This window comes from Chenopodium album, chromosome 12, assembly GCF_948465745.1.
Source record: "Chenopodium album chromosome 12, dcCheAlbu1.1, whole genome shotgun sequence".
Taxonomy (NCBI): Eukaryota; Viridiplantae; Streptophyta; class Magnoliopsida; order Caryophyllales; family Amaranthaceae; genus Chenopodium; species Chenopodium album.
The window spans coordinates 1,233,858-1,288,917 of record NC_137845.1 but is presented as its reverse complement, the minus strand read 5'-3'; the positions used below and the strand labels follow the sequence as shown (position 1 = coordinate 1,288,917).

Below are 55,060 nucleotides of genomic sequence, written 5' to 3'. Positions count from 1 at the left end.
AATATTGCATTATCACCATGAAATTTTAGAAATTTACGCTCATACATACACCTAGTATCAAATTAATTTAGGAATTAAACTACAATATACATGATGAACAAAAAAAAAATTTAAAGGGAAAATTAGGGCTAACCTCTCATAATTGATGGTAGAAAAATACAATTGGGACAAATTAGGTGCGTCAAACCGCTGCCGTGGAGGTCGTACGGACGTCTCCGTACATCCCTGCCGTGGTGGTCGCCGTTATGAAGTCTGGTGGTCGTGCTGTGGAGTTTGGGTGATCATCTATTACTCTCCTTTTTTGTTTTTGTTCTTCGTATAATGTGTCAGAAGGATTTACAAAGAATATTATAAGTAGGTGTAATATTATTATTTTCCTCAAATAAAAAGGTGTGATATTATTAAAATTGGAAAAGACACGCTAATGACGTTAGCGGTTATTATCTAAGAACCGCTAATGGTGATATCGGTTTTATACGGTTCAACCGCTATCACCATTAGCGGTTCTTTACGGAATTAAAAATAAAAAAAATTACGAAGCTGGTACCAATCCTACATAGACAGTATCACGGGAATAAATTGTTAAACTAACGCAATTAGGAAATTAATTTATAATTTAACAATTTCTACGGAAATCGTTCAACCAAAACCAGTAAATCTCCATACGTTTCTTTATTTGGGGAAAAATCTACTTACGTTTCATTTCTTTATTTATGCAACACAGAAAAAAAGAAAAAAAAATAGGGGAAAATTCGAAATTTAAATACTTGTACAAAGAAGAAGCCGGAGCCCCTGACCCAGCCAAACTATCGTAAGCGCGACGATTATTTTGCCATCTTTTGCAACGAACTTGTCTTTCAGATCTGTCATCAAATTCCCCAATTTTCTTTAATCTTCTCAATTTTCTCTTCTACCTCCAATTTTTCGTTGCAGCTACAACCCCACTTCGAATTCTTGGTAAATTTTCACTTACTTTTGTTTTTCCCAATTAATGTTATGTATTTTCTGTAAATTTGAATTCAATTTCTGTTTAGGTTAATATATGTGTGTATGCTCATGAATATATGATGTTTCTGATTTTTTTGAGAATTTAAATTTGGGTTAATGGTGAATTTTGATGGTATTTTGATTTGGTGTATTGAATTTTGTGGAGGATTATGCCATTTTGTTTAATTTTTTATGTTTTAAAGTAGCACTGCTATTAATTATCCAGTGTTTCTGTTTTTAAGGAAAATTAGGAATCTAGACGTTTTAAACTTTCTGCTATGATGAATAAAGTACGGGTGAATTGCAGAATTTTAAATTTTTTGATTTTTGTTACTTGTGATTTTAGTTGTCTTCAATTTGCCTCTTCTTGCAGCTTAACCTGATTATCAGCGAGTTATTCCGGAAATTTTTGGTGTTGGGATTGTTTTAAGCATTCTCCTGATTGTGTCTTGTATAGAGACATTTTTCAGGGAATGCTAAATGATGTGGTTGTCTGTTGGGGGACTATATGTATTAGCTGATGAGGCTAGGAACTTGTCTGTCCTAGCATTGTTGGCGGTTGATGATATTGGATACTCACGTCGCTGCTTTGTGAGTCTTGGTGGTGACTTTAAGCTTAAAGGGATTGATTGCAGTAGGACGCCGTCTGCATTTAGGCGTTATATTTATGGGGATGGTTGATTTTCGATCATTGTTCTAGTTCTCCTGCTTTGTACATAGTAGTATACATTCAGTATTTGCAGGAGATTCGTATCTTGATATTGCCTCTAGGGTTTTTTCCGTTGTGTATGTCATGGAGCCAAGAGCGTCTGTGTTGATGGATAAGTACGAAATGGGGAGATTACTAGGACAAGGTACCTTTGCTAAGGTTTATTACGGAAGGAGTATCCAAAATGGCCAGAGTGTGGCCATTAAAATGATTGACAAAGAAAAAGTTTTAAGAGTAGGGCTCATGGATCAAATTAAGAGAGAAATTTCTGTTATGGGAATGGTTAGGCACCCAAATGTTGTGTATCTGTATGAAGTCATGGCGACCAAGACTAAAATTTACTTTGTGATGGAACATGCTAAAGGCGGTGAACTCTTTGACAAGCTGGCCAAAGGGAGGCTAAAGGAGGATGTTGCTCAAATGTATTTCAGACAGTTAATTAGTGCTGTTGACTTTTGCCATAGCCGGGGAGTTTATCACCGCGACCTGAAACCTGAAAATTTGCTGCTAGATGAAAATGAGAAATTGAAGGTTTCAGATTTTGGGCTGAGTGCTCTAGCTGAAACTAAACGACAAGATGGTTTACTCCATACCACTTGTGGGACCCCTGCATATGTTGCTCCCGAAATCATCAGTAGGAAAGGCTATGATGGGGCCAAAGCTGATATATGGTCTTGTGGGGTGATTTTATATGTTCTCTTGGCTGGTTTTCTTCCATTCCATGATTCGAACTTGATGGAGATGTACAGAAAGATTGGTAAAGCAGAATATAAATGCCCTAGTTGGTTTCCAAAGGATGCACGCCGACTATTGGGAAAGATCTTGGACCCTAACCCTGATACTAGAGTCACAATTGCTAAGATAAAGGAGAGTTCTTGGTATAAAAAGGACTTGTCCCCAAAACCTATCCAATCTGATACAGATAGCATAACAGTTAATGATGTGGTTAGCAACGGAGATCCAGGCCCTTCCAGAAGTAGCAATGCCAATGAAGAATCCAGGGAGGAGGGGATCAAACCTGCAGAGTTAAATGCATTTGATATCATTTCCCTTTCGTGTGGTTTTGATTTGTCTGGCTTATTCGAAGACTGTAGTCATAAGAAAGAAGCAAGATTTACGTCCAGGGAAGCTGCTTCTACCATAATCTCTAAGCTTATGGAAACTGCTAAAAGCTTAAGGTTAAAAGTAAGGAGGATGGACAAAGGATTACTTAACTTCGAGGGCACTAGCGAAGGAAGGAAAGGTGTTCTGTCAATTGATGCAGAAATATTTGAGGTCACCCCTGCACTCTATTTGGTGGAGATGAGAAAAGCCAATGGAGATACTTTCGAGTATCAAAAGGTGATAAAGGAAGATATAAGGCCTTCTTTAAAAGATATTGTTTGGGCCTGGCAAGGGGAACAACAGCAGCAGCCACTGCAATTGCAGCAACCATTGCAAAATCAGGAGCAGTCTTAGCAGTAGCAGTGATGGTAGAATCTCCTGAAACTTCTCTTTAGCCGTCTTGGTCCCATACTTTGATCATGTTTTTGATGATTGGAGAGTATGTCAACATTAACATGCGATTCCTTTCCTTCCCGAGCTTAAATGAATTATATGCCTTTTACTGCATTACTGACTGTTCTTGACTTTGCAACAAGGTTAGAGCTTATTTATGAGGCAAGTATTTGGATATAAGATGTATGTGTATGCTTGATATATCATAGTTTGTATTTACTTTTCCAATTCAGATACAGTAAAATTAAGTTTACCTTACCATGCCTGATTTGTTACTCAGTTTAAAAATACTCTGCTCTTAAAAACTCTTCCGTGAACAACATTTATCCTTCATTCCTCCTGGTTTCATAATACTACGTACAGTGAGGAACTAGGGAGATGGAGGGATGGTTCCCCCCCCCCCCCCTCCCCCTAGCGGTGGAGGTTCGAATCCTCATCCCCCCTCCCCCATTCATGTGATAGGGTGGGGGGACCTCCCTGTTACCGATGAAAAAAAAAAAACTACGTATAGTGTGGCTTTACATTATTAATGTTCTTTCACACACCAAGAGCGTATGACCAAATTAAAGCAATGAGAATTACAGTATAGTTACGATGGTAACAACTATTTGAATTGTGCAACAATGCAGGGTTGATCCCATTCCCAAGACCACAGGAATTAGTTCTCTGAAAAAAACTGACATTCTTTTCTAAGTAAGGTTAAAGTAATAAACAAAACTTTGCGTGAACTTTATTTAAGTGCCACAAAATTGATTTGAATATCCAATCTAAGGATGCCAATGCTAGTATTCTAGTATGTTTGGTCTATGATCTTTCAGATTTGATAGTCTAACTTATTTTACAACATTACAACGAATGATCTAAAATTTTTACAAACATTGTCTATTTATAATTTAAAATTTCAATCTTAGACATACAATCAACTATAGTTGGAATTGCCGGTGTTAATTTTTCCTACCAATACTTCGTAAAATCTAATTCCATTAATCTCATTCCCTAATTTGTAAATAATTAATAGTCTATAGGATTATTCATTACGGATACAATCAATTTTTATTTTCTTACGACCTTTGTAACAAATCACCCGCCCGCAACCGACGCCCAATGGGACAAAATTAGTTAGCACCGGAAAATTTCGAGACCAAATTAAAATTAATAGAGACAGGTTGAGAGCGAGCGTTGAACAACCTCTTCACTCAAAAACCTTGAAACCTACTCTTTTTCCCCCTTTTCGCTAATTTCAATTAATCCCTAATCTCTCTCTTCAATATTAATCCCTAATCCCTCTCTTCAATTACTGTTGGTTGCTGAATTTGCCAAAAATTTGCAGAAATTCAAATGTGTCCACTTCGAATTATTTTGATTTTTCTTTCTGCTGCTCTTGCCGGATTTTTCGTCCTCAAGAATCTCAATTCTTCCGATGATCTCGACCTCAATCTTCTTCCCGATTCTCCAAAACCTAAAAATTCTTCTCCGATTTCATACAAGGTATCTTTAATTTCGCATTTGTCTTCTTTTTATTTGATTTCAATTTGTTGGAATTGATGTGATTAGTACTAATTTTGGAAATTGATTTCGTTTGAATTGAAGGATAAGGTAATGGCGGTGATTAGTTCGAGTTTTTGGATAATTGTGGATATGGCGAGCGGTCGGTATCTTTGGAAGTATTTCTCTGCTGCTTCAGCTAAGAGCTCGCCCTAATTCTTCTTAGATACAATATACGGAGTAGCATGGTAGATATTATTCTTGTTGTCGTTGTTGCTGCTGTTGTTGTTGATGATGATGTTTCTGTTAATTTGAAGAAGATGCATTATTGGTAACCGTAACTAAGGCCAAGAATCATGATAATGATCGTTGGCTTTCACTTCAATTGATGTATTGCTGTAATATTCTATGAATAATATGTACATACACATGTTTGTTAATGATTTGGTATTTTTGATTTTTCTCTTGTGCTTAATTTCTTCTCCTGCATCTTCAATTAATATCATGCTATGCTGTTTCTGTGTGTGTCCCTTTGTCTCTTTGTTTATATAGATTTGGAACCATAGGTTCTTAAGTTTGAGGGATTTGTCTGTCGGGTGATCTAGATACTCTACAAATGTGGCTTCTCTAAAGCTCATATGAAATGAATACTGTACTGACACAGTTGTATCCTAAGATTTGAGCACCATGAGATGTTTTCATCCAACAAAGTTAAGTTTATTATCCACTTGGCTGTCAAAATTGATAAGTAAGCTTATTGGACCTATATAGCCCTTGTAACTGTTGTTATGCCCTTGTTCCCTTTTACTTCGTATATAATTAGAATCTGGGTATAGAAGAGTGTATTGACCACAGTTAAGAATGTGTAAAGGCAAAAGAAAGAATTGAATTAGAATGAGGCTAAGTACATTGTGCAGGGAGTAGCCAGATTACCCACAAGTCCACAACTCTTACTCAAGTCTCCATCATGACTATCTATTTCAGGTTCCTTATTAATTGCTCTCATCATATTAATGTACCTGGTGTCAAGTGGTTCTTCTATCTGTGGTGTTACTGTTAGCTTTATCCTTGTGGATAACACTTATAAGGAACTAGTTATTTACTAATGTAGGTTCCACCAGTGGTGGGGAGTTGGGGGCTTATCTGACCGAGATGAGCTTGCTGTATTGCCTGTATGTGCAATTGAGCCTTGATTCCCTCTGCATGTGTGGAGTGGTTCCTTTCTTCTAAGAAAGTTGTCTATGTGACAAGCAACAACTCTTTGCCATTCCGTAGTCAATGATCTATTCATTTCAGAAGTGCATTTTGTATTATAAATAGAGGCCTGTTATTACTTGTAAACCTGTGACTTGCTTCCTCTAATACAGAATATAGAGCTCTGTTTTTTCTCATATTCTCACTGAATACTTGAATAGTCCACCTTAAGTCACTTACCCCTTGAGTGCTAACTTGCTAAGTAGAAATTCAGCGCTGTGGAGTTGTACAAATCCCATCTAGAGATACACCCTACCTCCATAAGGAACGTGTCTTCTTCCATTTTGGGGATTTTTAATAAACAGCTGTTCATGTTCAGGTCATGTTCCATTTTAGGGTAGCTGGGAGTTGTTACAATGACTCTAGGAGGAACTGATAATCATCATTTTCTATCACCATTACTTAAGATTTGAACTCATAGCCTTCTACGAGCTCTATCATTTTAATTGGATTAACATTTCTGGATTTTTTTCTATGTCGTCACTAACTTGTAACTCAGCTAAGCTTGGGCAAGATTGAATTTTACTTTGTGACCAAACAGACTTATAGACAGCAAACAAAGTAGATGAGTACCATCGTATTTTGTTTACTGATGAGTGTATTTTAATGTTTGGAAATGTATCTATCTGTTTCTAGGACTTTCTCTGGTGTGTTGTCATTAGAATCTGCAACTGTTTTTTAATCTGATTCTAGGACTTTTTCATGCGTGTTACCATTAGAATTTGGACATGTATCCATCTGATTCTAGGACTTCTCTGCTTTAAAAGTTGATATAAGTTGCTTTTGTCCTCTTGCATCCTGACTCCTTGTTGATTCTCTGAAAAGAGATGAAAATCATGCTCTTAGCTCTTTGCGGGCTTTCCTTGCTCCTTCCTTGTGCTCGTAGGTCCAGAACACCATCCTCAACTATCTGATGAAAAATAGGTTAATTATTATTTTTTAAAATCTTTTTTAGTTAGGTTAATTTGACCATCCAAGTAGTTTATGTAAGTCGGCCAACCAGTATTTTCTGATATTTTTAATTGGCACCGTTGGATCGGGTTAGCTTGTGATTAGCAGGAACCAATAAACTTTATGTGCGTGCAAGGGAACTGTAGCCAGCCACTGCTTTTTAATTTTTGAGTTATGAGTACTCCAAATTAGGCTAAAATGTTGTTTTCAATGAATATTGAAATTGGACTGATGGGAGTCTTGTTACTGGTACTCTTTCAAATTCAATAATAGCTTATTCAATTCTTGGAGGTATCATGATCGCTTATTCAATTCTTGGAGGTATCATGATCACTTACTTCCATTCCCTATGAACACTTCCTTTTGCTGAGACTGTATAGCTGAATTAACTTTCTTGTGATGTAACCCACCTAAATAGTGGGTAATCACCTTATTTTCGCTGTCATGTGTTTCTAGTACATGTTAATGTATGACGTTGCCCATTCCAAAGGCAAAGATATGCAATTTGTGTTTTTGTACGGGAGTATATGCAATTTACTTAATGTTTCCTCCATCATAATGCGTATTTTGCAACAATTAAATCCAGCAACTGTCATCCTGAGCATGGAATCATGGATGGATGATTTTATGGGTTCCCCCCTTTTTTACTGGTTGGGATGTTTTTTTACTGTAATTTATTTTTTTTTCATTTATTTTTAACAAAAATTATCTCCTATCTGACATGAAAAATCTGAAGTTTACCTATGAACTTTGAGTTCTTTATGGGGTAGTAAATGGAATAGTCTAACTTCTTCTATCAATTGAGGTACCGTGGTAATATTGCTGCCATTAACGCAAGAAACCAAACCCTACTTTTAAAATATAGGCTGGTCTGTGAAACTTCTTTATATGGCATTATTATTTTTGTAGATTTGTGATTTTTTTTTTTTTTTGAAATCCTACGTGAAGTTAATTTTACTAGCTTAGTTTGGGAAAGTCTGTAGCTAAGCTACTATCTATCTGTGAAGTTAATTTTGCTAGCTTAGTTTGGGAAAGTCTGTAGCTAAGCTACTATCTATCAGTTCATGCCGCTGCCAGTTGCCATTGTTGAATATATTATGTGTTGTTACACAGGGCTCACTCTTTTCATAGTTCATTTGATTTGAAGTGCCGAGCTTAGCTGTCCTAAGCTGTGATGAACTGGTGCTTGTTTTGTTGCATTTGTGTTCTTGACTTGTTTGTTCAAGGAACCGATTTTACCCATAGATTCACATCAGATAGGTATAAAATGTTGTTTGAACTGTTAATGGAAAATGTATACTTGAGAATTCTTTTGCAGATTTGGTGCTTATGAGTTTTGTTACATGTATTCGGTGCTTGAAATGGGCATTGAAGATAGTCGAAGAGCAGAGAAAAATACAATTAATTGATGGAAATTAGCAAAAGCCATGCGCATGGAAATTGAAGTTTGCTTCAAATCTATTGTTAGAATATGAATGTCTGAAATTGAAGTTTGCTTCAAATCAATTGTTAGTATATGAATGTCTTATCTCCAAATCTCCATATTTTGGATGTGAAAGAAATTCAAAACAGAAATATCGTGTAGTTTCACAAGCTGTTACAAATTGCTAATGAGTACGAAGTATTTCAGAATTGCACATCTCAATTTCCTAGTCTCTTATCTACTTGACTACTACTATAGTATTTATTATTTATACTGTACATTTTAAGTGATAATTAACAAAATACTATAGGGTCTGTTCTCTTCAGATTATTTTCAGTTCAGTGCAGCTCAGCTTAGTTCCAATCAGTTCAGTTCAGTTCAGTTCAGTTCTTAATTTCCTTCTCTCATAAAACATTCAGTTCAGTTTAGCTCAATTCGGTCAATCAGAAAAGGCCCTAAATCACATTTCATACTTTGTATTATAGAGTGAAGTTTCATACGTAGTATTACTTGGGGGAAAAATATTTAATTGGTTCTGAGTCCAAAATTATAGTGTAGAAATTAACAATATTCAACTCACTACTCATGTATCCAAATTCACCCTAAACCTTTAAAACAACGGTGCTTATTATTCCAAATTTTTATTATTGAAATATGAAGTGACAAATTTATGTGCTATTGTGGTAGTATAGGTTCAAGCCGTTCAACTAAACAAAATAATCCAGATAATCTACGAACTACTTAAAACAAACAATAAAAATGGTTATAAACTTATAATAAGTGCAACACGCCTGAAATGATGAGTGAAACAAGTTTGCTTAAACAGATAAACATTATCATTAGATATGTTTAGGCTATTTCACTCTACAGATTGAAGCTCTTTTAATCAATAGATTGAAGATTTCCCTAACATATTGAATCGAAATTGTTTGATTATTTTTTTTGAAAGCAATTGTTTGATTATTTTTTTTTTTAGGAAATATTTTTGATTAATTAACATAAAACTAATGAAGTATCCTTCAAAAAAAAAAATGAAGTACTAGTATATATACTTGGTAGAATGTAAAAATACTTGACTCGTGTAACCCAATTGCCTCACCCCCGTCGTGGGTAATGGGTATGTGTAATGTGTCACGAGCCCATGACCCTTGAAATGGCAAAATACATTATCTAATTATTTATGGTAATTATTTTTAAAAAACAAAACCAGTATTTTTCTGGAAAAAATAGTCCCAACGGTCAAAAAACTAAGTAAAAAAAATTGCACATCTGAGAGAAAGAGAAAGAGAAAGAGAAAGAGAAGAGAGATCAGAGATGAGGCGGAGAAGAACAGGGAAAAAAATAGCACAGGAGCAGGCAATTAAATGGCGTCGTGCGCAGAAGAAATCTCAGCCACCAAAAGTGAAGAAGGATAAGTGTGAAGATGGCAAAAATGGATGTTCTAAGTTTTTTGGATGCTATCTCTTAACTTCTCTCAGCCCTCGTTTCAAGGGTCATTCTTATATTGGGTAATTTTTATTCTTTCTAATTTTAATTTTTGATCTTCGATTTCAATAATTTCGTAAATTAATTTGATTGAAAAAAATTGATTTTTTTTTTTAATATAAATAATGTAATTATTAGGTTTACAGTGAACCCAAAGAGACGAATTAGGCAACATAATGGGGAAATTACTAGCGGAGCTTTCAGAACGAAGAAGAAACGACCTTGGGAAATGGTTCTTTGTATTCATGGTTTTCCAACTAATGTTGCTGCTCTTCAGGTTTTCCCCTTTTTTATTTATTGATCATCAATGTTGAAGGAATCTTTGTTACTATGTGTAAATCATTTTTATAACATAAAGGACAATTCTTGATTTGAATTGGGGGTATGATTTGTGTGTTTTATTACAAGAAAGCATAATTGGGGATATAATGGATGATTATCTTTGATCGAATTGGGGAATTTGATTTGTGTGGTCCATTGCAAGATTACATTTTGATTATTTGAATTGGGGATACAATTAGTCTGATTTATTGCAAGATTGTAATTTGATTGTGATTTTATACAATTATGATTGTTTTTTCTTTTCATTTGTTCTGCTATATTTGGAGATTGCCTTGTCATATCTGCATTTTCAGCACCTTTTCTTGCTTTAATTCACAAGATTTTATGATAAAATCTCTAGTTATGTTGCTAAAATTTTGAAATACATAGTTGTAGATTGACTGTTGAATGGCTTTGCAGTTTGAATGGGCATGGCAGCATCCTAAAGAGTCATTAGCAGTACGAGAAGCGGCTGCGGGATTTAAAACCCTTGGAGGACTTGCCAACAAAATCAAACTTGCACTCACTATGCTTACTCTCCACTCTTGGCAAAGGTATAACATAAGCATTTCTCTTCTCTTAGGTTTTTTTATTTTGTGCAATGATCTATCTGACTTGTTTTTTGATTTAGTATCATTGTGCTGAGACTGAAGTGTTTGTATAAATCCTCTTATGTTGTATGTTCAGTCTGAACCTCACAGTTAGTTTCTTCTCTACAACGTACATGAAGCATGCTGCTGGGTGTCCAAGCTTGCCTCACCAAATGAAACTTCATTTTTGTTCCATGGATGAGCTTCCTTGCTATGGGGACAGTGAACAAACGTACGGTTGTGATGATGATGATAATGACTTTGACTCTAATGATGGTGAAGTTTCGCCCAGCTGTTCTGATGACAGAGTAGAATCTTCAGCTGATGTTTCAATGGAGATGATACCTTCTTCAATTCATGTTCAAAGCTGTAACTCACAAAATTCGAGTGATTCTATCGCTGGGGAAAGCATAGGCATTTTTGGTTCATTAGAGAGTGAGTCATCATTAATGATGAGTGCGCCGGAGGAACAGCCATTGCATCAATTACCTGTTGATGTTAGTGCTACTCTGAACACTTCGAATGACCAGTTACAACCTTGTGAAGAGACATGGATTGATGATGATAGAACTTCTTTCCCTGATTTAGGGGAGCGCATAAAACCATTTGGTGGTGTATACGCTTCTGAGAATGAGTTGTTTTCCATTCTAGAGGAAAATCAATCTTCTTGTGACTTGCCTGCTGACGCTCTTTTCCCCACTGGGAACGATTTTGACGAGTGCTCAAGACATGGAAAAGAGTTTTGGCCCAAGGAGTTGAGAGTTTCTTCCCCTGTAATAGAGGAGCATATATGGTCATTTGAGCAAGCCGGTCCTTCAAATTCAGATCCTCCTTCAATGGTAGATTTTGTTGCAGTTACGGAAGATGTTACCAAGAAAGACGAAATAACATGTATAGTAATTGATGATATCACTGAGCAGCAATGCCAAACAATAAGAGTTCAGTCTCCTATTAGAATTGCTAATACTATTCGGCCATTTTCTAATGAGGGGATTGAGGTTATAGAACTCTGTACGCCTTCACCTGACATTAGAATCACTAGAGGCAGCAAGAAGAGAAGAGCAGTCAGTGAATTTCCTTCATTCATTGATTTGACTGGATCACCTTCTTTCATCCAACTGTAGAATATTGGATTGCTGTCACTGGATACCTTTTAATTTACTAGTGGGAATTCCTCATTGTCAAAGTCGTCATTGCTTGTTCTACATCAACATACAGCCTTAGTTGAAAGTCGTGTCCTCAGGTAATCGAAGACTTCCTTGATCTTCCTTTACATCATGATATACAGAAATATATTCCTCAACAATCTCATCAATAATGGTCTCATTATACATTAACTTCTCTATATGATGTGTTCCATTTTAAGTGGCTTCGTCCTAGCTTGTAATGGTGTTGGATTAATTATTGTATTAAAGAATAATTGTGTTTATTAATGCAAAAAAAAAAAAAAAAAAAAAAAAAAAAAAATCAATAATGAGATTTTTTTTTAATAATTATTACAACCAGTCTTATTTTTTTTTTTTTATAATAGTGGATTTTTTTTTTTATTTTTTTTTTTTTTAATTGTGTTTGTACTATTACAAACACTAATTACAACCATTTAGGTAATTCCTCAAGACATTAACTTGAAATTGCTGTCAAAAACTATTTACACCAATTTAGATCAATAATATACAGAGTTGTGTTGTGCAGCCTTGTGCTTGTCAATGTGGTAGTTTTAGTAGCTTAAGGGTACGGTGCTTGTGTTGAAGATATATGTACGAAGTAAAAGCTTAAGGAGGCTGAGGTACAGATATAAGAAGCTCAGGAGGGGCCTATGGAAAGGGCTGTTGATCTGTTATACATGTAACTACTAACTCCTGGGGCTGTCTGTGGTTGGCTTTAAATGACAGATTATATCACAAAGGATAGGGTCCTCAGGTAGAATATCATTTATCTTTGCCTGTGTGTTAGTTAATGATGTTGATATTGTTGAAAGGATTGCACTCCAGATGATTTCTCTGGAGTGACGTTGAACGATTTGGGACACCATGACTAGAGAGATACGGAAGCATATACTAGGAGGTACAGCAGTCTGAAATATTAGCTGAGGATTTACATTCCATATCAGCTTGAAAACTTATTTCTGTTTAGCTGTTATGGTGAGAATACATTAATACATCTTTTTTACGCAAGTGAGTTTGCAGCAGCATCGTGAGTGAATCCAGAAATCACCCGCAGATGAATAATTATAGATTAAATAGATATTCCAAAGGAAGACAGAAAATTTACTTGTAGCATTCCTTAGTTTATCAGGCTTCAGGCCCAAGCAGTCGATTAAACTGGTCTAATCTCAATACACCGCAACACCAGCATGACCTTTTAACTAAACTGACTGAACTCCGTTAGTACAGCAGACTCAAACCCTTTAGCTTCATACTTGTTAAAATTCCTGTCTCAACACAGCAGAGTTCAACCCTTAGGTCGGCTTAGGTCACTCGAAACACCATTATTAAACATCATTTGGTATACTACAAGATGCTATGTTAGATGTTACCATATTGCATGATTTTATTGCCTGTGTCATTTGCAGGCTATTGAAGTACCTAAGTTAAGCATGTTCTAACTTTTCGTTTTTTGCTGCATCATCAATTATCATCATCATTATTTTATAATGATTAGCTTTAAAATCATGGAGTTGATTGATGGTAAGGCCTGGACAGTTGGGAATGATTTGACATTTATCTATGTATATAATCAAATCTTGTCCTGATAAAACTTTGGAGATCTAGGTTGGCGTCACGAAATTTCCACAAAATATCTTCTCTCGAGTTAGACCACCCAACACCCACACTATCATGAGCAACTGACCCTCTTATATTCTTCCAAGTGCTTGCCATGATATGTACAGCTGCGGCCCACCCCACCACTCATTTCCGATTCCTCCCACTAAAAAACACCTTAATAATCGACTGACTAATTTGTCCGCTTTACAAGGACAAAAAAAGTAATTTCGTATGATTTTAAATACACCGGATAGAATATAACTTAACCAAATATCTTAAATGCACCATATTGTGGCGTCTTTAACAAATTTGCACTTTTATTTTTTTATTATTATTATTATTTTTTTGTGTGTTTAGAGTCACAAGGGCAGGGTGAGAATTGATCCCAGGATCTCCTGAAATCGAGAGGGAAACTCTAACCACTTTAGCTATCCCTCACTCACAATGTGCACGGATTTATGAATTCACTTACGGTGTGTGTGCGGGCAGCACCGTTCCTGGAAATTTATAGGCCCTAGGCATAATGTAAGAAAAGGGCCCCTTACGCAACAATTTTTTTTACACGCAATAGCTTTAAATATAAGACAATGAAAATAGCTTATATTATTTGAATAGTAAATCTCCATACACAATAATGGAGTAATAACTTTGCATAATATTTCGATAATTGAATAAATATGAAACGGTGCAATAAAAGATTAATATTTTGGAGCAAATACTCATAGAAACCGGAAGATTAGAAAAAGAAGTGAAGATGTTATATTGCATTGTTATCTCCACCTAATTGACATCTAAGTAATTTAATGTTTTTTTTTTTTTTTGAAACCACGCTGCGAGAAGTTCATTAAAGTAGATCAATTTCCGCCAAAGTATATAGGCTTTGGGGAAAAAGACCTAGAAGAACACGTTCGTTACAATCTCTAACCTCCCATCTTGCAACATTATGGGCTAGAGTATTACCCGCACGCTTAATATGAGCTAAAGAAAAGGAAACAAAGCTAGACGCTAACTTACAAATATCATCAAACAGCAAATAAATAGGAGCAAAACCATCAGACTTCGACTTTATAACCTTCACAACAGCCTCGGAATCACATTCAAGCTGTACCTTTGTGAACCCCAACCTCTTAGCTAGCAGCAACCCAAATCGACACGCAGCAGCCTCTGCCGAATCCACACCCCATCCTGCACCTTCAGTACGAACAGCAGCAGCCAGGAGACCCCCTTGGTCATTTCTTATCACCACCCCCAGCCCCGTAACAGCACCCAAATGAGCATCACAATTTATCTTTACCATACCTTCATTTGGACAGCTCCAATTGCTAGGGGACCTGCACACATGGGAAGTAGACAGGCCTGTCTTCGCACTATATTCGCTACATTCCCTCACCAAGTTTACCCAACCTTTCGCCACCTCAACAGCATTGAAAGAAGCCTGCTCGAATATGGCCATGTTTCTGCAATGCCACGACGCCCAAGCAAGAGCAGCCATAGTGATAAGTTCCTCCTTCGACACCTTTGCAGACAACCACAGAAGCCTTTCGCAGAAGCTACCAGTAGGAGCATCGCTTATGCGATCAACAAAAGGGCTGGCAACCCATATATCCTTCGTTGCAACACACTCAAAAGTGGCGTGGATTATGGACTCTTCATGGTCATTACAAATTGAGCAAGATTTATCTGGTGTAATATGGCGATAAAAAAGGCGCTCCTTAACAGCAAGGAAACCTTTAGAGGCCCTCCATAAAAAATGCTTCAACTTCGGAGGACATCTAAAGGACCAAATCAAACGCCACACATCATTCACATTCGTGTTTTGTTCCAAACCATGCTCACGTTTGCTCAACCAGTACCCTGACTTCACACTATATATTCCACACTTCGAAGGCCACCAAAACATTCTATCAGGGGGGCTATTAGGAGACAAGGGTATGGTTAAAATTTTTGCAGCATCATCAGCATTAAAATTGCTATTAATGACACTCATATCCCACTCACCACTAGTATGGTCAATCAAGTCACATACTCTCAGATTCATATCACTTGTAGGAATAGGAGTTGGAACGATTGCTGATGAATTCCCGGGCAGCCACGCATCATTCCATACGTTAATAGCACAACCCGTCCCCACCCTCCATTTGAGACCTTCAAGGAGTAACTCCTTAGCACTACACATACTCCTCCATGCATAGCTCGGGTCATATCCACAACTAGCTTCAATAACATCACAATTTCTAAAATATCTTGCTTTCAAAATTGTGTGAATAAGGGTACCCGGATTATGATGCAACCTCCATACCTGTTTCGCAAGTAATGCCTTGTAAAAAGCATTTTAGATCTCGAAATCCTAGCCCACCACTTGCTTTAGGACGACATAACAGCTCCCACCTTTGCCAATGCATTTTGCTAGCCGTATCTGAAAAGCCCCACCAAAATCGAGCAAACATAGTATGAATTTCATCAATAAGACCATCCGGGAGCTTAAAAATACTCATCATATAGGTTGGGATTGCCTGAGCCACAGCTTTAATCAAAATTTCCTTCCCCGGCCTAGATAGCAGTTTCTCCTTCCACCCTTGCAGTTTTTTCCAGATTCTCTCCTTCAATCCTGCAAAAATCGCCTTCTTCGATCTCCCAATTATAGTCGGTAGTCCAAGGTACTTCTCATGACGATCCACTTCTCTAACACCCAAAATATCTATTATCTCTTGTCTCCGCGTCGGACACACTTTTTTGCTAAACACGACCTCAGTCTTAAATAAATTGACATTCTGACCCGAAGCTCTTTCATATTTGCTGATAATGTCAGCTATAACCGAGCATTCTTGCACATTTGCTCTAGCAAAAAGTATACTGTCATCTGCAAAAAACAAGTGAGACACTCTAGGAGCAGCTCTGCAAATCCTCGCACCATGAATAAGATTACCATTAGCCGCCTTTGATATCAGAGTCGAGAAAGCATCCGCACATAATAAGAATAAGTACGGGGAAATAGGATCACCCTGCCGTAACCCTCTCGAAGGAATAACACACCCCGAAACCTGACCATTTATCTTAAAAGCAAAAGAGACACTTTTAAGACAACACATCACCCGATGAATCCAATGAGCCGAAAAACCCAATTTAACCATAACTTGCTCCAGGAACACCCATTCTACACGATCATACGCTTTACTCATATCCAGTTTCAATGCAATGTTGCCATCTTTACCATCACCCCCTCGCTTCATATTATGAAAAATTTCAAATGCTACTATGGCATTATCAGTGATAAGCCTCTGCGGGACAAAAGCACTCTGATTTGGGGAAATAATTTCACCCAAGAAAAATTTCAACTTATTTGCTAGCACCTTCGAGATGATTTTATACATAACATTACAGCAACTAATTGGCCTAAATTCCGAAATTAAAGTTGGTTTCTCACATTTCGGAATAAGCACAATGCAAGTATTATTGATCCCCGCAAGATCAATATTACCCCTCCACCAATTCTGAACATAAGTAATAATATCCACCCCAATAATATGCCAAAATTTCTGAAAAAATAAAGCATGCATACCGTCAGGACCCGGGGCTTTATGTGGATGCATCTGAAACAGAGCCTGTTTTATCTCTTCACCCGTCGGCTCACGATCAAGCACATCATTCATCTCCGGAGTGACCAAATGTTCGAGCCCTTCCATGGCTCCCTGAAACCCCGTTGGTGAACTAGTGGCAAATAGTTTAGAGAAATAGGCAGCAATTAATTTCTCCAAATCAACCTTACTCTTCTTCCAGTCCCCATGCTCGTCAAAGAGGCCTTCAATTCTGTTCTTTGCTTCCGTTGACTAGCTTTATGGTGAAAATATTTCGTACTTTTATCCCCATCCCGCAACTCATTTGCACGAGCCCGAGCAAACCAATACGACTCCTCCATCAAGTATAAAGAATCAAGCTCTGCGGATAAATTGTTACATAGCAACAACTTCTCACCATCCATAGCACTTTCTTTCAATTGCTTCAAGGATTTTTCAGCATTTTTAATTTTCTTCTTGACAGAGCCGAAAGTTTGAGCAGCCCAACTAGCCAACCTTTCCCCACACACAGCGATTTTTTCCCGCATCCCAAGACCACCAGCAACATCCCACGCACCCTTAACCACCTCACCACACCCATCATTTGATAGCCAAAAATGCTCAAATTTATAACCCATATTGAACCGTTCATTCGAAATTTGAGTCTCAGTTGTTAACACAATCGGAGCATGGTCGGGCTTCAAAATAGGGAGATGTCGCACCTCAACCTCAGGAAATAAATCACACCACCCACTATCTGCAAGAAAACGATCAAGGCGTTCCCGAACAAATGTTGCCATAGAATTTCCCCTCTCCCAAGTGAAAATACTCCCCTTATACCCCAAATCCCGTAAAGCACATCTATCAATTGCTTCTCGGAAAGCATCCATCAATCTCTCACTCCGCGGAACACCACCCTCCTTTTCGGACATACTCACGATTTCATTAAAATCACCAAACATAACACACGGAAGTTGGTTAGCACCTTTAATCTGAGACATGAGAGTCCAAGTTTGATGCTTATTAACTTGTTCCGGCCACCCATATATACCCACAGCTTTCCATAATGGAACATTATTATCATCAAGAACATGAGAACAAAAATGATGAATTGAGTATGAAACAATTGACAGATTAATATCCTTCCACCACAGACCAAGCCCACCAGATCGACCAACACTACTTAGACAGAAACCATTCGTATAGCCACAACGATTTTTTATTTTATTAAGGATTTTTTCATCAATCATAGTCTCCATTACAAAGACAATATTCGGCCTTTCCCTCCAACACAAGTCTTGAAGGGTCCTAACTGCGCGCGGGTTGCCAAGCCCGTGGCAGTTCCAGCTTAATATTTTCATTGTTTTTCGAGGGCTTGGTCAATACCAAGTCCCTCTACTTGAGAAGAAACATTACAATCAACATCAGAAACAACATTTTTCAATTTTTTATTTCCCTTCCCACTCCCTATACACCCTTCTGTCACAGTATTTAAATCCCCACCCATTCTTTTAGCACCAGAAACACTAAAATTTTTGTCACACATAAGCACATCACCATCACAACTAGGCACATTCCTATCAATTCTTTTCCATGTACCTGATGCCTTAGGAGATTTTTTTGAACATTCAATCTCATTCTCCACATGCACTATTGAAGATGTCTCTTTTGTGGCGTGAGTAATTGATGAAGTCAGAACCTTGATCATTGGAGAGGGGCGGAGCACCTGCTTCTTGCTTTGGGGATCAGTCACAACCATCAATTGTGCTTCTCGAGACTTTGGAGGGGATACATTCTCCCCAAGAGGAGAAGAAAAAAGTAGCTTGCGAGCTGCACTTGGAGGACCAAGATGGATAGCATGAGGATCGTTATAGAGAGCTCTACGCGGCACTTTCCCCTGAGATAAGTTAGCCATCCACTTCCTCTCTTTCTCACGTTCAGCAACAGCCATACGGGATTTTTGCAGTGGGGATGCCGCAAGAAACGACCCATATTGAAAAACCACTCGATCATCAGCAACATCAACTTCAGCTTGAAGACACTCCTTGTCAGTATGCCCAATTCTGCCACAGAAGTAACAGAAATTGCCCAGCCGTTCATACTTAAAACCGACCCACTTCGTAGCCCCACCACCCATTGCAATTTTCATTCCTCTTCGCAACGACTTCTCAATGTCAAGCAACACCTTAACCCTGACAAACTCATCCCACCCAAGCGGATCAGAATCGTCAAATTCAACAAAACCACCAAGACATTCACCAACATCCTTTGCAAAATTCATATTACGTCTACCAAACGGCACGTCAAGCGCCCTGACCCAAAAAGGGGAAAACTGGAACGAGATTTCAGATGGTTGTTCGTCCTCTTTGGGCTCCTGGAGAAGGAGAAGTTGATTACCGAAAGCCCAAGGTCTGCCCTCCATAACCCTTTCTTTGTCAGATTCATCAAAGAATTGGAAGACGAATAAATTCGTCTCGATCATACGAATAGCTACATTATCAACAAGGCTCCATAGGTTCTTCAACACCCTTTTCATGGCTTCCACATTGAAAGGTTTTTTTGTAAGCAATTTGCCCACCAAAAAGAGAGCAATTCGAGTTTTCGAGGTTCCATCATCATCATCTTTGTGATTGCTGCCATAGACCCTATCCTCGTCCTCTGTTAACTTCAATTTTTCCCAGACCTTCACTAAATCGTCACCCATATCAACACTTATGCCAAGGAACCACAGAGCAGTGGAGCAGAGATCAATTTTAATGGCAACAGGGGTTCAATCGAGGTTCGGAAGCTATGTAGAAAACCAATACGAGCAAACCCTAGCAGAGGAAAAAAAACAAAACCCTACTCGAGGGACTTATAATTATGCACTTGTTAAGTAATTTAATGTTAATTGCTAACTAAATGCAATAATTATCTTTTTAAAAAATAGCTTTTTTTTAACGAGTAAAAACTACAGAATAAAATTCTACAGCTATGCAAACTAATTATTATTATTATTATTATTATTATTATTATTATTATTTTTGGGCCCCTTTCCGACGTGGGCCCTAGGCGGTCACACTTGAGGCCTACCCTTCCGGCCCTGTGTGCGGGGCTTATTATGTGCCCTTTGATAAGTCAGGTTGATTACAGCAATCTCAGAGTACTTGCACCAATTAGTTAGAGAAAACAGTACATATGACTTACCCAACTGACATTTCATTAAAATTTCATTAACTATACAATGGATTAGTAGTATGTACTATACAATTTACAAATGACCTGAATCCCCTTTTTTTTTGTCAATGAAAAACAGTACCTCAACATGCTTACTCATCCGGGCAATCAGGAAAAATCCCGGGTATGGCTACCTCCTCTCTGAATACATGGATTATTATTACAGCATATAGTAGATTACACTACTATTGAAATTTGTTTTAGACATAAACAATCGAAACAGTCGATGAGTATGCTAAATCTCACAAACTATGGTACAAACAGAGAAAAAACATCAGCAAAAGAACCTCAAACACAATCCATCTATATGATAGATTTTCAGACACTCCACAAAATGCACAAACAACTTCTTCCATTCTCGGATTCAATAGCATACCGGCTTTCCTTCCTTTAGAAGCTCTAAGCCCACCCAACTTGCAGCCGCCGCCAAAACTTAACCTGATTATATGATGTTAATTTCCCAAAAGTAAGCAAAATGTATAAGTAGCAGTATAGTATCATTATTAGAATGTCAATCACTCATCAGTAGACACAACAGCAGGAGTAACTTCCACTTCATCATTCGTCGTTTCAATTTCTTCAGCAGGTTGTGATTTAGGGTCATATATTAGCCCAGAAAGTTTAGGCATCAACTTCTTCTTCCAAATTTTATTGTAGGATGCAGATTCTCCCCCTTTTATTTTCACTTCAACAACTACCAGCTCTTCAGTTAGCTGGTTAATCTCCACCCTTGCTATAAAATCGCCTTTCGGACCTTCCAAGTCCACCACACAATCCTTCCTCCTGCGGCACTTCACATTCAGCTCACCTGCGGCTTCTTCAATTGTAGCAATGATCTTATCAACTGTCATATCCGATAAGAACTTCTCACCATCCACAAACGGATTGTAAGACTCGTTAAACAACCCTGACAAATCAAGCCCTGATGAAAATGCAATCAAATCAAATGCATTCAATGGAATACTACTACTAGTACTCGCACTCACACTAGTACTAGTACTAGTACTACTACTCGTACTCGCACCCGATTCCACCACCTGCTGATGCTGATGCTGCTGCTGTTGTTGTTCAGCAAAAAACTTCATGCTGTCATCCAATTCATCACTAAAACAGTCATGATAAAACTGAAACTCAAACTCCGGACCTTTATCTTTAAACAAACCACCCTTCTTAAACCAAGGATCATGTATTATTTCATCAATAGTAATCCGAGTTTTCGGGTTGGTTTCAAGGAGACGACCCAACAAACGCTTAAGATCATTCGACATCCATTTCGGACACCGAAATTCCCCTTTATAAATCTTCTTATACATCGCCATTAAATTAGGATCATTGAACGGCAAATACCCAGCTGTAAGAACATACAATATTATCCCACATGACCACACATCAACCGTCGCACCATTATACCCTTTCTTGGACAAAATCTCCGGTGCTACATAAGCGGGTGTACCACACAACGTATGTAACAACCCATCTTCGGGTCGGATCTGATCCTTAACCGCACTTAACCCGAAATCCGTAACTTTAAGACTTCCATTTTCATCCACTAATAGATTCTCGGGTTTAAGATCTCGATGATAAATCCCTCTAAAATGACAGTATCCAACAGCTGAGATTAGCTGTTGGAAATACTTTCTGCTGAGGTCTTCGCTAAAGCGGCCTTTTGCCACTTTAGCGAAGAGCTCCCCACCTTTAGCAAACTCTATCACAAAATAGATCTTCGTCTTGCAGGCTAGAACCTCGTACAAACGTACGATGTTCGGGTGTCGAAGACGAGCCATGATTGTTATTTCCCTTTTGATGTTTGACATTAGATTCGTCCCTACAACCTTCCTCTTGTTAATCACTTTGATCGCCACGCTTTGCCCGGTTTCAATGTTCCTCCCGTAATATACTTTGGCGAAGGCGCCACATCCTAGCAGTCTCCCCACCTCGTATTTTCCAAATAGCGCGCCTTTTTCCATTGATGTTTTTTTTTTTTTTCCACCGATTATATGTTGTATTGTTACTCGAACATAATATTATTATGTTCGAGTTCGATCTCTAGTTTTTTTTTTTTTTTTTTCAAATTAAAGAAAAAAAAAAAAAAAAACCCAGAGATGAAGGAAAAGAAAAAGAAAGAAGAGAAAATGATGATGTTTTAAAAGAGAGAAAAAGAAGACAAAGAAGATGGTTTTGAAATTTCGAATGGTTCTTTTGAGCTGGCGGGTTGATAATTAGTTGGAGTTTGAGATTATAAGGTTGTCTTATAATTTAGGTGTCTTATTATTATTTCCTTGTATATATTTGCAACAATGGTGGAAATTAATAACAGCCTTTTTAATGCTGGCCTAGAAACTTCTAATTCATTTTTATAGAAAAATAAATTATTAATTTATTGTAATTATTTACGTCAATAATTAAAGTATATTATTATTATTATTTCATTTTTAATTAATTGTATTTCTGACCATTGATTTCAAGGTTTGGTACAAGTTATTGGGACCAAGTAGACGGTGATTTTATTTTTAAATAATGAAAATGAATAGCTGTAGAACCATTACGGGTCCTCCACGTGTTCGTCTAGCTCGTATGTAAGTGGGGACAGATCATCACGCAACACGGCTTAGTTTTTGTTTCAGTTTGATTTGTATGGCTTCATTAACGTTTTAGTGACATTCCATAATGACGGCGAGTCAAAGAGATTTTATAAGGCAACCTACTGATCGCATGTACTCCCTTCGTCTTTTAAAGATTTATAATACATTTTAGACAGCTTACAAAAATTGTTTCATATTTATTTTATTACGTACTGTATATAACATGATTCTTACACTACTTATTTCTTCATTGATCTCTTAGAATTGCTAAATTATTATTTTAGGAAGTTTCATAAATACTACTGCAACATTATTTTATTTGCGCATCACATAAGTATATTTTGTTCACTCCATATCTCTCCTCATCTTACATTATGGGTCTTTGCCTTTAAACAATAGTAGAACGGAAAAAAGTTGTATGACAATAAAGGGAAAATAAAAAATGAATTAACTTGAAGAGATGAGGGAGTACGTAAGTATATTCAAATTGAACTTGTCGTAGCTAAAAATCTAAACTGATATGTTAATTTAAACCATAATTGACTGATTATGTGATTTCCTTTTAGTAGAATAAGGTTTATGAATATGAAAGTGGTGCATGTATCAAGGTAAGACTTGTTTTAAACTTTGTTTTTGATGATGTATATGATAGTTACCTAAGGTACACTTTATGTGATTGTGGTTTTCCGCATGACATGTAAAGGATAGATTTTGTGTATAACAATATGAAAGTGCTAATTAAAAAACATAGGAATACTACTAGGTAGTATTACATAAACTTATACATGTAATATTTGTAATCTTAGGACTAATCTAGTCGAAACTTTAATATTAGAGTTAATTATGGGAGTAACTTGTTAGTTTAGGGTATGTTTGGATTAAAAGTAATGAGTACTAGAGTAATAAAAGTCAAATTACATAAATAAAAATGAAAAAATCAATATAAGAAAGATAAGATACAGTCATACAGATGATGCAATTGTAAAGGGATTACGTTAAAAGTATTCAGGATTTTTCTACGGACACTTGTTTGATGATTGCCTATCATTTTGCCTTTATGCAAGTGGGAATTACATGACAAGCTTTATTATGGATGCAAAAGATTGAAAGACGACCAACGAACGCCACAAAAGGGACAAATGCAAGATGGGGGTACTACAGTAGTATGAGGTTGACGGCAAGTTAAGACCCAAGCCATTGACGAGTTAGTGTGCACTACAAAAATGTGTACATTTAGATTTCTGAAAGCAGCCATATATCAATCTTGCCTGGCTTAACTTTTGTTGTCACTTGGTTTGCTAAAAATCTAGTTGATTTCCAACGAGTTTAAATATATGATAGAGTCCCATCCTACCTAATCTATTATGTTTAAGACATAAGTTGTGTTCTATATTAAATTCAGATTGGATTTTTTCCTTTATTCGAATTGGATCAACTTAAATTAAGACTAATTAGTTATCAATTTATATTCTTTGATTTGAATTTACTCTAGTTCAATTCTTCTATACATAAAGGCTACTAGGCTACTGCCCTATTGTAATAGAGACAACACACTAAACAATCCCCTATCCGACCTCTTTCCTTAAAATATCACATCTATTTTAGATTGCTTTAGTATACTACGGAGTAACTCATTTTCAAAATGAAATTTATTAAATGAATTAAATTAATGCAATAAGTGTGGATTTTTTTTTTTTTTTTTTCTCTCACATTTAACTAATCTATATTAATACTGCATTTCAAATACCTTAAAGGTTGACCGCCGTGTCCATATCTTCCTTCTTTCGTATAGAGTTTTACATATATCAGATAATTATAATCAAATTTTAATGATACGAAGTATTTATTAAGTGTCCATGTACACTTGTTACGTATACACTTTTTCTTCTAGCGATTAAATTGTGGGATGGAGTATCATTGGCACAATGTTATATCTATTTTTTAAGGGCAGCTGGCTTTAGGTTATGACGTATGGATTGTAAGGATCTAATATGGTCGGCGCCGGTAACCTTAGCCATGGTGGTCAAACTTTAATACGAGTATTTGTTAGTTGACCGGTTGCTTAATTTTTAGATTAAAATTAGTCGGCTGTGTATACTAGCTTTCTATACATAATACGAAGTATACTATATATACATTGTATATGTCATCACAAAATAGTTTATGTTTACATTTAGATAAAATAAAATACATAAACAAAAACATGTTATATTTAATATAATCTTTTCCACCGTCGTTTCATTTCTACCCTAGTCCTAATTTGTTGCACTTAGGATTTTCTTTCATAGTATTATTAATAATAATATAGAATAGAGTTTGACAAATTCCAATAACAATAAAAAGGGAGTATTAAGGTTGTGGCCACAACTTTAGCCAAGAATATAGGAATGGCTAGCATTAGGGATTCTCTCAGAAAAAGTCTAAAGATGCTTGATTGTGAAGAATAATCACATTATTTCTTTGATCCTCTTCCATTCATTGAATCTATTCATTAGTTTATACTTTGGAATTTTCGATGGATGACTCATGACTTTGCTATAATATTATTGAAATGAGCTCCATATATAGCCTTCTACTTAAGTAGAAAGGGATTCTCTGGCATAGGGTTCATCATGGGTATATTAGAAGGTCCAAGTTCATAAAGATGGAGTCAGATGTTAGCGAGATTTGAACTTTGCTTTTAGATCCTACCCTTTAAGGCTGAATCAACTAATTTAATTGACATCTATAAATACAAATTTGAATTGATATATACTTCCTCCGTTTTCTTTTACTTGCAACACAGCCTTGTGGCACGTGTTTTGAGGTCGGTTTCATGTAATGTAAACGGACAAATTTTTCATAATAATTTTTACAAATGATACTTAACCCTATTCTAATTTTCGTGTAAAAATTATATTGATAAAATCGCTCGTTTACCCTCACTAATCATCTCCTAAAACTGCGTGCTTAAAAGGTGTGTTGCCAGTAAAATAAAACGGAGGAAGTATATGTTTGACTTGCAAATACGGCAAATTATAATACTTAATTATGAAAGTATTTATTTATTGATTGCGTTAGCGCATAAATATGTGCTGGAATTTGAGTACACATGAGATATACCGGACAATGTTGACAGACCATCAGTCATCTATACTATTTAAGAAATAAGGAAAATGGTATGCACTACTCTTAAGATTTAAGTAGTGGAAACACAAAGCATTAGACCAACTAAATATATAAATATTGATTGACATTTAAAGTAAATTATAAATATATACTACATACGAAGTACAAGTATGGTTCTGATGTCTAGTCCTTGGGTCCAAAAATAATGTCGAGTACTGTTACCAAGATCCAAAAACGAAAACCTCATTCAGTTCAATATTATTGTTTGTATAAACGCCTTTGTACGACCTTTAGAGGTCGAATCTAGTGACACTAAACTTCGAGATGAACTTTAGGCATCCAGAACATTGCATAATATAAGCTGTTACACTACTAAAATGCAGGGTCTTCTCTTGATTTTCAAAGTATATACAAGATTGTATAAGGTGCTAGAAATATTATACCAAGTATTTACAATCAATAGACCTATTTGCTACTTTATTTACAATAATAACTAATAATGGCAGTATGGCGAACTTATTAGGTAATCAATCACCATGTATAACCAATAATGAAGTAGACGGGATTTCGACGGTGTCACATGTTCTAAGTAATTAGCGAGAAACAGGCCTAAAGGAAGCATGCAATGATGCAAGAAAAGGAGGTGTGGTATAAATGGATGATTAGGAAGCCAAGATGTGATATTAGTATGAAGATTGAGTATTTATTTTGTTTAAGGGGTGTACAATCTGTTACCACATTTACACTTCCAAGCTTCAGGGTAATATTCGGCAGTAACGGGTGTCCCTGGAGGCACCGGAACGTGAACTGGTCTACATGGTCTGCACTTGCCACATTTGGATGCGCAGCGCGGTGGGGATGAGCCTATCCCTCTTAGAATCCTCCTTGCTACATTGCTTTCATCTTTGCTGCTTGTTGCACCATTATTTATAATCTTCTGCAATTTTCATATTGTTTTAGATATTGTTATGACTTTGTTAGCCTTTAAGTTATGAGTAATGCCTTGGCCTAAAATTAGAAATGTTAAACATTTAATAGCACTAGAAAAATAGGCTACATGCCTACACCGTACCGCTACACGTAAAGTGTACAACATGACATACGTACATGGATCAATGAGACGGCATTGCAACCAACAATATAGGCCAAGAAATGGGAGAGACTGAGACTACGCAGGGGAATCAGGGGATGCAATACACATGTGCACCGACGATTGAAGCGCGGCGAGAGGAAATTACGAGACTAGTCTTAAACAAAGACAAGAAAGACTAATAGTGATAAGCAACATTTTATAGTTATGTCAGATAAAATTCTGGTTGGAAATTGATAGTTTCCAAACACAAGTACTGGATATGGCCAAGACAAGTTCACGGGGGTGCATGTTTAGCTTAGCCTTTGCTTTTTTCTTGACTACAATCACAACATGTAAAGCTCCGCTATATACGCTGCCATACCCTCTATAAATAGAAATATAATTAACATTGTAATACGGAGTATAAGTTTATATCATATTAACATTAATTGTACGTCTGTAATAGAACATTTAAGGACGAGCTAAATAGAAATGTGATGTATCATTTACGATGAAATCTAACACGGAGTGCAAGGGATGTTTGAAAATTGCGACTGTGACAATTAAAACTCGCACAATAACCGTAACAGGACTTAAATAAATGCATCTGTAAGCCTAATTATCTCAGCCTAAAAAATGATAAGTGGGGGTGAGTGGTGAGTGGTGAGTAGTGAGTAGTACAATAATAGATGATGGGCTGGGTATTATAATTGAAACTTGAAATGGGGGTGACAGAGAGAATCTCGTCAGGATAATGACACTAGTCAGAATCACCACCATATCCTTTCACTTAATTATAATTACTAAAAGATTATTTAGGAACTAACTTAATTATATTGTTTCAAATTAATTAAGGTGTAACATATGATTATAGTTCTCTAACATGCAAAATAAAAGTGTAAGCTTTAGGAGGTAAATTATGTTTACCTGAACTTGCTGCAAGTCCTGATTTCTACAGTTGAGCATGTACAGCTTCATATCCCTAGCTGATTAACAAGCACATCATATAAGTAAATCAACTCATTAATCATCATAGATATTAATTAATAGAAAGAATTATTCTAGCAAAAGATTATTAAATTAGGTGATCATAAGATGGTATGAAGAATTTGAATTGGCAAGCCAAATAAGTGAAATAATAAATAAATAAAAAATTATAATGCTTAAGCAAGCATAATCAATCAAATCATCAAAGCATTACATGAAATAGGTGAATTAAGTAGTAACTTACAAGTGGAGGGGGAGGTCAAGAGTGCGAAGATGGAGACGGCGAATAGTAAGAGAACTGAAACACGGTGGTAACACCCAGGATCTCTCATCATACTCTTAAGCCTGCGCCGCTAATTAGTCCTAAAGACTATATATATATACTTCCCTTGGCTTAAAAAATCTTTGATAAATCGCGGTATCCTTGGCTAATAGCGTAGTACACTCAATAAACATACACATGAAATATATATTTGTATACACCCAGGGCCAGGGCAGGGAAGAATAATAGTTGAGGTAGATGGTGGCAATAAATTGAGTGATAGTATGAAGAAAGCAAAGGAATAGAGAGAAATAGTGGAATTGGAGGCAATAATAAAAAGGGAAAACAGCAGCAAATGAAATGAATAAAAAAGGATAGTTATTGATTGGGGTAATGAATTGAAATAGTGCTACTACAAGTAGAGTATGAGTGGGACTGTAGGAGTAGGAATGGGAGTGTTGGAGGTAGACATATCAAATAGAGTAGGATGTTAATTGTGTATAGTAGTCGGATCCTCTGATTTACCAACTTTGGTGCTCTATTATGCAGCTTTTTCTACACTCTCTATGTTGTCTTACTACATTCCCTAGCTAGCCCACTTTGGTTTTACAATATTACTTGGTCTAAGAGAATTAATTGTATGTAATTTGATGGGAAAGAGTTTTGAATTGTTTTATGAGCCTGGTACAAGTATGAATATGTATGTTGTTCCGTATTAAATGGATTCATTTTATGATTAGAAAGCTCATTCATTATTCAAACTTATTATTAATTACGGCTTTGGTTCACACTAGAGTTTTACATTAATGATATATACGAAGTATTAATTAATGATTGATTATGAATCTTATCTTTTCAACTGTAGAAGATTATTTACTTTGGCTTTGTTATAACGAACCTTGATGTATGTAATGTGTCAATTTATTCTTTTAATTTAATAATTGTTCTTTGTACTGCTTTTGCTTATGTCATTAAAATTGTGTTTTTTTCGCAAAATACTCATATAGGAGTTGAAATCGTTGATAATACCGAAAGAAAATTGATGAACGTACAGTAGAATATAAATGGTGGTTGGCTTATGAAACAAATACTACGTAGTTGTACGCTTTGTTCGCTATCCACAATAGGCGAAATTCAATTCATGGACTTCGAAATTTCAACTTAAATGTGAGAAGTTTGGTCCATTATGTGTCCTACTGCTAGTATGCAGTATGCTTAGCCTTTAAAAATTTCAAGCATTAGGGTATGACGTGGCTGACAAAATATTGGGAATACACAGGTGATTGGTTAAAAAAAATCTCAGGATTATAAGTGTTATGTCATTCTCTTAAATACAGTAGAAGGTAACACAATCGTCAAATTCGTTAGAGACGTACTTGAACATATATATATATATATATATATATATTAGCTGATATATGCATTATCGGACAATTAGTGTGTGGAACATTAAATTGTAAGAAGTAAACTTTATCAGCCAAGTATAAATAGAGGTGAGCATGAGACGGGTACCCGTACTGTTAGTACTAACGGTTCGGGTATCCGATAACCAAAATCCCTAAAAGTGCTATTCATAATCCGAACCGATAAGTTCGGGTACCCGGATTTCGAGTATCTGGATTTTCGGATCGATTATCGAGTACCCAATAAGATATCTAATAATGATAATTAAACTTAATTATGTAGTTATTATGATATAATTTACCACTAATTAACAACAATATCATGATTTTGACCAAATTATTAAAAATATTACTAATCATTGATATTATAAAGTAATTATGAAGTAAAGTAAGAGTTTAGATTTTTTTAAAAAAATAGATTTAAGTAGGGAAAAAAAAGCAAAAAAATGCTTATCGGATCGGATTGGGTAACAGTTAATTTTAAAATGATACCCAATAACCATATTCGATAACAAATTATCAGAATGGGTACCCGAGCTGTTATGGTTATCGGATTGGATACCCTAATTTTCGGAACGGTTACTGATCGATTTTTCAGTTTTTCAGGTAGTTTTGCTCAATCCTAAGTATAAATACATAAGTTTTTTTTTTTTTTTTAAACCACATAAGTTTGTTATATGCAATATCATGTAATTTGCTGTTGGATGACTTAAATGGTTTTGACTTTTGGAATGTGATTTGGTTTGTCCTTCCTATTGGGAATTTGGGATCATAATAATGAGAGTTGTGTAATAAAGTAGCGGCTTGATATGTAGTTGATAATTGACAAAGTAAATTAAAAAAAGTAAAAACAAGAAATTATTTAAAAATGATGTCTTCAAATCACCACCCAAGAAGTCCCCCATGCTAAACAATACGGAGTATCATTTTCCATCTAGAGTATTGCTCAAAGGATCTTCCCCCACCCACAAAGGTAATTTACTAATGGTCCTAAAGGGGACAAAAAAGCATTGAAAATCTAATGTGTACTATGATTGCACAATATACTAATCAAATTAACGAGTATGAATCTAAACTAAACTAGTACTTCCCTCTGTCTCTAAATATAGTTTCCGTTTGACTTTTCACGATCTCCAATACATGTCTCAAAATTTCTATATGGAAACTATATTTAGGGGTAAAGAGAGTATAATTAAAAACAATACGATGTGTCCATTGGGTGGAAGCTAGAGGCAAGGCTACATATGTTAACAATGACAATGGTCCGATATAACTTTGTAATATTACGCCGTAAAATTATTTTTTTAAAAGATAATAAAAAAATAGTGTTGTTAAAATGTTGTCCGTACACCTTATATTATTCAATGTATTTATTTTTCTAAACAATAATATGAATATTTGTAATTAGATTTCCAAAGAATTTAAGTAAAAGTATAGTAAGCAGTAGTTAGGTTGGTGGGTAGCAAGGAAGCAAAAAAGGTCCCAAGAAGAAGATCTAAGATGGTAAGACCAGACACATACATTTGTATTTAAGGGCAAAGTGCAATTAATAAACAACCTGATCTTAGTTTGGATTCATTCGTTTGCCTTTTGTGGCTTTAGGCATCATCAAAGGCGTTTCTTTTTCAACTCGTAAGCGTGTGACTTTCCGATGGAGACGTCGATTTCGACGTATCATCACCCCCCCCCCCCCCCTACCTTCGTCACCGTCGTCGTCCTTCCTCTTATACCAAGAGCCCCTACACAGATCATACTTGTCCCCGTGCACAATTCATTCAACATCAATATAATGCATGTTAATCAAATTGCTAATCATACGACTCGTCCCGTAATTTTCTTCACACATGAGTGGATATGGACGTTACAATTTATTAATGCAAGTTGAATAAGAAAAACAATTATAATTAATTAATAAAGTGACGTTATTAAGTTAAAAATAATATGATGTGAATATGTGATGGATAGAAAAAGTTAAAGACACTATTCTTTAAGATAAGTGGGAAGAACATTTGGTGACCTTTTTCTTAAAAAAAATAAAAAAAACATTTGATGACCTTTTCCTTAGCATTTGAAGAAAAAGAAAAGCTAGGTATGACATACAAAGTTTATGCTTGTATTATTTACTAGGTTAATCCCGTATAATGCACAGTTTTAAAATAAGAAATGAATTATAGACTGTTTAGCACATATTGAGAGCAAACAACTACTTTCTCTGTAGTACTTTCTAATTAAATATGAAAATACAATTTCCAAAAATCCATTATTTTCATATTTAATAAGGAAGAATCAATTAAACTATATTATTAACTATTTTTAACAACTATTTTTAAATAATAAAATAGCGTAATATGCGTAGAAAATCTAAAATTTAAAATTCAATTTGAATTTAATTTTCAAAACAATGTTAAATAGGGTACCTCAAAAAGGGAAAAAAAAACAATATGACATCATCCTTATATTTTGGCAGGAAAAAATTAAATAAGAGAGTGACACGTAATGAAATTTTTTCTGTGGAGGCGGATGCACCATGCTTGGTGCATCCGGTTTTCTTTAAAAAAAAGGCGGAATGAACAATTAGTTGTTCAGTAAAGAACATATAGTTGTTTTGTAACGAACATATAGCTATTTTATAAAGAACATCTAGTTTTATATGTTTTTTTTTGTAAATCTAAAGAATATTTGTAATATTAGTAAAGAACATAATATCAAAGAACATTATTCATATAGTAAATGTACATTTGGTATAAATGATCATGTATGTTTATAAAAAAGTAATTTTATTGTATTATAATGTACATTGTATTATATTCTAATAAACATATATGTTACAATGTTGGTTACATGTTTAATGTACATTGTATTATTTGCATCATGTAAGTATATGAAAAAAGAACATTTTACTGTATTTTAATATACATTGTATTATTTGAATCTACAACTTTTTCTAAAATTGTCTATTTGCTTGCTTTCTTCTTCCAAAATGTATTGATCGGTCGATCTTCTTCAAGAACTTCATTTTATTTCTCATTGCAATATCAAAATCGCAATTAATTCCCAATAAAATCAAATATTACAATTTTCAATCAAATTTATAAAAAACAAACACTCAAACTCAAAATAAACAAGTATGAATGTCAAATAAACAAGTATGAATGTCGAATTTGGTCTTACCTTTCGTTTTTATTTGTCATCTTGAACAATTTTGGACTCAAAATTTCTAATTTCTTGAAATTTTGCTTGAGCTTTGAGGAATTTAAATGGGTTTGAAGTTTTGTTTGGAGAGAGAAAGTGAACTTTTGGTAAAAAAATTGAAATGATTTGTAATTAATGTATGGTAAAAAAAAAAAATCATACTACTATTTATCTATTTCATTATACAAAAAAAATAATTATATTATTATACAAAAATAATATACAAAATTGCTGCACAAAAATCTGATGTACATTATAAATGAACACTATGTTCTTTTATATGCCCATGTACATTAGTATATACCTGCATGTTCATTCCGCCTTTTTGTACTTTGGAGCAGATGAACCATGTGGATCGTGCATCCGCCTCCACGAACCAAGCTTTGGACGCATAAGCAGTAATGACGTCAGCGGTTGTTAGTTTAGTAATATTTATAGATTTGTAACACTAGTTAATATATATATATTTTTTGTACTTTTCACTATGTAGATAATCTTTATATAGAGAGAGGGTTTTTGTAGTGATCTAGTAAGAACTCTTCAAAAGAGATGACTTGTATTATTATTCTTAAATGTAATCTAATCAAAGGATTACGACTAGTTTGATATATAATTCGAATATTAGCATTTGTACATTTTTGTTGATTGACTTTAATTTGTACCAATTTTTATTGAATTTCGAGTATTAGCAACCGTACATTTTCCACCAACTAAAAAAATTTATGGTATATATACTGAATACAAAACCTTATACGCAAAAGAAAGAAAACAAAAGAAAACCTAAAAACCAAATTTGGAGGATGAAAAAAGAAGGGGTGCTAACCTATCCTTGCATTGATTTACGACAACGCAACACAATGCATAACAAGTTGTGAAATCAATGTCAATCTGTCGAATTTATATGGTTATAAAAGTAGTTACATTAGTTGATTTTCAAGAATGTATATAATACACCCGTTACCATTGGTCGAAGGTGAGGCTTGCTCCCGCTAAAGCCTAAACTATATTATGGACAAAGAAAAATATAAGGGTTGTCCGGTCATGATCTAGGCTGATCCTAAAATGATACGCCAATAAAAGAAAGTATAGATGAAAATTGATAGTTAGGCCCACATTATAAAGAATGGCCCACCCATTACACTCGAAAATGGACCATGGGTTTGGTTGTTCTTACTAACACGGGCTTACATTACAAATGCATGTGCAAATCAGCCTTACTTCTCTGTTCTTGACTTCACTACCTTACAAAAACTGTCAAATCCTGCATAATTTTTACTCTCCCTTTCTTTCTAATTTACTAGTGCAACTGACAATTTTATTGTCAATTCCCTTTTGTTTTCTATGTGACGGTAGAAGTGGCAACCGTTTTAATTTTAGCTAATCTTGGTTTATTCCTCTTAATGTTCTCTACCTTTTTATCAAATACTGAAATAGGTAATTTCAGGAAACCTAGTCTTAGCTTTTCATTGAATGTGAGATAATAATCGGTCTATGGACAATGGACTAAGGATGTATATCTTTAAAAACAGAAATCGTCGATGGACTTGACCTTAATTATGGTGTTATTTACTCTCTATAGGAAATCATACTTTTGCATAATAATTTGGAGACATTATTATCCTAGCATAATAATGTTGGAAACATTGTAGTCCCTAATAGGATTATAGACAACCATAATTTCTCATAATAATGCCGAAATGGGGACTTTTCCTCAAATCACTTAAATATTACTTCCTCCGTCCCCAAAACTTCGACCTTTTTGGGTTGATTTCGCGGTTATTGAGAAACTTAAATAAAAAGAAATAAAAATATATTGAAAATATAAATTTACATGGGGTTTGTAAAGTAGAGAGATAAAGTATTAAAATACATGAAAAAACAAAATTTTATATGGGGAAACTAATTTTGCACAAATATTTTTGTAAATTGGTAGGTATTTTAATGCAAATGGGTCGATCATTTTGGGACTAAAATTAGGCCAAAAGGGTCGAAATTTTGGGGATGGAGGGAATACAAAATTTTGTCCAGCTTAGCTTTTTCTTATTAACTTGTATTAATCAGAGATTTCGCTGAACTTTAATTATTTTTACATTACTTGTTTTGATAGATTTATTAGTGTTTTGACTTGGTCCAAACGTTAATCACTATCTAAAACGTTACTGTCAAACAGGATCCAAGGAGAACACTCGCTAAATTCAGCAAAAAAACTACTATACTCGGCTAAGACCCTGTTTTTTTGAGCTTCTGGGCAGAGCAGGAGTCAGCAGAGCAGAGCAGATTAAATTTCAGCAGAACAAAGCAGATTTCAAGATAGAAGAGCAGAGCAAAGTACAGCAGAGCCGAGCAGAGCAGCGCAGCGCATCGCAGATTTCAACATTATTATTAATGCTATTATTAATGTTGTTATTATTATTATTATTATTATTATTATTATTATTATTAATAAGTGCATATACCATTGATTTAGGTGAGTGGAAATATAAATAAATGTGTACCATATTTAACATATGTAAATAGTAGAAAGATAAAAGACAACGGTTTACTTATATTCATTTCACAAAAATTTTAAAATAAAATGATTTAATGAGTAATAATGATTTTACTTATAAATATGTCTTAATCATATTTTTTAACCCTCAAAATAATAATGATATACAAAGTACTACTTGAAAACAACCTCTTTTTTTGAATTCTTAAATTGTATGGAAAGATTTGAAAATTTTCAACTCAATGAACTAACAAGCAATACCCACATTAAATGTTTTTATACATTGTGATTCTAATATCAAATGTTTATAAAAAAGAAATTGTTATTATTATTATTTATTTTTTTTGAAAGAATTGTTATAATTATTAGAAATTATTAATTAATAATATTATTAAATATTAATTCCTAATAGTTTGAATTATTAAATATTATTATTGATAATTATTATTATTATGATTAATAAATATTAATTATTATTAATATTACTAATTATTATAATTATTTTTAATATTAATAATTATTATAATTATTTAAAATAATTAATTATTATCATCAATACAATATTAATAATTATTGTTATTATTTGAAAATAGAGTAGAGCAGAGCAAAGTTATTTTGAGCAGAGCAGATTTGATCTCAGCAGAGCAGAACAGCTCTAAAGAACGAGGCCCAAATATAAGCAAAAGTCAGCAAAATTCGATGGCCCAAGTATGCAACATGCTTAAAAAATTATTTTCAGAAGCCCAACTGCAGCAAAGGTGACGCAAAAGGCGTAAAAGAGGCCCAGAAGTTCAAGCTGATTCTTTGCCTGTTCGACTTTAAGTTATCATAGTCCACAATTCCACATGCATTCAAGATTAATACATACAAGTACGAAGTATATGATAGACCACACCACAATCCACAATTCCCTGCCAATTTCATCTCTTACATGAGGTACATCTAATTTACCACTATAACAGATTTTCGAAACAAACTATCAAATATATTTTCGGGACTATACAAATATGTTGATAGGCTTGCTATGGTTCTAAGATTAACTTTTATGACTCTGGAAATCACCCACCATATCCATTTCAATATTGGAGAATTTTTCCAAAATTGGTTCGAATTGTGGATTATAAACCTTCAATTTGAACAATATTCGATATTTTTACGATCTAAAAGAAAATTTGATTTGGTGCTTCCCATAGACACCGCAAGACATGGAAGGCCATTTTGGCTGTCAAAACCATTCACTTTGCCTCTTAACTTTTAATTTAACCAATTGTGTACATGTGATTGACTAGAGACCTTATTTGGTTCCAAACACTATTATATGAGTACAAATGCATCCCTTACCATTACATGAGCTTTCAACACTTGGTCCCGAAAGATATATAATTAATTTAATTTCATGTATTTATAGCCTTCAAATTTAGCATTGGGAGAATATTTTTGGACTTGACAAAGTTGGGCATCAAGGTGCTTCCTAAGGTCCCCAAAGGCCCTTAGGAGACCTACGTTGTGCCCGAAACCATCAAACTCATGCCTAGGCTTACCCCTTGTAATCATGCCTTTAAGATGCATTGACATTGGCCTTGTATTGCACAAATGCTAATACTGGTAATAAATAATGATTATGAAAGGGGAATTAGAGTTTCAAAAGAGGTTGGAGTGCGAAGATTGTTGCTAGTTTTTCATTTTTCTGACTCCAAAAGTTGAGAACTGTACTATTCTTTCTTTCCATTATAGCTTGAAGTGTACTTGATACTAACTAATTTGAAGTAAGCATTAAAATTCCACAATTTAAATTAGTTGTTAAACACATGTTATAGGTGAGCTGATGTAATTAAAAATATTCTGAATCGATAATTCATAAGCTTCTCTTTTCAATAAATAATCGTACATTATAAATAATCAATTACCTATTCATGTATAATATGACACCATGTCATTGTCAAGTTAAACATTCACGTTGTAAAATTAATGAAAGAAAACGATATTAAGCTATACTTGTACGTATTACATATATAGAAACTCGTGGTAATTAGATAGTTTTGTTTCTTCATATATGTCTCTCTCTCAAAGTCCATTTGCAAATTTTGCCATGCCTTGTTTCGTAACTAACCTATTATGAATAGTTTCCCTCTTTTTTTTTGGTTCATCATGATTTGTTGCATTGGAAACTCGTGCATCAAACATCAACGTCAAAGAATCGCACAATAAATAAAGATACTCCTACATCAACAACCAAAAAAATAAAAAGAAAAGGGCTATGCTTTCACAATATTTTAGTCCAAGATTGTTGCTTTGAAGATTAAATTCCTTCATTTCGTAAGGCCCCACAAGAATATGCTTTGGATGCCTTTGCAAATTGCATTTTCATAAAATCAATATTGTTTGAACTCAAAATCTTCAAAAGAATTTGTCATTAAATTCTTTTATGCTCTGATAGATTGGAGTGTGGGGAAAGAATTAGACTTTTATAATTAAGTTCATGGAATTTTCCCCAAATTTCAACTTAAGTTATAGTATAATTGGTCTAGTTTTTTTGTCGACAATTCATGCATCTTTATTATTTACTAGACTTATCTCATTTTGTACACAATGTTTTATGTTTGTTATGATACGGCTAGGTTTCACTTCATTTTTTTTTTATTTTTTTTTATTTTTTTTTGGTATATTTAGGTAATTCAAGTAATTTTCTAAGGAGAATTAAACCGACTGTAATTTTCTAAGTAATTTTCTACAGCTCTTACAATGAAAATAACATCATATTATAATTATTTTGCAACACTCTTTTTTCTTTTGATAAGCTTATAATCGTTTTATGGTCCACTTGAATCAATAAAATTATTAATTTATATAATAAACTATTTGCACATTATAGTATACCGACTGTGAATAACGAATGTGAACTATATATACTTTTAAGTGAAAGTATATTTATACTCATAATGGTGTTGAAAGATATGCTAAGTGCATATATATCCGTGAGAGCTAGATATCTATAATTAATTTCCTCTTTTAAGGGGAAAATGGACAGATTTAATGTTAAAAAATGTTGAGCACTCATCAATGAGATATGAGATGATACACCATTCCATATTTCACTCAGGAAATCAGGAATATTGTAGCCAATTTTGCATTCAAAATACACAATTACTAATTTTTTATTTGTTGTTGGTTTTAGACAAAGAATACTCTATTTTAGGCTCAAGATAAGAAGTGGCTATATTTGAAAAATTGACACCTCTAAATAAAGACATAAGGTGTAGGATAGTTGAAGCATGTTAAGAATATATCAATATGCCCTTCAAATTAAATCGTTTTATACACCATTATAAAGTTGTAAAAACACGTACAGATAGAATAGTTGATATACATGATGTTGATTGTTAAATGATAAATACATGTTAGCTACTTAAACAATGAGATAATAACCATATAGCAAAGTTAAGAATTGATTCGAGAATCATAATCAAGATTAACATCATCATTAATCATCCACTTATACACATCCAAGCACGAAATACCCAACACAAAGGGTACCACTCTATAGAACACAATCATATTAACAACATTAATCAATTCAATTGTCCTTTAAAATACAAGACTAACCACTAATTTACAAGAATAATCTAGAATAAACAGTATCATTCAAGCAAGTAATCCTAAGTTTAGGCGATTTGTCCCTTAATTTACAGTCTGTAGTGGGAGCATAGGATTATAGTGGGCAAAAAAAAACTAATGATTCTCCATACTTTTTATATCCTTCGTGCTGCTGGCTTTCATCATATAATAAAATCTCCATTTCTTTTTCTTCTGTTATAAGATGACTTTTTCTTTTACTAGACATACTTTTAATTTAATGCATGCTTTCTTTACCAAGCTTTATTTAGTGGACCCTTTTATTATGTAACATATTTTTTCTTCTAAGGGGTAATGTAACACTTTTATGGCATAGTTTCATCATATATATGCGATATATATTAGGAAACATTGTAAAGATGAAGTAAGAATTCATAATAACACAGAGGAGAAACACTAAGAAATAGTCACAAAAAAAAAGTTAGAGAAGAATTTAGGAGTTATTTTTGTAAGATGGGTAAGTATAGATTTAGATTATCTGATATGATGCCGAATGCTTGGTTCTACAAGCTTAAGGACATGGGGAAGGGAAGATCAACAAAGTCGAATTCTTGTGCTTCAAAAAGTATCAAGCAATCCTCTGTTTCAGACACTCAAACTAGTGTAACAAGCACAAGCATCACTAAATTTCGGCACCAAAATAGCTCTTATGCATACTATCCTATCCCTGCAGGTACTGCAGAACCCCTGAACAGGTTTGCTGATCCCATGTATAGCTCCCCCAGGAACTATAGTCGAGTCTCGGATGCTCGTTCTACTACAAGTCCCTGCAGAAAGTCGTCTAATGCTCGTAGAAGAAGCAGAAGAACAACAATTTACAAGCAGAAGAATGAAAATTGTTGTACTGCTGATCAGCCTTTGTATTATTCTCTTTCGTCTAGTGAGCTTTGCTCTCCTGAAGTCGTTATTTCTGTGCCTAATGATCATGGCAGGAAAAGCGCTAGTGTTGATTTTGGGCCCGAGTTATTGATGTTTGATGAAGTAGGTTCTTGGAGCTCATCATCATTGCGGTCATCATGCAGCTGCTGCTGCAGGATTAGTTCCTCTACTGCAGATATTATCATTGACTTGAATCATCAAGCTCATGAAGAATCATCCTTCAGTAGAAAGTTTCAGAAGTTGAACGAGTTTGATGCAGCATCAGAGCTTGAGCTGCGCCCTATATTGACAAAACCTCAAGATGAACCAAACTTTGACATGATTAACATCAGTGAATTAAGCAGTGTCATCAGGAAATCTGCAGGAAAAGAGAAGCCTGTCACTGATAAAAACAAGTATGTCAAAGAGGTAAAATCGCGAAGGTCAAGTCTATCAGATAGCTTTGCTATTGTTAAGTCGTCGTTAGACCCTCAAAGAGATTTCAAGGAGTCTATGATGGAGATGATCCAGGAAAACAACATAAGAGAGTTTAAAGATTTAGAAGACCTTTTAGCCTGTTATCTTTCACTGAACTGTAAAGAGTATCATCCTGTTATTGTGAAGGCTTTCGAGCATATCTGGCTCAAAATATTCTGCTCTTCATAATAAGGCCTATCTAGTAAAAAAATTGTCCTAGTTGTAATCCTTTAGTTTGTGAAAAATTCTCATGTACATAATGCTAAATAATCAAAACTGTAAATTTCTGTTTAAGGGTTTCAGCATCTTTTAAGCCTTTCCTACATAATTTATCGCTGTTTTCTACTGTTTCAGAAAGAACTTATTACATGACCAATCAGACGACATTCACTCGTACATAGGTCAATCCAACATAGATTCACTATAAAAGCTTGGTAATGCTAGCGGACAAGCAGGGGATCGGAGGTTATTTTTCATGCTTCTGTCATATAAATTCAGAGCATACATGATCCTCCACTTAATGAAAGAACAAATACTAGTGATGATCTTATTGTCTTATATTTGACAAGAATACTAAAAGGTCATGCTCTTGTCTTTTATAAATGACTTTTGTTCTTGCTTGTATACTCAGTCTAAAATAGTGATGTCTATCTTCGCTTCATTAATCTGTTAGCATAATGATATCCTTTGAACTACAGGGAGCCACAATAAGTATATGAATACCTTTACTTTTAATTCTTAATGAAATAAGTTACAAGTTCATTTTTTATGTCTATCATGTTTATAAAACTATACTACTAACTAAGTGAAGATTTACTATATAGCAGTTGCACTCTATGTCAGTGGCGCAAATCACAATACCAAGAATACTTGGGGATAATAAGTGCAAAGATTATTTCATTTCAATACACTTAGCTTCTATGATTGGGATAAAGGGCAATTTCGAGCTACATAAATACACTTAAGAACTTTCCTTTATCAAATGAATATGAATCAGAAACTTTTAGATACACAACAGGTATGCAGGCCATATATGCTGCTAAAGCTTGAGTTATGCCGATGGGCCAACAGACAGCGTAAAGTAATAGCTCCCTCCGTTATTTTTTAAATGCATCACTTGCATTTACACGGAGTTTTAGGAAAGTTATTTGCTTTAATATTATATTGTGCAAGTAGGGTAAGTGGGTGATTAATTTATTTTGATAAAAATACAATGTGGGGTCATGAAATAGATAGTATGTGAGAGAGATTATTTATATACTCCTAATTATAAAAGTTGAACCATAAAAGAGAAAGAAATGCTAAAATATTTTGAATAGAGTATTATAGAAAAGAGAAAAATAATAAAATATAGTTTGAAGTTACCAAAGATAGAAATGATGCATTTAAAAAAAAACACCCCAAAATGAAAGTGATGCATTTAAAAATTAAAAAAAAAAAAAAAAAGAAAAAGAAAAAAAAGGGTGGAGTAATTTGGATTTGCATTTGCTTTCCTAAAGTTGGGTCCTAGTAATATATCATGAAAACTTTGCAAGAAATTATAAATAATAGACTCATATCTCAATTAGGAAACTAAATCACTTAACAAACTATAATACTAGTTAAGCACCCTAATCTTTAAAGTTGTTCTGCTTTGCTTTATTATGCTTTGTTCTACTACCCTGTTCCTGTCTACTCTGCAGTGTTTAGAAACCCTACTCTGCTCTGCTGAAATGTGCTCTACTCTGCTCCACCCCGTCCTGCTCTTCTCTGCCATAAACTCAAAAAGTCAAAATAACAGGGTGCTATCCCTTCAAAGTGTTGTGCTTAAATCATCTCTTCTCTGCTGTGCTCAAATCAGCTCATCTGCTCTACTCTACTTAAAAGTAATAATTAATATTAATAATAATTAATATTTAATAATAATAACTAATATTTAATAATAATAAAATAATAATGATTAATATTTAATAATAATAAAAATTAATATTTAATAATAATTATAATAATAAAAATTAATATTTAATAATAATCACTAATATATAAAGATAATCATAATTAATATTTAATAATAATATTTAATAATAATAAATAATTGATATTTAATAGTAATACGGTAATATAATAATAGTAATAGTAGTAGTAATAGTAGTAGTAGTAGTAGTAGTAGTAATAATAATAATAATAATAATAATATTAATAATAATAATAATAATATTTAGTTTACTTATAATACTCTCGTTTTAGGCGATTAGGGCAGGGTTGGGTAGGGTTCCACGTCATTTTTCGGCGTATTTTCCGGCGGCTTCAGTGTCTCGGTGGCTGTGCATTCAGGTTCGGTGGTTTCAGGCGTCTTAGGTGCTTCTTTTTGGGCGAATTCCGGGTGGAATCGGGCTCCTCTAGTGCAGTCCTCGAGGATGGTTTTCCAAGGCAGATTGGTTGCATTAGTGCTCAGGTTTTCCGGCTCCGATCTCAGGTTGTTTTTAGGCTTCATCTAGAGGTGCTTCGGGCGTGTTTCTGGTCGAGGTTCTGGTCGTTGTTCATTCAGTTTTTTGCTCGTGGTGTTCTGCTTTGTTTTCAGCGTGATTTTGGTAGGTTTTTCGGTTGTTTGTTCTTGCTGTTTTAAGGGTTGTTTGGGTCCTTTTTCTGTTGCGATTTCTGGGCAGTTTCTGGGTGCCGTGTTGCTGCATTTTCTGGGGGTTTTTCTGCTGCATTTTCTGGTTGTTTTTAGTGCAGTTTTGCGGGTTGTTTTCGGTGCAGTTTTGGAGTACATTTGGTGCTGTTTTTAGTGCTGTCTTGGTGTTCAATTGCTGCTGTTTTGGGTGCAGTTTTGGTGTGGTTTTGGTGCAGTTTTGGTGTGCATTTGTTGCTGTTTTGGGTGCAGTATTGGGTGCAGTTTTGGTGTTAATTTGGTGCTGTTTTGGGACGTTTTTAGTGCAGTTTTGGGTGCATTTGTTGCTGTATTTGTTGCTATTTTGGGTGCTGTTTTGGGTGCACTTTGCGTTGTGTTGTGTTGCGGTTCTCTTGTGGCAAGTTGTGGTTGATATTATGGCTCCTTCTGTTCTCTTTCATTGCCCGTTTGTGGGTCTTAATGGGTGTCAAGATGGCAGGGGTAATGGGCTCACTAAAACCTCTTTGATCACTCATCTTCGTGACCGTCATTGTTGTGAAGATGCGCGGGATTTGACCCGACACTCTCTTACTTTGGGTTTGGCTATTTTCCTGGAGGCCGAGACGACCTTCCGTCGTATGGGCATTTGGCTTTGTGGGGAGTGTTTCAAGACGCATTCTCTTCGTATGAAGTGTTGGCATGGTCCTGGTCCAAATGATTTTGTGGCCCCTCTTGACTTGGGAGATGGTGTTGTTCGGTTTGTTCTTTTCGGTTTTCCTAAACCGCAGGTTCCTTCGGTGGTATCTCCTGGAGGGCCTCTTGAGCCTCATTTTGCTTTTGATGTTGCTCTTCTTAATAGTTTGCTATCTATGCGGTTTCGTTCAGTGAAATCTATCCCTCCTAAGTGTCGCTTGGGTTTTTCTCGGGTTCTCAAAGGGGCCCTTGATAAGGTGATTTGCAAGCCTGATGACATCTCTTGTTGGGTTCAATTGCTTGTGTTGCCTCTTTGTGTCCTTAAAACCTTTTCCCCAAGGAGTAGTCGAGAGTGTTCTTTGGGTGTCAGACGTCAGCGACAGGAAGAGAGTATCACCTCTGCTATTCGTTCTTGGTGTGAGCCTGGTGGTTCTGTGCAGCTTGTGCGTGACACGTTGGCTGATGTGTCTCCACCTTTGTTGGATGCTGATGAGGACCATGATTTGTCTGAGTGTAATATTAAGCAGTGTAAGAGAAAGATTTCTGACGGACATTACACTGCTGCGGTTAGGGTTCTTTCGTCTTCTGGTCTTGCCCCTTACAATGACGCTACTCTTGCTGATTTACAAGCTAAGCACCCTTCCTTTCCGGCTCCTATCTTCCCGGATATTCCCGTTGATCAGCACCTTATTGCTACTCCTGCTGTTGTTTTGGATCAGATTAGGGGTTTTCCGCGAGGTACGTCATGCGGTAGAGACGGCTTGCGTGCTCAACACCTTATGGATTGTTTAAATGGTGCTGCAGTTGCTATTTCGGATGAGTTGGTGGACTCTATTACTCAAGTGGTTAATCTTTTTCTCGCTGGGAAATGTCCTGCTGTGTTGGGAGAATACATTGCGAGTGCTCCGCTTACGCCACTTGTTAAGCCTGGTGGTGGTATTCGGCCTATTACTGTGGGTACTGTTTGGAGGCGTCTGGTTTCAAAGGTTGGTGCTGCTTTGATTGGTCCGCATCTGGGAAGTTATCTAGGAGGTCTTCAGTTTGGTGTTGGGGTGCCGGCGGGTGGTGAGGCTATTCTTCATGCAGTTATATCGTTTGGTTGAGGCGCGTGGTGGTGATGTTGGCCTCTCCATGTTGTTAGTGGATTTCCAGAATGCCTTTAATTTGGTAGACCGGTCGGCATTGTTGCGTGAGGTTCGTCTCCGTTGTCCTTCTCTCTCTCGTTGGGTTGAATTCTGTTACTCTACTCCAGCCAGGTTGTTTTACGGGGAGCATATCTTATGGTCATGTCAGGGGGTGCAACAAGGTGATCCTCTAGGTCCTTTGCTTTTTGCTTTGGTTCTTCACCCGTTAGTGTGCCAAATCAGGGATTCTTTTGACTTATGTTTGCAAGCTTGGTATTTAGATGACGGTACTATTATTGGTGATACCTTAGTGGTAGGGAAAGTTTTGGAGTTGATTTTGGCGGAGGGACCTCGTCTCGGACTCCATGTCAACGTTGAGAAAACGGAAGTATTCTGGCCCTCGGAGGACCCTCGTAGCCGTCTCGTCGGTGTCTTTCCTCCAGATATTGGTCGTCCTGTGCATGGTGTTAAGTTGTTGGGTGGTCCTGTCAGTGCTGATTCCTCTTTCTGTGGTGAGCTTGTTTCGCAGAGAGTGTCGAAGACCATTGTGCTAATGGATGCTGTTGCTAAGCTCGATGATCCCCAATGCGAGTTGTTACTTCTTCGTGCGTGTACTGGGGTTTCAAAACTCTACTTTGCTATGCGCACTTGTCCTCCTCGTCTTTTTGAAACGGCGCAGGTTTCATTTGACGTGGCCCTTCGAGCTTCTTTGGAACGTATTGTAACTGCTTCGGGGCCTGGTTTTGGTGATTGGCAATGGCGACTTGCCACTTTACCTTTTTCTTATGGTGGTTTGGGTGTCTATTCGGCGGGTGATGTTCGGCATTACGCTTTCCTTGCGTCGCGTCTCCAGTCTTCTGGTCTTCAGGCTACGCTTCTTCGCGATTCTGGTATTGTTGGTCCGGGATCGGCCTTTGATGGTGCTCTTAGTCTTTTTAACAGGACTGTGGAGACTGACCTTTTGAGTAACCCTTGTGAGATCGCTGCCCCCAGACTCATGAAAAAATTGGCAGATATATATTTCACGAAGGTCACTGCATCTGTGGATTCCACTTTCTCCTTATCTCCGCGTCAGGTTACCTTATGGAAGTCCCAACAGGGGAATCACTCTTCGGCCTGGTTGCGAACGGTCTCGATATCGGGTTTAGGTTAGACTATGAATGGTAAGACTTACCGTAGTGTTCTTTGCTATCGATTGGGTGTTCCATTGTTCTCCGTTTTAGCACCATGTTCTACTTGCTCAAGGGTTTTTGATGGAGATATTTATGGGGATCATGCAGTATCTTGTGCTGGGATAGTAGGTATTAAACATCGGCACAACGTTGTTCGTGACACCCTTGTTGATATTTGTTTTCAGTCTGGGATTTCTGCTCGAAAGGAGGTTAACGTTGGGTTGACTGGTGGGAACGAGGGGGCGCTACGACCAGCAGATGTGTTGCTTTATTCCTGGGACAGAGGTCGTGATGTATGTGTCGACTTGACGGGGTCTTCACCTTTGACACATTCGGGGTTGTCTGACTTCGTTCCTGGTCGTGTTGTGTCGGCGGCGGCTCAGCGAAAGCGGGACAAGTATGGGGCACGTTGTAGGGCTATTGGCTATGGTTTTCTTCCTTTCTCCTTTTTCTTCATTAGGGGAATTAGACAAGGATGCTATTGCGTTGCTGAAGCGGGTTCAGGCGTTCGCTAAGTCTCAGGATATTGGTGCTCGTGCAGCTGCTCACATCTTCAGTAGGATCGGGTTCGCTATAGCTAGAGGGGTGGGGGCCCAGATTGTATCTCGGCTCCCTACCAATTTCTTGTAAATTGATTGACTCTGTAGGTTTTGTTATAATAATAATAATAATAATAATAATAATAGGGAGTGTAAAATAATTAGTAGTGGCAATAAAGATACCTTCATAAATTTTTTTGGGGAGATATTTGAAAACTCATATATATAGTAAAAGTTTCCTCAAAAAAAAAATATATATATATATACTGTGTAATAAATGTAGTAGATTAAACAATAATATCATGATAAAATTTTATTATACAGCTACATTTATGAGGTTTATTCGTCTTATTTTGTATTTTTCACGTAGTGATAAAGTACAAAATAAAACGTAACTTTTCTTACTATAGTTAAATTAAACAACAACAAAAAGACACTTGTCATGTAATCTAGTTGAGGGCTCTATTTCTCAAACTAAGTGTAGATAGAAAATTCTTATGAAAGAGGGAAAATTACTATAACCATTCAAAATTACTAAGAGTGTAATCCTGGTACGATAAGGATACAAAATATATACAAATATTATCCTAATCCGCGACAAATATTATCATAACTATAATATATATCAGTTGATAACCAGCTATTAGTAGGTAATTATTAACTATATACAAAGTGTTATTGACTCTATATGGATTATATATATCAATATATGAATTATGAAAGTATAATCATACCTTCCTTAGCTTCCTCTTTTAGTATAAATTAATTTGGCTACTAAATAAGTACTATTCTGTAATATACTATTATATACATTGATTAAAATATCAAAATGAAAGAAGAAAAGCTAACACTGTGCGTGTTAGCTTTTCTTCTAATATTGTGCATACACTTCAAAAAAAAAAAAAAAAAAAAAAAAAAAAAAAAAAAACTAACATTGTACGTGATCTGTTATTTGTACCATTGTAATAGGACTATAACAATAGTCTTATTTATGGATAAGTGTTGTTATTATCACTAGATTAGTCTCGCGTAATGCATAATTTGATCAAATAAAACTTTTTAAATTTATTTATTTTTTCATACCAAAATTAATAACAAAAATAATTAGAAAAGTTTTTTTTTTTTTTTTTGTTTTTGTTTTTTTTTTTTGGCTATTAGTAGGTAATTATTAACTATATGCAAAGTATTATTGACTATATATAGAGTACATATATCAATATATGAATTATGAAAGTATAATCATACCTTCCTTAGCTTCCTCTTTTAGTATAAATTAATTTGGCTACAAACAAAATTAGTACTACTCTGTAATATACCATTATATACATTGATTAAAATATCAAAATGATAGAAGAGAAGCTAACATTGTGCGTGTTAACTTTTCTTCTAATACTAGATTAGCCCCGTGCGATGCACGGTTTTAAAATAAGAAATGAATTATAAACTCTTTAGCACATATTGAGAGAAAACAACTACTTTCTCTGCATTACTTTCTAATTAAATATGAAAATACAATTTCCAAAAATCCATTTTTTTATATATATTTTTTTAGAATCAATTAAACTATATTATTAACCATTTTTAACAACTACTTGTAAATAATAAAATAGTGTAATATGCGTAGAAAACCTAAAATTTAAAATTCAATTTGAATTTAATTTTCAAAACAATGTTAAATAGGGTAGCTCAAAAAGGGAAAAAAAAACAATATGACATCATCCTTGTATTATGGCGGGAAAAAATTAAATAAGAGAGTGATACGTAAGCAGTGATGACGTCAGCAATTGTTACTTTAGTAATATTTATAGATTGTGCGTTCCCTTCAAAAAGTAAAAAAAAAAAAAAAAAGCTAATATTGTGCGTGATCTGTTATTTCTACCATCGTAATAAGAGTGTAGTCTTATTTATGGATAAGTGTTGTTATTATCACTAGATTATTAGTCTCGTGTAATACACAATTTGATCAAATAAAATTTTCTAAATTTATTTATTTATTCATACCAAAATTAATAACAAAAATATTTCCAAAAAATATAACATCTCATAATAATAACAACAAAAAAAAAAAAAAAAAAAAAAAGCTCATAGGAAAAATGAATGATGAAAAGTGTACCTAAGGAAGAAAAATTAAATTATTATTATTAAAGAGAAAAGACTTTTTTCAAAATTTGATACTAATAATAATGTAGCTAACCAAAATTTTAATAAAATAAAATTCACAAAACGATAACATCATTTGTAGTTTTGGAGGGAAATATTTTAATGACAACATGACATGTGTCTAATTAAAAAATAAAATGATGTCAGCGGTTGCTACTTTAGTACTGGTAATTAGTTATAGATAGATTTTGTGTACTTAAGAAGTGAAGATCTCATAATTTAAAAAAAAAATAAAAAACAAAAATACTTTTAAAAAAGGAAAAAAAATGCTGCATATAAGAAGCTAAAATTGGAAAGAATTGACAATAAATAAACATTGATTACACTGATTTACTCGTGAATTGTCGATAAATTTCCAACTTAATACTAAAAAAGGGAAGGAGCATTACACTTTAAAAAGTGTTTTATTTTCTTTTAAAAAAATGATTTATTACTACTTAAAGATTAGGAGTACATCTTTAAGAAATTAACTAGCATTGCACGCGTGCGATGCACGACTTACAAATCTTATTACTTATATTCATTTTACAAAATTTTAAGATAAAACGATTTAATGAGTAATAAAATTTACTTACATAGATGTCTTAATCATGCATTTTTAACCTCTTAAAATAATGATATCTACTTTAAAGACAACTTTTTTATTCTTAAATTGAATGTAAAATTTTTAAATATAATTCAACTCAATCAATGAACTACAAATAATCAATCCTACATTAAGTCATTTTTTTTTCTCAATTCTACTTGAGTTACTGGCCACCTCATTTTAAAAATAATTAAACTCTGTCCACTAACTCAATATATACAACGCTTTTTCTGTGTCACTGGCACAGCTGACACACGCCAAAACACGAGTAACCCCTGACCGATTAACCCCAAACTAACTGAGTGACCCTTGACCGATCGAATAACCCTTAACCAATAAACCCCTGACCGACCAAGTAACCCCTGACCAAGTAATCTCGGCTACACGGTGTAGCCAACCAGATATGAAACTTTGTGAACTCAATCTATGCTTCTATTATAAAACAACATGATCATTGTATTAATATTGTGTTTCGTATATCATAAATAATGTCATATCTTTTTTCTCTATGGCCTCTAAAACACTTGAAATTTAATATGTAACTTCTTAAAATAGGAATTTTTATTTTCACATATAGCATGAATATAGTCACATCTTTTTATACACATTTGATATGTTTATCACAATTTTTTGTATGCGGCCTGTTGTACCGTGCGACAGGGGTTACTCGAGTTGTCGGGGTTACTCAAGTTACTTGGTCAAGGGCTACTCAAGCTACTCCTGACCGAGTAACTCCTCAAATAACCCCTGACCGAGTAACTCCTCAAGTAACCCTTGAACGAGTAACCCCTCGATTAATCCATGACCGAACCCCTCAAGTAACCCCTGATTGAGTAATCCCTTAAGTTACCCCTAACTCCTTAAATAACCCTTAACCAAATTACTCGAGTATGTAACCCCTGACCGAACTCCTTAAATAATCCTAACCTAGTAACTCGAGTAACCCCTGACCGAGTAACTCGAGTAACTCATGACCGAGTAACCCCTCGAATAACCCCTGACCGTGAAACCCCTCAAGTAACCCTAGAACTGAGTGAACCCCTCGAGTAACCCCTGTCCGAAGCCTTCAAGCAACCCCTGACCGAGTAACTCGAGTAACCCCTAACTGAATAACTCGGGTAACCTCTAACAAAATAACCCGGGTAACCCCTGCCACACTGTGTAACCTGATGCACCAAAAAGTTGTTGTAGTTTTGTTATGTATGTAATTATTAGTTCTCATATTTTTCTTTCCCTCGTGGAGAATAAAAAGTATGAAATTATCTTGTCTCATCACTTACTAAATTTTATCACATGATGAATCAACCTCATCACCACACATATTGCATCTTCCACGTCCAAAAATTTGTACGTCTAAAAATCTGAAAAGCCATTGCCTAGTATAAATTTTTTTAAAAAAAAATTATAACCTTTAGCTATATATGACCTTAGAAGGATGTGTAGGCTTGATCTTAAAAGGAGCATTACGCTTAAAAAAATGTTTTATTTTCTTAAAAAAAAATTATTTATTACTACTTAAAGATTAGGAGTACATCTTTAAGAAATTAATTGTTACCAAAAATTAAGTGGAGACTTAGTTGATGAAACCCCCAAACAAAATAGTACTTGAAGAAGTAGAAAGGCTACGTAGTTGAACTGGGCCATGTTACATATAGACAAAGCAGCTGAAATCAAAAGAAGAGATGAATAGTACGTAAGAGGAAAAGGCTTATTTAAGGGAATCGATGAGTTCGTATTACAGTGGTTAAGATGACTTTAAACAAGAACAATGACTCTAAACACCACACTAAGAGGAAAAGTCAAGGGGGAAGTTGGAAATTACGCGGTCCTGTGCCTGATTCACGACTCAAGTGTGTCAAGTCTTGTGCTGCAGGTTGTGTTCATTCTTATCTATCAGGTAAAGCAGAGGCAACCCTTGTTCTAGTGCTGTGGCCTTCAGCCTCTTTCATGCCCAAGCTTCCCCGACTTGGTAGTTAAAACCCCATTTGAGGTAGGCCATTAATAACGGGAATGACACTCAACGGAATTCGTTTGGTATCCTCTTCACAGTACATTTTCATCCCACTCGATCAGTACCCCCATTTTTCAGCAATTTATCATGTATAAAAATTATAAGAGAAACAACAAGAGTATAATAAACCATGATACGATTTCTCAAGATCAATACAGCTTCAAATTAACATGCGCCTTGACAAGAGAAGGTACAATAAACGACATCAAGAATCATCACCGGCACCTATATGCCTACAATGAGGCTCCTGACTATAGCAGAGCTGCAGAGCAAGTAATGTTTAATCTACAGATTCCATACAAGGGAGTAATAGAACACCAACTCCAAAACTGCACAATTATGGGTTTCCTTTTCCAATTTCATTAAGATGATCAATTATTCCATGAACTTTTATAATCAAATCAAATAATTGAATGGAATAAATTTGAAGCAAATTCATGTCGAACATCGATTTAGAATTAGATTCACTTACACTGTTTTACACGTCTCTACTTCTTCTTCTATAAATAAATCCATTTCTCAGCTGGTTTCTTTATTTAACATTAAACTCTGTTACAAAAATAAACAAATACATTTCTCTGGCGTTCCTCTGATTCAAAAAACAAAAATTTTACACAAAAAGTTGAAAGCTAGTTTCTCTGTTTCTTCTCTGTTACAATTCAATTGTTTTCAAAAAAAGAAATAAAAAAAAATAAATTGCAAGAATCGGCAATTGGCGGCAAGTGCATCAGTAAGTAGAGAAGAAAAGGGAGACGAAGAAGAACAACAAGGGGAGGAGAGAGAAAGATTTGCTCAATTACACTTGCTGACGTGGTATGGTTCCCCTTTTTACTCCGTATTTTTTTAAAACAGTTTAATGTTTAACTTAAGTTATTCTTTAATTTCCCGGTCAAAAAAAAAGAAGTTATTCTTTAAATTCTTATTACTAATACTCCGTAATAATTTGATGAGACATTAAATAAAAATAAATTTTTGTTTAAAATTTGTCAAACCGAATAGACATTGGATTGTCAAAATTGAAAATAAATTACTCCTTAAAATTCCTAAATATTAGTGATAATATGGTACGGTTGTACGGAGTACAATCAAATGAATTACATATTTCGGAGAGATAATTAAGGGAATTTAGTTCTAGTAGGATTTTTACTTTATTTACGTGAAGATGATAAAGTGATACATTTATTTTTTTATTTTTTAATTTTTTTTTAATATAAAGTTAAACTATTTAATAAAAATTTTGGCCCTTATATTTTAAAATCTATCTATATTTGATTATGTCTAGTGCCGTAGGCCCGTAGCTAGTATCATAATACGCAGGTTATACAATTAACAATAAAAATAAGGACTCTTTGTCAAAAAAAAAAAAAAAAAAAGGAGCCAAAAAAAAATGAAAGATTTACCTTTACTATTGCCATTGGTAACTAGTATTTTAGATGTTTCAAAAAAAAAAAAAACTAGTATTTTAGTTGATTAATAATATGGAGTAATAGTAATTTTCTACGAAGTATAAATTTATTTAATCTAGATGATAAAAAGATTCGATATACGGAGTAGTATGTATTTATGTACTAAAAATATACTCCATATACAGAAATATACTCCATATACAGAAATAAAAATACACTCCATATACATAAATAAAAATAATTTAATTTGCTCGTCATAAAAAAAAAAAAAGAAAAAAAAAATTTGACATGATTTATACTTATTTTATAAGCATGCATCCATGTCAAAATTGGGAATATTATGACATGTCTCATGTGCAAACCCCTGGCAGTGTCTGGCAATATATCTTCATCAACATTTTAACAACTAAAAAAATATTAAAAATAAATAAAAATTAGGAAGTACTGCTTTTAACAAAAATTACCCACTTTTCTGTTTTAGAATATACCATGGGGCCTAGGAGTCAATCAAAGTAACCATAATTCCCTAAAAAAATAATAAATTGAAAGACTTACCTTTACCTTACAGAGATGAAGTGAAATTAGGAATAGTTTGGCAATGGCGAGATGATTCAGTAAAAACCCTAGAACTCAGAATTTTACATAATTTAGTAGTTTATGTCAAATTCATGCAATTAAATTTCCATATATCATTTTTTTTCTTCTAATAAACCTACCTAGGATTGAGATGACAAAAATTGAAAATTTTAACCATTATCATGAAATATTATTAATTGTTCATACCCAATACTAATATAATAAGGTTATAAGGGGAAAACGTTTATAATTCCCACATAAAAATGACAGTTTTTTACACGGAAACTTTAAAAATTAAATTGGGATGATGATAATTTTGGTAGATTTAAAGAATGAAGGAACGTTGAGAGCATCTCCAATGGTTCAATTATAAGGACTTGCTTGCAATTTAAATAAAGTTCCTAGCTACATGCTTACCATTGGAGAATAAAAAATTGAGCAACATGCTAGCAATTGTAGCCTAACCAAGCTACATGCTTGATTGAAAAAGAGACAAATAATCTCCATTCATATTGGAACATGTGTATAATTATCTATTATTTTTTTAAAACTTTATTTTTTTTGCAAACTACAATATGTTGTGGCTTACCATTGAAACAAGTTGTTGCTTAAAAAGTGTTGTAGCTTAGAAATTTATGTGGAAAAGCAAGCTACAAAGCATTGTAGCTTGCCATTGGAGATGCTCTACAATATATATATATATATATATATATATTTTTTTTACGAAAAGTAGCCTTTTATAAAGAGAACAAAATTAAAAACATAGGAGCAGCAAGTAGATGCTGGGAGTCCTCAGTTCAGTAGGGAGAGGCCCATTAGCTTTAGCATACTCATCCGACCATATAATAATAATAATAATAAAAAAAAAAGTAGTCCATATATTTTTGGGCTTTCTGATTCAGGGGCCCAGTATAACAACACCAACCTCATGGAAAGTAAGAGCATTTTTTTTTTCTTTTCATGGAAAATAGGTAATAAGGCAATTCATAAATCTATCTATCTATTAACTTATACTAAAAGCGAATAACCAATGACACTTGTCATTATCTTATGAAAATTTTTTCCGTCTTTTTCGCTTTTTTTTTTTTTTTTTTTTTTTTGCAAAACCTTTAAGTAAACTATTTATACCTTATGATATTTTCTTTCCAATTTGACACATATTCTATATATACCCAAATAAAATATTTCTGCACATCTTTTATATACTTTATATTTTGTAATATAATTGTCAAAAAGTTTTAACAACCGTGCATAGCACGGGATTTTAACCTAGTATTACTCTAGAGATTAGTAATTAAGTTTTTAGGGTTAATATGAAAATTTATTTTTATTTAATACATAGGGAATGGGTATACTTGGAAAGGCAAATTAATCACTGTGTAATTTTCTTTATGCACTTATTAATAATCAGATGGAATAGAGCAATTTTGTCATAAAACACTATTTTTTTTATATATATATATATATTATTACTAAATTAGAAGAAGTTTAGAACGAATTTAGTACCACATAATTCATCACTCTTCCATATTACATATTAGTGAAAGGTGATCTATTAGAATAATTATCCTATTATGTTTTATTTTACTACGCATTATTAATTTAGTAATTCCTTATACATTGAAAATATTTTGGTTTGCAGGTTAGAACAACTCCAATGGTAAGCTAATTTGACAATTAGCTTGCCATGCCACATAAGCTTTTAAGCTAATTATCATTTTAGCTACTTTTTGCTCCAATGGGTAGCTATTAGCTTAGTAGTAGTTGTTGGATAGAAAATACATGGAAAGAACTTAATTGGGGCAATGAGCATTTTATTTTGGCAAGTTTAAATTCCCAAGCAAATTACCTTGGCAAAGCTAATTTGCTTAGCCAAGCTAATTGAGTTTTCTAGCTCCAATGGT

At 34.6% G+C, this 55,060-nt stretch overlaps 5 protein-coding genes, 1 long non-coding RNA gene and 1 pseudogene across 6 annotated transcripts; 4 read left to right on the top strand and 3 right to left on the bottom strand.

The window, feature by feature from the left end:
- Positions 1-727: 727 nt before the first annotated feature.
- On the top strand, positions 728-3,454 carry LOC145569957 (CBL-interacting protein kinase 2-like). Its single transcript, XM_081628928.1, has 2 exons — positions 728-957; positions 1,361-3,454. Exon 2 carries the CDS (start codon positions 1,781-1,783, stop codon positions 3,152-3,154), a length of 1,374 nt encoding a protein of 457 aa, XP_081485054.1. The 5' UTR covers positions 728-957; positions 1,361-1,780; the 3' UTR covers positions 3,155-3,454.
- A 909-nt stretch (positions 3,455-4,363) lies between these two features.
- On the top strand, positions 4,364-5,153 carry LOC145571509 (uncharacterized). The gene is made up of 2 exons (XR_014096588.1): positions 4,364-4,681; positions 4,784-5,153. It is a non-coding gene; the product is annotated as an uncharacterized LOC145571509 (long non-coding RNA).
- A 4,248-nt stretch (positions 5,154-9,401) lies between these two features.
- Positions 9,402-12,136, top strand: LOC145571507 (uncharacterized). Its single transcript, XM_081630542.1, has 4 exons — positions 9,402-9,814; positions 9,930-10,068; positions 10,533-10,666; positions 10,800-12,136. The coding sequence occupies exons 1-4, from the start codon at positions 9,621-9,623 to the stop codon at positions 11,824-11,826; spliced, it is 1,494 nt and encodes a 497-aa protein (XP_081486668.1). The 5' UTR covers positions 9,402-9,620; the 3' UTR covers positions 11,827-12,136.
- A 5,073-nt stretch (positions 12,137-17,209) lies between these two features.
- Positions 17,210-18,280, bottom strand: LOC145572746 (uncharacterized). The gene has a single exon (XM_081631717.1). It carries the CDS (start codon positions 18,278-18,280, stop codon positions 17,210-17,212), a length of 1,071 nt encoding a protein of 356 aa, XP_081487843.1.
- A 1,919-nt stretch (positions 18,281-20,199) lies between these two features.
- LOC145569956 (CBL-interacting serine/threonine-protein kinase 14 pseudogene) lies at positions 20,200-22,511 on the bottom strand (annotated as a pseudogene).
- A 3,577-nt stretch (positions 22,512-26,088) lies between these two features.
- LOC145571506 (polygalacturonase-like) lies at positions 26,089-28,826 on the bottom strand. Its single transcript, XM_081630541.1, has 3 exons — positions 28,231-28,826; positions 27,927-27,985; positions 26,089-26,864 (listed from the first exon to the last, which is right to left on the bottom strand). Exons 1-3 carry the CDS (start codon positions 28,319-28,321, stop codon positions 26,640-26,642), a joined length of 375 nt encoding a protein of 124 aa, XP_081486667.1. The 5' UTR covers positions 28,322-28,826; the 3' UTR covers positions 26,089-26,639.
- A 10,514-nt stretch (positions 28,827-39,340) lies between these two features.
- Positions 39,341-40,587, top strand: LOC145571505 (transcription repressor OFP3-like). Its single transcript, XM_081630540.1, has one exon. The coding sequence runs from the start codon at positions 39,418-39,420 to the stop codon at positions 40,486-40,488; it is 1,071 nt and encodes a 356-aa protein (XP_081486666.1). The 5' UTR covers positions 39,341-39,417; the 3' UTR covers positions 40,489-40,587.
- Positions 40,588-55,060: the final 14,473 nt, after the last annotated feature.

What these genes read in the sequence shown, in the direction of transcription:
- LOC145569957 (XM_081628928.1), top strand. Translation starts at nt 1,781, where the DNA reads ATGGAGCCAAGAGCGTCTGTGTTGATGGATAAGTACGAAATGGGGAGA.
- LOC145571507 (XM_081630542.1), top strand. Translation starts at nt 9,621, where the DNA reads ATGAGGCGGAGAAGAACAGGGAAAAAAATAGCACAGGAGCAGGCAATT. An exon ending in AAGGGTCATTCTTATATTGG is followed by an intron (nt 9,815 to 9,929) that starts GTAATTTTTATT and finishes TGTAATTATTAG; the next exon opens with GTTTACAGTGAACCCAAAGA. An exon ending in CTAATGTTGCTGCTCTTCAG is followed by an intron (nt 10,069 to 10,532) that starts GTTTTCCCCTTT and finishes ATGGCTTTGCAG; the next exon opens with TTTGAATGGGCATGGCAGCA.
- LOC145572746 (XM_081631717.1), bottom strand. Translation starts at nt 18,280, where the DNA reads ATGGAGACTATGATTGATGAAAAAATCCTTAATAAAATAAAAAATCGT.
- LOC145571506 (XM_081630541.1), bottom strand. Translation starts at nt 28,321, where the DNA reads ATGATGAGAGATCCTGGGTGTTACCACCGTGTTTCAGTTCTCTTACTA. An exon ending in CTTGACCTCCCCCTCCACTT is followed by an intron (nt 27,986 to 28,230) that starts GTAAGTTACTAC and finishes CTTGTTAATCAG; the next exon opens with CTAGGGATATGAAGCTGTAC. An exon ending in AGGACTTGCAGCAAGTTCAG is followed by an intron (nt 26,865 to 27,926) that starts GTAAACATAATT and finishes TGAAAATTGCAG; the next exon opens with AAGATTATAAATAATGGTGC.
- LOC145571505 (XM_081630540.1), top strand. Translation starts at nt 39,418, where the DNA reads ATGGGTAAGTATAGATTTAGATTATCTGATATGATGCCGAATGCTTGG.